Raw genomic sequence first — 72089 nt, 5'->3', positions numbered from 1 at the left:
CAGTAAAGGATATTGTCACATTAAGGTTTGTCATTAAGTCATGTCCTAATATATTGACTGGTGTCTGCTGAGAGTACAATAGTAGCATTGACACATCATGTTCACCTATAGAAAGTGGTAATTCATCGCTAAAGGGAACCAAACGTTTGGCCCCAGAGTATCCCTGCGCATTCATGGCAATGGCAGACATTGAGTATTTTCCCTCCTGAACACAGGAACGAGTTGCCTCTGTGTCAACAAGGAATGACAATGTCATGCCTCCCATCATCTCCCTGACCCTTGGTTCCTCTTGTGGGTCTGGTGTCATAAATAGTACTAAACATGTCAAGTCACTCAGTGGGCCTTTCTATTGTGGATATAAATTCATCCCTTGACCAGTGAAAGGATTCCCTCCCACTACTGTCACACTCCATATCCTGAGCGTTGCTGCCTATGGAACTCCTGTATTCACCTTCCATCATGGCACTGTTGCTTGTTGCACTGGTGGATACTGTGGTTGCTCTGCCTGTGCTTGTTGTGTCTCAATAGGTGCTTGCTGTGTTTGACCTTGTGGCAATTGCATTTGCTGTTGGACATTATGTGCTTGTAGATACTGTGTGTGACCATGGTCATAATATTCCTGTGATTCTGTATTGTAGTGCAGAGAATAGCTCATCCCCCTCTTGGAGTTTGCCAGTTCTGTTGCATGACTCCTCCTCTACTACATGTTCGGGCCATATGTACTTTTCTCCCACAATCCGCATTGTTGTGACTGACCCCTATTAAATCCTCCTCCCCTTGAGGGTTTTTAAATACTCCTCGTCCTCTGGGTGCATTGCCTCTACGTCTTGGCCAAATACTATACCCACTTTGATCCATAGGGTGCACTACATTGCTTTGCTGTACTGACTATTCTTCGTGTGTGGCCGCACCTCCACCACTTGTCAATACTGCTCCTTCCATGGCACATTTTGACAATTATTTCGGAACTAACTTTGCTTCCACCTGCTTTCTATTGTCAGCTCTCTTCTTATTCTCATCTTGTAACAGTGGACAATGATTTACAATAGGCATCTGTATTTCTGGCCATGGCGTCACTTCCATTCCTACCTGTTTCGTCATCTGCCGATAAAGTAGTGCCACTATTTTATCCCACGGTTCTCTTGTCTAAAGACAGTAAAGTTCATGAATCTTGTGAATAAAGGCAACAGGATCTTTGTCCTCTCACATTTTCCTAGTCATAATCGCACCCATGTCTGATGTGTCAGGATACTGTTCTCTACGTGCCCTCCATATCTCTGCCCTGCAATTAATAATTGGCACTCCCTCATATGTCGTGTTCTGTGTGGTTAGACTCAAATACCCTGCTCATCTCCAAATGTTGTCAGCTCTCTGCCCTAGGATAGCTGCCAGTAGGCCTACTACTAACGTCCTTCCCACTGTCATTCCCTCTAATTCATTAATCAATTTTCAAGCACCAGCAGTCAAACTCGGTAATTTACATTTCAGATTGTCCTTGTCCAATTGTGGCCATGGAATATATTGTGGTCATCCTCCCCCTTTCTCTAATAACCGGAACTGTGTAAACCCTGGTCCAAATTCATATTCCCCTACACTTTGCATCTTCCAGGTGGGGCTAGTTTCACCCATACTTCTTCTTCTTCCTGACAGCAACATTAACCTGCTTACATGAGGTGGGAATATATCTCCTGCACTGAGCGATCGAGCTGGTGGTCGTTCAGAATATAGTATTGGTTCTGTTTTTTTCTCTTTTGGTCTGACCACTTCACCCCTCTCTCTATGCCCGGGTGTATCGAAATGCTGCATGCGCCTTCTCTTTGTGCTTGCTCATTCTCCGCCCTTTCTACATTTGACATCATTATAACCCAACTGGTATGGCTGTCATCTCTTTCTAGTCTGCTTATTGACAGTGTTCTATGCTCATTCATCAATGTAGTATCTGCCCTATTTCCTGTCTCTTTGAGTGTAGATCCTGGGATGTTCCCTGTTGCTTTGTAACTGCTTTTCTCTCTCATCTGGCTATATAAATCCCAATCCTTTTTCCTGTGCCTTCTGCCTCATGCATGTCATCCCAATTCTGTATTCTTGGTATCCCTTGCAGCTCCCTCCGGGGCTGTTGTGATCCTCTCTCTTCTTCCCATCGCTCTCAAGCTTTGATGGGTATCATACTCCTGTTAACAATATGATCTATTTCATCATCACTCTTTCCCCTACTCATTCTCATTTCTTCTTTCCTTCTCCTCATCTCTGTATTCTCTTCTTCCTCTCACCTTCGTTGCAACGTACGATCTTTCAAACTTTGTGCTTCTATTATTCACATATCCTCGCTTCTATTCTCTCTTTCTATTTGTTCTGCTCTTCATACCTTCTGTGTTCTTCAATTTGTTTCCTTTACTTCTCCTTCTCTTCCTTGTATGCCCTTTCTCATTCCTTTTCCTTTTCTCTGTCTTCCCTTTCTTTGCTTTCTTTAACATTGTCAATATACTTTCCAACTTATTTAAGCAGTATATGTCCTCCCATCCACTTGTTTTGTACTATTGTTATTCCACTTGCTTTGTCCCTCTCTCTTTTTTGACTTCATGCTTCCTCTTCTATTTCTATCTGTCTGTCCTCTCTCATCGCGCTCTTTAACGTTTTTTCACGTGTGGACATTTATTTCCGTTCTTTATTCTTACTTTCCTCCATGCTGTATTCGCTCTTATAAGCGGGAGGTGCATACGTTGGATTAACATACCCCACTTCTGCTTTTAACTCCTTTAGAGGATTCAATCCCTGCTTGTCCTCAGTTTACTATCATTTGTAGGAGGAGAAAGAGGATCTGAGGGCATTAAGTCCTCTCCTTCAAGCTAACTACGCATCCACTCCTTTTCTTGCAGGTCTTCTTTCTCACTCTGATACATTTTTCATAGCTCTAAAATGGCTAACCTTTTCTGTAACTTCCTCTGTGTATGCAGCATGTAAATATGTTGTCATGTGAAGCAATACTGTTCTTGATAGCAAACTTTCTTGATGTCAAGGCATGAACATTTTGTCAGCCGTGCCTTTTACCTATTCGACATGGTATTTCCTAATCTTGGGTGTGTATCTTCGTAATGTTTTGCGCAAGTGTACTAGGGGTGTATCCCCCATAAAGACAAGTCATGTTTAACTGTCAATAGTTACCTGTTCTTTTATCCTGTTATTATTTATGCTACAGCAATAAATTCGAGCAAGCACCATCAATCGCTACCCATTATCTAAACATATTTTTCAAACAATTTTCATGCCTACACAATAATATTTTCTTTATTTCTCCACTCATGGTTCTATAGATTCGTACTATGCTGCTATTTATTATTTCACGATATAAGAATCTTATAATATTCACATTTTTCTCAACTGTTACACTCCTATGATTGACTGATGCCAATTGATTATTTTGTTTTGGCTCTGATAATCAGTCAAATTGTTGTATAAATATATTCATGACTGGGGGGCGTGGCTAACCGCCATGTAGGAAGGACGCACACTCTGCGAGCTCCGCTTAATGTGACCAAGATATGCTGATAAAGTAGGCAATATCAACAATTAAAACGTCTGACTAACTGCAATGGCATTGTTGAGGGCTTCAGGCGGCTCCGACCAAAGTTTCGCTGCCCTAGGAGTTCAACTTGGCATGTAGCACCGTGAGATATTGTACCGTGGTGCCGGGCAGAAAATGGTGGCCGCAGCACTAAGGACCAGGGTGGTGCTGCAGTGACCGATCAGGTCTGACGTGAGAGGAGCCGGCAAGCCCGCACAAGCCGAGAGACGGATTGCGATCCTGTAACGCAATCAAACACTCAAGGGTGGAGCGGAAACTGCTGAGGTTGAAGAGCGGGAACGGGAGCGCCTTGGCGTACTGCCCAACACCTTTAACACTGTAGCCCCGCGAAGGGACTGTGGTTTGACAGGACCGCGAGGAAGGGGCTGGCGTGAGGCGAGCTGCGGTCCCGCTGCCGCGATCAAGGCCTGCGACGGCGAGAGTGTGCTGGTGGTGGATAGCTGTGCCCAGTGTGTGAAGAGCAGCTGTCTGGTCCTGAGGAGGAGCTGCAGCGGTGCAGCGGCGGGGGAGCCGGAACGATGGAAGGCAGGTGAGGGTGTGAGTGGAGAGTGCCGCACATGCGTAGAAGGAGAGGACCTGCCCGAGCTGCAAGGACAAGGTGAGGGGCTAGCGGGAAGGGTAGACTCATCCAGACTGCTCCACCACTGCAGCATTTGTGCACAGCATGCTCCCCCCGCTGGCCCCAGCATAGTGCGGAGAGTGCGAAGACTTGGGCACCTGTGCTGTGTGGTGCCGGTGGCCTCCATTGGGGGCCACCTTGCAGCGGATTGAGTTGGCGAGCACAGTGGCCGTGGAAAATTGGGTTTGCTGTCTCTGAGCAGCGGAGGGTGGGTGAACTGAAGCCGCTGCCGGCCTACCCACCCTGCAATGCAGCTCAGGAGACGCGACCCACTTGAGCCGGGTCCCCACCTCTCTCAGAACAGTGTGTTTCCCTGGCAATTGAAGCAAACGCGGCAAGAGTCTGGTCACACGCAGACCTACGCAGTCCCAACTGAGCGGGGGCTCTTCTGGCCCAAGAAGATCACCCAATTTAAAAAGAATTATAAACAAAGCATATTAAGAGCTGCCAGCCGCAGCACCCTGACTAAGTGCTGGAGCACATGAATAGGCGGCCTATCCACCACTTGGTTGACCTGTCACCGACCGCATCACCTATACAGTCCACCAGCCCTGGGACAGCTCAGCACTTCAAACATGGCTCATTTTTGGCACACACCGCTTTAGCGTGGTGGTGCATTGGTGGAAGGGTAGGACTCATGCCAACACAACAGGGGGCCACTAGCTTGCAATAGATATTCACAGTGCAGACAACGCAAAGTCTGGTGGCGACACAAGGGACAACACCCAGCACCCCAGAACTATGGGGACGACACCGCTCAATGCCTCTACTGCAACAGCACCCATAGAGGACGTAGGGGAGCGACGCTATCCTCTGACAGTGCGGCACTTCCAATGAACGAAGTCCTCCCCCCATAAATCACCCCAAAAAAAACTCTTCCCCAGTGTAATGTCCTCAAAGGGAGGGAAAGCCAAACATAAGCAGACCACTATGGAAACCTTTGCGGCCAGTGGATCAACAAGACCTGAGGCCAACACTAAAAGTACCGCAGTTGAACTGCCTAGATCTCCTGGAACCACGGCGGAGCCGGGCAATTCACAGATACTGGAGGCCATCAAGACGCTCCAGACAATATTGGAGAACAAAATTGACGCAGCTGCCATAGACTTGGAACTACTGCGACAAGATGTCTGTACTATCGCTGGGAGGACAGATGTATTCGAAGCCCAGGTCTCAGGGAACATGGAGGCAAAAACACAGCTCACAAAAGATGTTGAGGAATTAGCACAAAAAGTGAAACAGCTTGAAGACAGGGCTGAAGAAGCTGAAGGGCAAGCACGCCGAAATAACTTAAGGATTTTAGGACTGCCTGAGGGAATTGAAGGAACTGACCCCACTAACTATATTGAGAACATGTTGATCCAGGAGGTCGGAGCGCAAAACCTCTCACAAGGTTTCACTATAGAAAGAGCCCACCGATCCCTAACCAAACGGCCACCGCCTGGAGCTCCGCCTAGACCAGTAATAGCTAAAGTGCTCAATTATAAAGATAGGGAAACAATTTTGGCCTTTTCAAGAACAGGTGGCCAGATACAAAGAGACTCGGCAAAGATTGCCATATATCCCGATTACACTTTCCAAGTTCAAATGAAGAGAGCACAGTACATCTACACGAAAGCAAGACTAAAAAAGGCAGGACTATGATCATGCACCTATACCCGGCGAGATTAAAAGTGCTGCACAATAATCGGGTGCTTCTCTTTGAGTCGCCTGATGAAGCCCGAGAATGGATGCACAGTGAACAGATCCAGGACCTAGAGACAAAGGTAGCACACGCTAAGGACTGCCAGGTGAGGGCTCAGGTAAGACAAGTTCAATATCTGCAAGAATCAGACCACGTTCGCACAAGAAAGAGACAAAACCCACACCCTACGCTCAGCAAGATGGATTATGTAAAGGAGCCACGCCGGAGATGTACTGCTCCTGGAGAGAGAGCAAGCAACAGCAGATTCCTTCTGCCCCCAGAAACTATCAGGTATAGTTAACCCACCCGTAGGGCACCAGGAGACTAGTACAGGGTCGAATGGAGCAGAAATGGGATAGTCCTAACGGGGAAAACCCAGCTGGACAAGTTTTGTTACAGGGGAGTTTAAAGTTGGGGGAGGGAGGGTTAAGGGGAGTTAGTAGTAAAAAAAGGTTGGGGGGACAAAAAGGGTGAAAAGGCAAGACCACCCAGGGCTTCAAAGGCTGTCAGATCCAGAAGGGATGTCACCGGATGCGCCACCCACAAGAACACTTGGGTTTCCAAACATTATGGCTGATAATATCAGAAAAGTGACGTGGAACGTCAGAGGAATTAACAATTATGTCAAGCAACGCCGGATCTATGCACATATCAAGCGGAATAAGATCGGAGTCACCCTACTACAAGAGACCCACCTGGATGCACGTAAGCAAGCAGCAATAGCCAGAACTTGAGGAGGTACAGTGATAGGCTCCACATACTCCACTTATGTCAGGGGGGTCCTGATATGGGTCGATCCAAGCATCCCTCTCAAAACTATCACCATTAAAACTGATGATGAAGGAAGGGTGGCCTTATTACATGGAACAATTGAGGCTAAGGAGGTCAGTTTAATCAACACCTATGCTCCGAACCACAACGCCACAGTTTTCTTCCGCTCGCTATAGAAACGACTGAGTCCATTCAGAGATAGTACCCTGATATGGGGCGGAGATCATAATTGCACCATGGATCCCCACAGAGATAGATCAGACAACAAAGACTACCGTCCATCCCCACCCGCTAAAATATTAGCCGCGCTGACACAACAGTTCAAGCTAAAAGACCTTTGGAGGGAACAGCATCCAGAGAGCAGAGAATACTCATTTTATTCCCCCCTGCACGCCGTCCATACCGGGTTAGACTATATATTTGTAAGCAAAGAGCAACAGGCCACTTTCGGGGACGCACAATACTTAGCTAGAGTTCTATCAGATCACACCCCACTCCTGGTTACCTGGATGGTGTTTGCAACTAGACACCCCATACCTGCATGGAGGCTCAGACGTGAGGCCTTACAAGATGCTGCCTTTCGCGAACAGATCCAAAAAGCACGCAGGAAAACTTCCAGATAAATGAGAATAGTGTACGACACATAGGTACAGTTTGGGAAGCATACAATGTAGTTATAATGGGGGAAATGATTGCTGCTACTGGGGGAGCCCGAAGGTCCATTGAAAATACATTAGCACACACCAAAAGGGAACTGAAAGAACTGGAGGAGGGGGCCAAAACAGACCCTGGACACTTGCAAAAGGAAGTTGAGCTTAGACAAGCTTGCTTGACGTACTGGGAGAAACTGGGGAAACTCAGCTACACAAAATATATCGAAAGAAGCCATGCCCTAGGCGAGAAACCAGGGACATTATTAGCCTGGCTATACAAGCGGGAAGCCCCTAGGGCACCCATATGCCATGTCCGCACCACTGAGGGTAAAATAGTGCACACACAAACCGAAATAAACTCAGTCTTCTCTGCGTTTTACCAGGACCACTATGCCAGCACCCCATCGGCCACTGATACCGATATATAGGATGTCCTCGACATCATCAGGCTACCCAAATTAGACGTGCAGATGGCAGAAGCCCTAGATGAACCCATTACCCCGGACGAGTTCCTGGTCACTATGAGATCCCTATCTTCTGGAAAAGCCCCAGGGATCGACGGAGAGTTTTACAAGGCATACAAAGATGTCCTGGCACCATTCCTTGCCAATGTATTTAATGCAGCATACGAAGAAGGTACCCTCCCCGACTCCATGAGGGAAGCTGTAATCATCCCACTATTAAAACCTGGGAGGGATGGGGAAGTATGTGGTTCATATAGGCCCTTGTCTATGTTGAATCAAGACAACAAGATCTTGACATTACTTCTGGCGGGGAGACTGCGAAAAGTGATCCCTCTATTGATCCACCAAGACCAAACGGTATACGTCCCAGGGCAGACCATCTCCAAAAACCTGCGCAGACTGCACCACGTCATACATAGCACTAATGGCAGACCTGAAAAATGTTCAGTGGTGTCCTTGGACGCCACTAAGGCTTTTGATTCAGTCAGATGGAACTGGCTATATGCCACCATGACAAAGATGGGGATTGGACCTGCCTTCTTAAAATGGACCAAACTCATATACACGGGCCCGATGGCCAGGGTACGCACAGGCAAAACATACTCTGATAAATGGCAACTATGCAGGGGCACACAACAAGGATGCCCACTCTCCCCCATGTTATACATCATCGCCTCCGAACCAGTAGCTGCTTATTTACGACAGAAATATGGGGACGGGGCGACGTTGTAGCCCATTTAGTGTCTATGTACACAGATGACACCCTACTGCACCTGAATAACCCCAAACACATACTACCATATATATTAGAGACACTGGACGTGTTCTGCAGATACACGGGGATCCATATTAATAAAGAAAAGTCATGCCTCTTCCCCCTGGCTGCCTTAGGAGAGGATAGAATCGAGAACCTGCCTGCCATGGCACTCCAGTGGAAAACCACTTCATTCAAATACCTGGGAATCACCATCCACCGTAACCCCAAAATAGAACACACTTTGAACAGAGTGAGAGCTAGAGAGGGCCTAGAAAAATCAATGGACTTCTGGAGTAAACTACCACTGTCAGTGGCAGGAAGGGCCGGACTTCTCAAAATGGTGGCATTACCCCGACAGTTACACTGCTTCAGCAATGTTCCATTCAACGTCCCCCCACTGTTCTTCAGAGACCTAGATAAGTTCTGCAGTGATCCTATGAAAAGGGAGGCCTGAACATCTCCAATTTCAACTGTACTACTTGGCAGGTTAATTACGACACGTAGTGAAATGGATGGTGGATGAGATCACGACAGACACTCAACTTTTACAACAAGGACAAATGGTGGTCTTGGGAGAGGGAGAGGGGGAAGGGGCTTACACGTGAGACTGCAGAGTAATATATAATGATGTTAAACTGTTTTAATGTGTTGTTTTAAAATCAAAATAAAATTTCAAAAAATATATATATATTCATGGCTGGACTGTAAATGTTGCATTGCAACATATGTCTACTTCATCTCTTCTCACTTATCTTCTTAGTGTATATGATTTCTTTGTATTCACATATATTTTCACTTTTTTACTTCAGCCCCATCTTCATTCTTTAATTATTTGTATATCATTTCAGTGTGGCCTCATGTTGTCTCTTCATGACATCACTTTGCACTTGTCACACTTTACTTATAGCACTTATATGTTCATTGGTGTCTGCAGGCAGCCTTCTATGATGTCAGTTCGAGGGTACATTCGATACAATTGTCTGAGCGCAAAACATCTCTCATATCTTCGATGTAGTATTGGGATGATACTTGGTGTCCTACACATTGTCTTCTTGTTTGTCCAACATGAGAGAGGTGAGGGGGAGGGCACTATAGATGATGTGTACATCTGCCTCTCTGCAGCTAGAAGCAGGAACGAGCAGAAGTGTGATTGAGAAGAAGAAGGTACTGGAATGGCGAAAAGAAATTGAGATTGAGAGCAAAGTGATGGAGTAGGCCTATTGCCGGAGATGAGTGTAGAAAGATAAGGGCAGATCAAGTCCATGGATACAATTATAGGCAAAGCAAAGAAAATGGAAAAGAATATGAAAGACAAAGGAAGGCAATGGTTTCAGTAGAGTGGAATGGACGGAACCCAGATGATTGGAAATGAAGAAGAGAGTAATGAGGAAGATAAGATGAGACAGACGGATGGACAAGAAGAAGAGAGCAATGATGAAGATAAGTGGATATTTGAGCATAGATCACACCTTCCAGATTGTTAGAGAGGAAAGGAGAAGAGAAATAGGATGGAAATGATCTGGAAGAGAGGAATGAAGATGAATGTACTTGTAGAATAGGAGTTATACAGGTTTAGGTCGAAATGACTGAAAGAAAAAGGTCGAAACAACCAAAAGTTCTAAAAATGCTACCACCAAAGGATCGAACACCAAAAGTTGGATCCTCTGGTGGTAGCATAAAAAAAGAAACAGGGGCTGTGGGGGTGTCCCCTGCAGCCGTCCGTGGAAAAAAAATAATTAAAAAAAACAAGAAAAGAAAAGGACCCTGCAATCACAGAAGTGAAAGGGAACTGGTGCTGCAGGAACCAGTGTGAAGGTGAAGTTAAGTGGGGTTTGTGTATGTTGGTGGTGTGGGTGTGGGTGGGGGTGTGCTGAGGGTGTGGGTCGGGGGTGTTATTGGTGTGTTGTGTGTGTGTGTGTGTGTGTGTGTGTGTGTGTGTGTGTGTGTGTGTGTGTGAGAGAATGTGTGTTTTGGCAAATTATCGGGCCTTAAATGTCCAAAACAAAGTGTTCGAACTTTTGGTAATTCGAACATTTTGTTATCGGATATTTCAGCCTCGATAATTTCCCCTTCGGTCAAATCACTGGGATTCGTTATACATGCATGTATTGAGGGGAAGCTGAAGTAGAGAGATAAATGTTGCAGCAAGTGGTTAAGAAAGTTAGTGAGGGGTAGGGAGAAGGAGAGAGGGAAGAGTGTCAAGAGGATTAGCGAGTGAGCAAGCACAGGACAAAGAAGTAGCAGTGTCAGATTCAAAGAGGAGCGTAAAGGAAGACAGAGAGGTAGAGACAGGAGAAGGTGGGGGAGGTGGGCCGTCACAGTGATTGTTAATTTATATACTGTGCATTTGTAAGGTGATTATACATTAATACATTGTGTTTCAAAGCGCCCAATGCATTCCATGCTACTATGGGAAGAAGATTCACACTGCATAAAAAAATGTAAATAAGATAATGTATACTATCTATTAAGGTCTGATTCATTCCTGCAAAATCTCCCTTACCTGTTCTCACTTATGATGCAACACACTGTGATTCAACTTCAGAGGCTCTCTCCGCTGACCCCAGGGGCACACAGGTTTCTCTTATCGACAGCCAGCAGCCGTGGAATATACACTTTTTCACATCCAGTATGTTTTCTTTTTAGACTTGGAGCCAGTGCACACATGCTCCTAATTATTACACAGTGGTTATCTCATCATTTCACCTCTTTCACTGGCTCGGGTTGCTAAGTAATCAATAGACACAAAGGACAAATAAAATAAATTATGAATTCCATATCTTGCATGTGCCTTGTGCAGAAAGGTGCGGTCATTTCCAACATGGCTTGCTGCACAGTCTCCCCGAGAACGCTGTTCGTTAATAGGTGTTAGGCTGAGTCACTTGAAACAGTGTCCACATAGGCGCTGAAGGAGTTGGATACGAATGTATACTCTTGAGTTTAAATAAAGTGTATGTATTGGCAAATGCAAGTGTTGAAATCGCCCCTTGCTTATTCTGTGAAGCTGCTAAGCAATGGCACGGCACAGTGTTACAGGCAGCCATTCCACGCCAGGTTGCCAGAACTGCTTAGTTCAATGGGAGGAACAGGCATATTGTTATACTACCCATTCACACATGGACGCCTCCCCTAAACACCCTCTATCCTACTTTGAAAAATATTTCAGGTTGGTTGAGTCAACAGGAATTCCTATTCATCCCTACATACAAGGGTCCAATGTTTCAATATAGCTAGACCGTATTTATTTATAAAACATAGACATGAATAAATACTTGTTGAATAGTTCAGTGCAAGGAATGGGTGAAATTCCGCCCATGGCATTGCAGAAGCAGATGGCAAAATGGACAGACAATCGGCCACCTCCATCTGCTGCACGGAATTCCGAGTGGAAGCCCACAAACATTTTGCACAAACAAGAAGGTAAGAATGTCGGAAGGATAGCCCAGGGACATCAAGTTAAACGTTGAAAGCGGCAGCGCTCTGGCATGAAACGTGATAACAAAGCTCGACTTATTAGTATAATGTTTTTTTATGAGCAACATAATGATTTTTTAAATATATATATAATCCTCTACCTAGATGAAATGCTAGCAGCCATCTTGGACCTCTATAGTTATACTAATCCATATGGACAAAAACATGTAAAGGGCTCATAGCTCTGTCTGTTATAACAGACTGTTGCCATTTGCTGATCCAATTTGAGTAAACATAATTGTACTGCTTTATTGGTTCGATCGACCTGTAAGTCAAATATTTGTTAATTAAATCACTACAGTGTAGCACTGCATGTACTGAGTGATAGACTCTATAATGCCATAAATCTAAGCTGTGGTACAGCGGCACCCATTTAAAGCGCTAATAATTATTAGCGCTTTATTTCTGCCTCCCCAGGTGTGTAAAATGTATTTAAAGTGATGTGTAATGCTCTGAATGCATAGGATCATGGTTGTATATTATTCCATCGCCTTTGCCCTAGACAATAGAACCTCAAAACTCCCTTCCAAGTGGGCTAAATAAGCTTTCTGTTTAAAGTGGCATATGCATTATGTAGTGCAAAACATTGCAATAACTCAAATTACCTTATTAAAGCCATATATCCATACATTGCATTAAAATCTAAAGTAAAGTGCTTGTGTGCATTGATGGAAATACTATATTTCTTAACACTTGTTTACGCAATGTCTCATACAGTATCTCAATCTCGCCATACCAGGCTAATTCACAGTTAAAGTGGCATGGGCATACTATAGTGTACCTGATGTTGTTAGCGCATTATGTCACCTTAATTCACTTTCAGTAGTAGATATAATGGTCATATTTTATATATCTTCTACTTTACCTCCGAAAGTGACTGCATGCTATCAAACAACTATAGGATTTTCAAGAATTAGTGATGCGGTTCCAGTATTTTAAAATAGTTTTCTTAATGGCCATTTCATAGATATCTTTCTCTATTCACAGAAAGGATGTCCAAGTATTACTGGTCATAGAGCCTCTAATCATCCATCAAATTATTGGATAGTTCTTCCCCAGTATTGTGACACTCTGGATTTTTGGTATTGAACATTATAATCAATTTGGACTCAAGTTTACACAATTTGCGTTCTCTATTTCCTTTCCTTTTGTGGATTGGTATATGTGAAAATGCTAAAAATCTCACTGATGATACATCACTTTCACGTTTTTCGGCAAAATGCACAGCTAGAGGATAGTTGTTCTCTCCATTATTTATCGCTCTATAGTGATGTAGAATTCGTACCTCCAATTGACAAATAGTTGAACCAATGTACATCAATTCACAAGGACATAGAATTCCATACACCACACATTTGGTCAGACAATTAGTCTTTTGTTTGATCTTCCACATTCATTTTTTAGCCAATACTACTGAATTGCACCTTGTCTTTTTTCATGATATAAGTACAAATCTTACAGTTGTTGCATTTCTCAAAACCACTGTATGTGCTTCTCTCTTTCAGCCAGTAGTTCACTTTATGGTTAACCCTAGGCATACTTGGTGAAACTAGTTTTTTCAATGATTTAGCTTATGTAAATGTGATCTGTGGCCTCTGACCTTTATAAGATGCTATATCATTATCTTCCTACTAGTAGTGACCAATGTTTGCCCAGAATGTTTCTGATTTCATTAGTTTGAGTTTGGTAGTTGGTAATAAATCTAATATTCTTCTTTTCATTTGTCCTGATTTTCTTTTTCAAAAGATCTTTTCTGTCTCTACGGACTGTCTGGCTATAGGCTTTGGTGATGTTTGATCTAGTATAACCTCTTGCCAAAAAACATGCCCCAGTTTTGCTCGCTTCCCTCTGGAAATCTTCATTTTTAGAACAGTTTTGTTTAGCCCTTATCATTTCACCATAGGGGATACTAGCTTTTAATTTTTCGGGGTGTTAACTTTTACCATGAAGGATAAACCTCTTTCCTGTGTAGTCTGCTATTCATTTTTGAATTTTCAACAAGCAATTCTAAATAAAAAAAACACTAATTTTTCATCTCTGCTTTCAAACGTAAGTCTGAGGTTCATGTCATTATCCTTTAAGATAGTATTGTATTGTGTTAAAGACTCAAGACTACCCTTCCAGACCACACACAGGTCATCTATATACCTATGCCAACAAATAATCTGGTTCACATAGATATCATTCAATTTTGACCATGCCACCTTTTACTCCCACCACCCCATATATATATTGGCATAGGTGGGAGAAATAAATGAACCCATAGCCATCCCACACTTTTGTCTGTATAATACATCTTCAAAAAGAAATACATTGTGCTCTAAGCAACATTGACGCAGTTGTATAATGACACCATTATGTTGTTATGTTGTTTGTAGTGACGGATATAGAGTCCACAAAGAATTGACAAGCTTTAAGACCATTGTGATGATGAATGCATGTATAAAGAGACGTGACATCTAACGAAACCAATAAGTACCATGTTTCCCATTCAATATGTTGTATCTTGTTCAAAATATCTGTTGTACCTCTAACATATGAGTTTATATCTTTAACAAAGGGCTGTACAAAACATCTTAGATGCATTTTCTAATAAGGAACCCCTGGAGGAAACAATGGGTCTACCCCAAGGATCTGTAGTACTCTTATGCACTTTCAGAATAAAGTACAAAATAGGAGTAATGAGAACATCTCTTTTCAGGAAGGCAATGTCATCACTCAATAAAAGGTTGGTTAATTTATACTCATTAAGCATCATATCAAGTTCAATTTTGACATTATTGATGAGCTACAAATCTTTGATCTCATAGTTACGTGGGTCGTCTGTTTATGAGCCAATTACAAGTATTTAGTCTTGGCCCAGACAACCACGCCTCCCCCCTTGTCTGCCTGCCTGATAACAATTGAGTCATCATTTCTTAATGCATCAACAGCTTGTCCTTGTAATATTGTAAGATTGAATTTAATTTCTTTAGGTCTGTCCGTCAAAGCTCTTAAATCTATTATTACACATTCTTCAAACACATGAATGTGATTAGAAACAATGTCAGGGTTAAAGGTGGATTTCATTTTCAGACCACTAGCTTGAATGTGATCCGTCGCTATCCCAAAACTTTCGTTCACAGAAAAACAATTAATTTCTGAATCTGTCAAATGAATCTGGGAATCATTTAAACTGTCGAGAATGTTTACTGTTTCCATGTCCTTTACACTGAGAATACTTGTTTCTGGTATAGAGTCACACGAGAGAGAGTCTTATCCACTAATCTGTGTGGAAAAGAACTTTTTTAATATCAACTTCCTCAAAAATGTGAAGAGATCTATTCTTATTTCAACAAAGTTATAGTCCTGTGTTGGGCAGAATGACAATCCAATTCTAATAGTTCTTGCTCACAATCGATAATTCTTCTATCAGAAAAATTGAATACTCTTGCTTTTAGTTCTTGTTTGGGACTCCTAGGCCTCTGGTCTTTTGTCCTCTCCCAAAACGCGTGATCCGATTCTGTGAGCCGGGGTCCCCCACATTTCCTCCCCCTCTCTGTTTAAGCCTATAACAAAGCACCTGCTGTTGGATCTGCATGATTTTTCCGTCGCGGAAAACCACTACAAACCCACACCCCCACCCACAACACACCCACAACACACCCCCACGCACACCCTTAACACCCCCCCCACCCACACCCCCAACATAACCAAACCCTACTTACCTTTCCTTCACGCTGTGTCCCTGCAGTGCCAGTTCCCTTTCATTTCTGTGATCGGGAAGCGGCGCTGCAGGGTCCTTATCTTTTTTCTTTTTTTTTTTTGGAAGATGCAGCGGTTTTCCCCGCAACCCCCGCTCACTATACTGCAAACTATAGTGAGCGGTGTGTTGCGGGGGACACCCCTGCAGCCCCTGTTATTTATTTTAAAAAATTCTCGGGTGTGCTGCGGGGGTGTCCCCCGCAACACCCCGCTCACTATACCGTATTCATTTGGCAGAGGGCTGGGGGCTTGTCAACCCCCCAACCCCAAGTCCGACCCCACCAAAACACCTAAATACACACCACAAAAAGTTCTGACTTTTGGCAGTCCAAACTTTTTGTGGTGTTTGTTTTAGGTCTTTTGGTGGGGTCAGACTTTTATAGTCGGTTTAATCGTACAATACCCCGGCTGTTAGTATGCTTTGTGACCACAGTAAAGGCAATAAGAGTGGGTGTGTGTAATAGTGGTAGCCACCTCCTGTGTTCTGTAGTTAATCTCATTTGAGACTAGAGAATGGGGTATGCGGGGTAAGCCGAGGAAGTTTGATTCTTAGGCTGAACTAGATGCTTCAGTAACGCAACACTGTCAGCGCCTTCACAACATTTTCTCTGTGCATTGACATGAGTAATTTTGTGTAAGAGAAGGGATCCAACCTCTATTTAGTGACTGAATTTTTAGAGCCACTTTTAGAGTTCCCTGTGGAGTGTGAGTAATAATGAGCAGCCACGGAGGACAGTGCTGTGATTGATCCCTATACATTATTTGGGACATTTTTAACTACCAGCATGACAGAAAATATTGAAGCTAAGCAATTTGCCGTGGCAAAAGTACTGTTTAAGATGGACAAGGACAGTGAAGCAATACCAGGAGTCAGTAGCTCAGTGGGTCTGACAGTAATGCAACAAATGGATCAATTAGAACACCTCAGAAAAAGAGAAATCAGCAAATAGTGGGAGGCGATGACACTTACCATGTAGTTAGAAGAAAATAGAATTCCCAGAGGACTGAGACACCTCACTATTCCAATGTATGAAGAAATAGATCCTGAATTGATTGAAGAATGGAAGGCACATACTATTAGTTACTCATCTGGAATGATCCAGACATTAGTTAAATTTGCTAAGAAGGATCATACCAAACTTATTGCTGAAATAGAAAAATTAGAAGAACAATTGTCCTCAAAAGATGCAGTTGAATGTAAAAGGTAGGTTTCTAGAATCCAAGAAAATCTTGAAAGGTACGAGGGAGAGATACGCATAAAAAAACAGAAATTTATGAGGGACAAAAAAGATTATCAGCAATGGAGAATATATACATTTGCTCGTAAATTCAATGAGCCAATCAAAGAGCAACATTTGAAGAAGAAACAAACCCCTCCCATCACGAATGTGACACCAGTTGTGTCCGCCTCATCAAGTTTCTTTCTCAGATATGATATGATATGATAGGTTATTTATAACGCGCTTAATACCAGAGGTTTCTAAGCGCGGACCAGGGGATCAAACCGATGGTGCTCCATGTCATCTTGCTTCAAAGGCGAGCACGTTGCCCCTGAGCTATCCTCCCGATACCCTTTCAAGTCCCAATTTTCTGAAGAATCCTCCTCTTTCGGACAATAGATTCCCAAATCAGGGAGAAGGGAGACCAATGATGAAGGGTTATCAGGGAAACTCTCAATACCCTAGCTACTCTGGATGAAGGGACAGGTACCCTTTCCGGAAGCAGCAAAGCTAAGAATCCAGACTCCCCTATCAACCAGAAAGGATGTCTCAACTGGAGCGCCAGGTCCAACATTTAACACAAGACCTGGGTCACATGTTGAGGGCTCAGCCAAACCCTCAAATGGAAATTACTGCCCACAGCAGCTCAACACCCGGTTCTAGTGCAGCGGAGCAATGACGGGAAGAAACCTCTTACACCCAACAAGTTCCAGAGGAGGAGAACCGGGGGAAGGGAGATGCAAAGCTCTAGAGGAAACTTCCTTTTTCACCAGAACAAAACCCCTGGCAACCTCGGAACCTAAAACCAAATCGTCAACCCCCAAAATGCTGCAACCTAGGGAACAGAGGGTAAGTATTAGAAATCAAGAGCAAAAGAGTACCCAATTTGAGGAGGATGTCCACATCATCCTGTTTGAAGGGGAAGAATCCCTGGAGGATTCAGGGAAGAAAACCTTCTCTTTCCGGGATGGAGGGATCCCTCCCAAGGATCAATGGGTCCCAAAAGACCCTAACTTAGACTAGGTAAGTATGGAGACTGACCCAGAGCAACCAGTTCTTGAACCCCAACAATGTCGCTCTGATGACCCTGAAAGCAATTCGGAATCCTACCCCCAAACAAGTTTGGTTAACTGTCTCAAGGAAAAGGGGTACAGCAAAGAATCAGGGGAAAAAGGGGACTTCCCATTCCCACAGATATCTGGGTGCAAAATCTTTTTTGAAGATTCCCAGGCTCCGACACATAAAAATGTCCAAGATCACCCAGTGTCAGAGTTTAATATAATAAAATGAACTGCCATGCTGGCACATCATGCACATTTTCTTTGCCCCCTTAAAGAGAGAGAAGGAAGATATTAGGCCTCTGTCAAGGAACATGGTCAATGTGCATGCTGCTGGTGTATACTGGATACCAAGCCACCCTCCTGTCCAAAAAGTAATTTGACGAAATGAATTCAGGAATGGGGGAGTCACCGAAGTCCCCTCACACCTCTTCCTAGTACTCCAAAACTTCAATCGGAATGATATTTCCGTCGAAGGGACTGTGGAGTTGGAGATCAAAATTGGGCGACATAGGGTGAAACACACAGTTATTCTCGTCACTCCAGAAGGCACACCTTGTCTACTGGGAATGACCTCCTTCGGAGGTTATCACCCCTGACTGACTGCATGAAGAAAGTCCTCTGGACTCAGACTAACCAGCCAATTAAATTAAAACAAAGTACAAATTATGTGAGTTTAATGGTAAATGCCACATGATTGAACAACAGTCTGGCCAAATAGAATTTCACTTTAGGATGAATCATGTCCCAGACATCATTGTCATCTCTGTAGGAGAACAAACTGGTGATGGGAACCCTTCTCAATTTTTGAAAATTAACCCCCCTCCAATGTTTAAGTGGCATTCCACACTGGAAGGACATAGTCTGAAATGTTATACAAATCCACAATCAGAAGAAGAACCAAATCACACGATAAAATATGATGAAAAACCTGCTCATTGTTTGACTGACATCCAGAGAAAGGGTGAACAGCTATTTTTCCCCTTTCAGGTAAATGATATGATATGATTTGATAGTTTATTTATATAGCGCCTATACACAATGTGTTTCAAAGCGCTTCAAGGCAAGGGAGGGAACAAGGGAAAATGCAATGACATTCTAACATGCCATGAACAGTAAGGATGTGAAATTAAATATCATACTCGGCCTGACGACATTTCAGATAGTGTAGGAGCTAAGACATAGATGAGGAAGGGAGGGGGAGAGTGGGAAGGAAATGGAAACAGACAGGCAACTACCATACTAGGCCTGATGACATTTCTGGTAGAGCCGTAGAAAATCAAGAGGTGAGGGAGAGGGGTGCAGAAAGGTAGGGGAGGAACAAAACAAGCGACTATCATACTAGGCCTGACGACATTTCAGATAGTGCCAGAGGGGCTGGTGGGGAGGAAAAACACAGTAAGGGGAGGGGTGAGGAGACAGACGAGGTTGCTCTCATTCTAGGTCCAGGGACAATTCTGATAGAGTAAGTGCTTAGAAGAAAGTAAGGGGAGGAGATAGGAAAAGGGAGAAAGGAAAGGAGGAGAGAACAGAGAGTTAGCAGTCAAAAAAGAGTGGAGAAGCAAGAGGGGAGAGCAAATACAATTGCAGAAGTCAGTATTAACACAATGTTGCAAGGCAGGATACAAGATGAAGATGGGAACAGCATGATTCAGGGCCACCATGAGTACAAGATGCAGGGGAAGTCCAGCATTAGAGTTGAGAAAGGGTGACACACCGTGAATGAATGAAGTCCATAAAAGTCAAATCCAGTATTGGCCACAAGTGATGGTGAAACCAGAATTTTATCAGGACAGACTCCTGCAGAAGTAGGCTTGAGTGGGGTGAGGGGGGGGGGGCAGGGTAGAAGAATCAAGCAAAACAGGCAACGCCTGTGTGCGAGAATGGTGGGGGCACAAGGGAACATGACGGGGAGCAGAGGGGGTGGGATGGACTGTGGGGACAGAGGGAGTAACACATGTTGGTGCATGCTTACCTGCTGTCTGAGCAGGGGTTTGGGCCTTCCTCCTGGTCTAAACAGGTCCAAACAGGAACTGCCCTTTTCTTCGGCTGCCCTTCGCTTAGGACGCCCGGGTGAGAGACGCCCTTTATCTAATAGTTAAGAGCAGGAAGGAAGAGGCAGGGATAAGAAGGTGGGTGGTGCTTAGGCCAGGTGACCTAGATCCACTTGCACCCGCTCCCCATCTGCAAAGGAAAAGAGGCAAGAGGGCTCCTTAAGTATGGAAAAAGAGCGGCAAGCAGGAAGGCACCAGGTGGGTGGGGCTTGCTAAGTGGTGAAAAAGAGCAGCAGGCAGGAAGGCACCAGGTGGGCGGGCTTTGGCCAGGTGACCTAGATCCACTTGCACCTGCTCCCCATCTGCAAAGGAAAAGAGGCAGGAGGGCTCCTTAAGTATGGGAAAAAGAGCAGCAAACAGGAAGGCACCCGGTGGGCGTGGCTTGCTAAGTGGTGAAAAAGAGCGGCAGGGAGGAAGGCACCAGGTGGGTGGGGCTTTGGGTAGGAGACCTAGATCCACTTGCACCTGCTCCCCATCTGCAAAGGAAAAGAGTCAGGAGGGCACCTTAAGTAGGGAAAAAGAGTGGCAAGCAGGAAGGCACCAGGTGGGTGGGGCTTGCTAAGTGGTGAAAAAGAGCGGCAGGGAGGAAGGCACCAGGTGGGTGGGGCTTTGGGTAGGTGACCTAGATCCACTTGCACCTGCTCCCCATCTGCAAAGGAAAAGAGTCAGGAGGGCTCCTTAAGTAGGGAAAAAGAGCGGCAAGCAGGAAGGCACCAGGTGGGCGGGTCTTGCTAAGTGGTGAAAAAGGGCGGCAAGCAGGAAGGCATCAGGTGGGCGGGGCTTCATAAGTGGGGAAAGAGAGCAGCAGGCAGGAAGGCACCAGGTGGGCGGGGCTTAGGCCAGGTGACCTAGATCCACTTGCACCTGCTCCCCATCACCGTCAATGAGGGGGAGAGCCTATTCTCACCAGAGTATGCCTGAATAACGGAAGAAGTTTCATCAGTGAAGCATTATTCGGGAAACTCCCAAAAGATCAGACCATTCCCCTGTTTGAGTTGATCGATAAGTGGAAAAGGGGCCTGGAAACTCCAAATTCCAAACATCTCCTGCCTAGCAGGTGCATGCTAAAAATTCCCATTGGCGACAAAAGCATAACACATCATTGTTGGGTTGTGAGAGATACCCCCTCTGGCATTTACGTAGGCACTGACATTCTCAATCGATTTGCAATGAATTTGGACCTAATTATTTACAAAGCCTCATCCCGACTGGGGGATAACCCCATCAGCTTTGACAAAACCGAGAAAGCTCAGCTCAATTGCTGCCGTATGCCGTTGTAGCTCAAATGGGAGAAGAGGTCATCATCCCAGGACAGGTGCAACAATGTACAATTCCCCCAAAAGTTTAGCACGGACAGAAACCCCAAAACAAATGCTTATTTAAATTTGAATTATCACCTCCAACAGCAAGGTTTGTATTTACATCAGACACCCCTACTTGACCTACAACATGACACCATCTGAATATTGGTGGATAGCAGCGGCCCTAGAAGTATCACTCTGGGCGCAGACATCTTGATTGTAATGGTGGTTGATGCCCAACATTAATCAATTGACTTAGGAACAAGATCATTGGACCAGTTCCCAATGACTGTTACAATTTTGACAACATATCCCTCTGGAAAAGCACTTATGGTGGGGAAGAGGTGAACTGTGACATCAGGAAGGATGAGGTGGTATTTCAAGTCAACAGTGACTACCTCCCATTATTGAAACCTCACGTTCAGGCCAACACCATAACAAGATATCTCTCTACCCAGTTGGAGGATACTGCCATAGTTGCCAAACCCGAGGTCTTTCTAGGATTTAAGCAGATGTCAAAGAACAAATCACTCTCGCTGATGCCTGTGAGACTGAGGAGTAAAAAATGAAGCTGAAACAGGTGTTTTGGGATTTTCAGGACATCTTTGCTGTGGATTCTCACGACTATGGATGCACAGAGATACATTCAATCTCCATACCTACGGAGCCTGAGATGGCTCTCGTGTTTGTGAAGCAATAACGGTTGGAGTCACTCACAGAGATTAGTAAAAATGTAGAATACTGTAGGATAATTTGTCCATTCCACAGTACCTTTAACAACCCGGTACTGGGGATACCCAAACCCAACCGTCAATGGAGACTTTGCACAGACGTTAGAGAGTTAAATAAATGGGTCCACATGTCACGATTGCCCCTTCCCTACAACATTACGGGACTGGCCCAGATCCAATGGTCAAAGGTGTATACTGCCATTGAACTGACCAACTGTTACTGGACCTTTACCTTCAGGGGTTAGCAATACACGTGGACCCGAACACCCTTTGAATACATAAACTCTGGCAACAAATGTAACATATTCCTACATAGGGCCATGCCTGACTTGGGTGAAATGTGAAACCTAGCCTATGTAGATAATGTCTTAATCAAGAGCTCAACTGTCATGGAACACATAGCTGAAATACGCTATGTTCTGACCCAGTTGCAGAAAGCCGGAGCAAAATTGTCCTTTCAAAAGGCACAGTGGTGGGGGGCGTGGCCAACTGCGCAATGCAGTAGACGTGTGCCTCTGGAGCTCCCGCGGCTTAACATCCTGTTATAAACGACTACTTAAGGATATCTGGTGACCCCCAAAATACGCTCTCTGGTGCGTGATACCCCAGGGCACATCTGGGGCGAATTCCAGCCTGAAACGCGCCAGGGCTGCAGAGGTCGGAGCGGGGGAAGGAGATGCCGGTGCGGGCCGACGATGAACCAAGATGGCCGGCGGAGCGTTGGGCGCGCTTTGAGTCGGGACCGGACCATCCACACACCCTGCGGTGGTTGCCAGCTTGCATCGGGGATGGAGCTCCGAAGAACTGGTGGGGGCCATGAGCGTATATCGAGGGAGACTGGTCGGCACCTCGAACCAACAGGGACAGAAATCCCAGACCACCAGCGGGCCACCCTCCGGAGCTGGACCAGCCACCCTCACCGAACCAGCCGGCAGAAGCTGGGGACTGACTCTGGCGGGCTCCCCGCAGGGGGGTCTGATCCCACAAGCGGGTGTAGGACCGAATTGATACTGCAGACTATGCTGGGTGGTGCCACGAAACTGTTGTAAGTCGTTTACGTGATTAATAATGTGGCTAGGGGTGGCGTACCTCCATCGCACCTGGGTAAAGGCTACGGGGGCTCCCCCCCTAACTTCTTTAATTTTAACTTGAACAAGGGTTCGCAAGGTTGACACCCTATTTTTTTTTAGTGTCAGCGATGTTGGGGCTACAGGTACTTCGTGTTGGGGTGGAGTATGGGGAGGGGGAGGGAAGGGAAAGTTATAATGAGTTTTTTGTTACCGTGGGAGCAATGTGCCATTGCAAGCTCCAAGGTCTGTTGAGGTTCATGGTAAAACGAGGCTATAGATGGTCCAGATAGTACAATATTCATTACTCCAGGCACGCACCGCAATACATCACCATTAACGGGGATACCCTCCTTGTGAAACACGCGCCCAACCCTTTATCCCGATTTTTGGATGGCATCTATACAACCCCAGTCGATCCCGAATGAATGCCCCAAGTCTTTCAAGGTGCTCACCTGGAATGTAAATGGGATGGGCTGCGCGATTAAAAGGCGCTTGATTAAGCAAATACTCAGAAGGCACTCCCCCGACGTGGCCCTGCTATCCGAAACACACCTAGCGGGATCAGACTGTGCTCATTTCCAACGCACAAACTACAGGGCTGCCTTCCATGCGGGATACACAATGGGATCCAGGGGCACTCTCATTCTTATACACAAATGCATCCCTTTTGCCATTCAAAGCCTGGAACAAGACCCCAGGGGCCGCTCTGAGTTGATCCTGGGAACGCTTTGGAATGAGAGGGTCGCTTTTGCTTCAGTGTACTCCCCACCCGGACTGGGGCAGGAGCTACTGGAGGAATTGACTACCCTCATAGGTAAACACCAACCTGCTAGGTTGTTTCTGGGGGGAGACTTTAATGATGTCATGTGCAATGCCACTGACCGTACACATCTCAGACAACGCAACCCGGACACCCCTACGAAGCTGTTTAACTTTGCGTCCACCTTGGGTTTGGGTGATCTATGGCGAGAGTTACACCCGGACACCAAGGGATACTCCTTCCACTCTGAAGCCCACGGCTCCTTCTCCAGGATTGACTATCTCTTTGTACCACACACAGATCGCTACAGAGCACGGGCGGCCGATTTCCTTCCCCGGGGCATCTCAGACCACTCACCCCTACTTGTGGAGATTCGCACACAGGGTCCTTCCCCCCCTAGAACATGGAGACTAAAGAATTACTATCTTGGTTTCCCCAAGCTCATTGACCACCTTACGGAAGTAATTCGAAATTAATGATAACGGAGAACAGGGCCCGGTGGTGGTCTGGGAGGCCTATAAGACCGTCTTGCGGGGTGCTTTAATCTCCTGGGTGGCGAACAGGAGGCGAGAGAGACTCCAAGACATAGCGAAATCGGAGGGTGAACTGACCCAACGCGAGAACGAACACATCCTTGACCCATCCCCACAGACCCAGCTCTCCCCTAAACGAGCCACTGAGCAGCTCCGAATCCTCTTATTGGACAACGCTAAACAAGCCCATTGTGATTCTCGAGCCAGAATCTATGAGCATGGGGACAAAGCCGGCAGAATGCTAGCTTGGCTGGAGAAAAGGGATGAGGGACAACGCTGCGTTCGCGAGATTTTCACCTCACGGGGTGAAAGGTGCACATCGGATGCAGAGATAGCCGAGGCCTTTGCCCACTTCTATGAAACACTTTATCGGGCCCCGACCTCGCGGCCGGACCCAACCCTCCTTAATGACACATTATTCCCAACTCTCTCAGTACAGCAAAGGGCGAGTCTGGACTCTGCCCTCTCGGAGCACTAGCCCAACTGCAGACCGAGAAAACACCGGGCCCGAATGGGTTCCCAGTTGAAACCTGGCAGAAGCTGGGGGGGGGCAACATTACATCTTCCCTCTATAAAATGTTCTTGACTGCCCGGAAACAGGGCACCTTCCCGCAGGACCTCTGTAAGGCCACCATCGTGCTCATCCCTAAATCTGATAAGCCTCAGGAGCAGTGTGCCTCCTATAGGCCAATCTTGCTAATCAATGGCGAGGCTAAGGTCCTCGCCAAACTCCTAGCCAACAGGTTACAACCGGTAGATGATGCCCTAATACACTTGGATCAATGTGGCTTTATGCCACACAAATCGACCAAATGAATCTGCGTCGACTTCACTTGGCGTTAGAGAGGGCTCCCACCATTAACAACCCGCTTGCTCTTCTAGCAATTGACTTCGAGAAGGCTTTCGATTCAGTCCGATGGGATGGCCTCTGGGAGATCATGGAACGCATGGGCTTTGGGGAGGGGTTCCTGGGATGGGTGAAGCTGCTGTACTCAAATACTCGGGCAGAGGTCAAGGTGAATGGGTGGACCTCTCGCTCTTTCCGATTGGGCAGGGGTACACAGCAGGAGTGCCCCATCTTCCCCCTTCTCTTCGCTCTCGCAATAGAGCCATTGGCCATATGGCTTCATCAGAGCACAACCTGGATGGGATTCAGGTGGCCAGAGGGACACGAAGACCGGATATCCATATACGCGGACAACCTCCTGATATACCTGGGAGAGCCTGTCCGAACTTGCCCCATAGTGACCCAGATGCTTGTCCAATATGGGGAATTTAGCGGTCTAAAGATCAATTGGAAGAAATCTGTTTTCTTCCCGGTCAAAGGAGGGGATCAGCCCGACCCATCTGACTGCCCATACCACATAGAACAGTTTGGCTTCGGATACCTTGGGATCTGGATAACAACAGATCTTACCAGTTATAGCATGCACAATCTTAAACCGATCATGGACCGATTCTCTAATGATGGACAACATTGGATGCTTCTTCCCCTGACCCTCATGGGTAGGGCCACCCTTTTTAAAATGTTAGCTCTCCTGCGATTCCTTTATGTCCTTCAAAACGCCCCATTGCATATCTTGGGGGCTGAATTTGGCCGGGTGGAAACCCTCCTTAGGGAGCTTCTATGGGGCGGAGGACAAGCGCGTATAGCCCTGGCCACACTTCAGAGGTCGGTCTGGGAGGGTGGAATCGGAGTGCCCTGCCTTCAGACCTACTATTGGGCCTCCCAACTGGTGGTGGTGAATGACCTACTGCACGGAGACCGGGAACTACCCCATATCAAAGCCTATGTGGGAGCTATGCACAACACCGATCCGTTGCAGCTATTGTACCAAACCCCCCCTAGATCCTCCCCACTAACAATGAAGGCATAGATTATTACCACTTGGAGGAATGTACACAAGTTTGTGGGCTGGGGGAACAAAATATCAGTGGCGCAACCACTATGGCTTAACGCCAATCTGAGGGAAATTGCGAAACTCAAGCCTTGGCCGTGCTGGGTGAGGGCTGGGATTCAGAAAGTGGGGGATGTCTTAAAAGATGGGATTCTTGCCCATTTGCAGACCTACAACACAGATTCCAGCTCCCAGACACTGAGAGATACCATCACATGTAAATGTCCCACGCCCTAAGAGTCCACATATCGACAGAGGACAATATCCCGGAATGCTCACCTATTGAACGCAACATTTTGCCTGAATACATCCCCTCCAAATGCACATCCATTCTTTATAATGCCATCACATCCTTCGCGACTCCTGAGCTGATTGGCCTAAAGACCAAGTGGGAAATAGATGTAGGGGATATCGACCCTGAGGACTGGATCCGGGTACTAATGCACCCATGGGAAGACACCATCTCCTCGAGACTCAGACTGGTGCAACTTAAAATTCTGCATAGAGTGTACTATCCTAGAACTGCACTGTTTGGGTGGAAAAAAGCAACAAACCCGAACTGTCTCAGATGTGGGGATGAGGAGGGGACCTTCTTTCACATTCTGTGGTCCTGTCCCCGCATCTGAATTTTCTGGGAGGCCTGTTGTCGGGAGCTGGCCCAGATACTCTCCAAAACAATAGAAATTGACCCAAAGGTCCTAATCCTGGGAGTACCTGGGGAGCACAAACTGAATAAATGGGAAGAACTGCTACTGCATACGGCAGCCGCCCTAATCAACACAATATTGCACAAAAATGGGGAGCCCCGGACTCTCTGACACTGGAGCAATGGGCACTGGACATGGACAGATGTGCTATGATCGAAAGAAGGATCTATAACGCAAGAGGCTATCCCAACAAACCCTCTAAAATATGGGCGGCATGGGAGGAGGGAGGGCCCTGATGTATATGGACTCGGGGGATGTTACTTTGAACACTTAAACTGTGAACTGTAACCGTATTCCATGAGAATGGTGATGCAAGACATACTACTACTGTAAGACGGGCCGTGTCGGCCCCATTGGATGTAGCTGCCTCGTCCCTCTTTTTGTTCCTCCCCTCTGGTTTTGGTTGTTTTGTCTATGTTATAACCAATTGATAATAATAAAACATGTTTTATCCAAAAAACAAAAGGCACAGTGGTGTAAGACCCTTGTGAACTTCTTAGGGCATGAAATCACCCCATAGGTTCTCAGTCCCTAGGTGAAAAAGGTGGAAGCATTATTGAAATTGAAGGACCCTACAACTCTGTGTGAACGAAGAAGCCTTCTTGGGCTCTCTAATTATACTAGAGACTATTCAGAGGTCACACAACCCTTAGTCCATTTATTAAAGGCTGGGGTCAAGTGGGAGTGGGCTCCGGAACAATCTGAGGCAGTAAAACAACTAAAGAGAAAACTTTCTCAAGTGCCTTGTTTGGCTTACCCCATAAAGAACAAGACATTCTTATTGGAGAAGGGGTTCTCAAATACTTGCTTAAGGGCATTATTATACCAAAAGCACGACAAGGTCAACAAAGTAATATCGAATGCAAGCAAGATGTTGTCCTCTGTGGAGGAAAAATTCAACAATTGCAAAAAGGCACTCCTGGCAACGGTGTGGGCATTGAAGTATAAACAAGCATTCATCCAGGGTAAGCACATCATTGTTGAAACTCCTCACAGCCCTTGCAATATCTCCAAAGTGACCAAATCCGGACAGGGAATGTAAGTAATTTCAGACTTACTTCCTCGATTCTGTCCATGCAAGGCTTTCCTGTGGAGGACAGATATGGACAAAACAAGAAGAGTCCTCTTGCGCAAGGATTGGATGACTTGCATGACTGTGCTCAGGAGAACTGTCTCGAAGACAAAAGTCTAAAGACCAAAAACAATATGGAGGTGTACCTAACTTCCCCGGGCAAAGTCTATGAGGAAGACACGTGTCGGGGGATGCCCAGAGTTTCTGTGGATGGGTGCTCCTACCATGTTAATAATCATGGGGGGGGGGGGCGAGTGGCTGGCATTGGGAATGCCTGAGTGAATGATGCCCCAGAACCCACTGCTCGGTAAGAAATAGTCCCCCGAAGTGGTAAGGTGGCAGAGTTGATGTTGGTACATCAAGCCATCCTCAATGCCGTGCAACACCAACTCAAAGAACTGGTCATAATCACTGATTCAGATTATATGAGGAAGGGGTTTGTGGAGCACCTGATTAATTGGAAGAATCGAGGCATGCTGTGTGCGAATAACAAACCGCTCAAGCATGGGACATTAACCCAATCTATTGATGATCTGGTCACCTCTAATGAAATGACCATGTATTGAAAAAAGATCAGAGGTCACTCCAAAATCGAAGGATTACCAAGAAAGAGTATGCAGTAGGAGACAGGGTCTACCTGTACAATTTCCAATGGAACCAGACCAAAGAGCGGAAGTACCTCCCCTATTGGCTTGGTGCTTTTGAAATTGTCAATACAATCTTACCTGTCCCCTATAAGAGCTGCATCCCTAAAGGAGAACAGGCAGAAGAGAAACAGGTTCTTAACAATCAGTTGTACAGATGTCATCCCAAACAGACTTTGCAACTGATTGAAGAACCCAATGAGGGTAGAGCCCAGGAACCATCTGAAGAATAAAAGTAAGGAATGGGAACCCAGATATAGAAAATCACATATTTACAGAGGCTAGAACAACTTATACTTATCGGGAATGTACCAAGAGTAATTGTCATTTTCTGAATTGTATATGCCAAGTGGAAAGTAATGTGTATCTTGTTGTTTTGTTATCAATTTGCACATTGATCATACCAGGGAAATTAGTACTGTATGAAATACTTAACTTCTCTTTTATTCTCTGCAGATTAAATAACTTCTTTCCACTACATGGCGGAGGTGAAGCTACCGGAAAGGGAGGGGTCCACGACTAAAACCCAAAATATGAAAGTGCAAACCAGAGAGCCACTCCCTCAGGACGGTGAAAAGAGTGGACATGCTCTGACGGAGATTCCTGGAATGAACCCAGTCCACAAGGAAACAGACACCCCACTCTCTCCTTGCTCTTCTCTCTGTCTCTCTGGAATCAAAGAGGCAGGAAAGAGGATATTTGGGGTGAAATAGAGCCCTGAATGCTAGAAATAAAGAGTCCAAAGTGATTTGGCAAGTCCCATTGACGTATAAGGTGAGCACAGAAATGGTGATGTCAGGCTTGAGGTCTACTGAACCAAAGACAGGCCTTTATCTCAAAGGAATGAAAGTGGGTTTGAATCTAAAAAAATACAAACAGCACAAAAAGGCTCTTTTATGGGCTACCACTTCTTTTAGCAAATGCGTACACTGCTTTTGACGGCATTCAGCCACCCATATTTGCCATCTCTGTACGCAGCACTTATAGGTAGCGTCACTGCCTGCATGCTTGCATTCAACTTCTATTTTTGAACAGTGCAAGGTGGCTGTGAAAAGAGCCTTTTTGTTACCCCCACCTTCTGGCTGTGAAGCATTTTTCCTGTTGTTATAAGACACACCAGAAAAGCCAGCAGTGGAAGGGAGATTTGGCAAAGTGTACCAACCACAGGGATAAGAAATCATACGTGGAGAGCAGAGGATGTGGGCTGCACCTTACTTGGATAGGGGCAGTGTTTGTCATGCTCCCAGACTGAAGCCTCAAATGCACTTCGTAAATGTTCTCCCCTACGCATACTGCTTTGCAGTATAAGCACAATACAGTGACCTTTGAAAGTTAGGGGTCTGTTGCACTGCATATGTCCTCCAAGGCTGCTTGCAGGATGTGGTGGCCGACTGGAGTATCCCTTGTGTTGGCAGGAGCAGATGCAGAGGATGCTGTAGAGGACAATAACCTGCTGCCTGCTTAGAAGGGGACAACCATTTGAATAGCTGCCTGGTGGTTTGCTTTCAGGTGCTGCCGCATGGAGGTGGTGCCATAGCTGTACAAGCCTGGTTTTCCGTGACTGAGTAATATCTTGCACTCAGTGCACTGCACCTGGTTTGCACGAGATTATGGCACATCTCCAAAGGTCCTAAATATTTTCTGCACCCAAGATTGACGCTGGCTGTAGGCAATGGGGATTCTTTCTACTTTTAGAAGGAGGTGTTGGTGGTGAGGGTATGGGTGCTCCTGAGTCAGAGGTATTAGCAGAAGGTCTGGTGGCCATTACTTGGAGAAGTAGTTTGCAGGCACACAATTGGTGAGAAAGCAATTTCTGCCCCAACCAATGTGCACCGGGGCTCTTCTGTAGAAAGCCAAACAGAGCACTTGTGGTGTGTGCCCTTTTATAGGGCTGATGTGGAGCACGTGACACCGCAAAATGGCACTAACTATTTCTCTACAATATCTACAAGTAGAAGGAAGAGTGGAGGATATCTGTAAGGGTGCATTATCACTGTAACACTCCATACATTTCAGAAAAATGTCCTCTTTACATGTGTACGGATCTGGGTCGTGTCTGCCAAATAGGGACCGCACGCTCCTTTGAACTGTTACCATGGTGACATCACCATTCTTCTCCATTTGCAATCTTGCCTATTGGTCGTATATTGGCCGTTATACTTTGTAGCCACGTGCATAGTTCTTCTACCGATACTCTTGCCATACACAGACTACTTAAACATATGGCACACGCACAATGCACATTTCTACGTACACTTGCTGTGAGCACGATACAGTAGGTGGAATGTTTATGTACAAAAATACTTGCAGGACGTGGGTGCACGCTCCCAACTAGTACAGCTACATCACACGTTTATTCGCATATGTTCACCAGGGACAGTGTTACTAGGTGTCACAGGACAATATACGCATGTGTGCAGTTGTGCCACAGATTAATGGATGCTCCTGCTACTATTTACAGCCATAGTGGTGTCCTACGGATGGTTTTATTGTGATTGCGCATAGGGCACCCAGGTGCGTCGGTAGTCTGCCTCCTACATTTATCTCACTTGCAATCATCCCCACTAGTGCTGTGCCCTTCACATTTACAATGGCCTTGTTAAACAAAAAAAAAGGACATACACAATCAGTACAAATAAACATATCAATCTTTATCAGCACACATTCATAGCGACAATTAAGAAAGGGAAGGGGGACAAGAAACAGGTACATATATTGGGGATTTTCACATTTCAACAAGCTGCTGGTGAGGGGAAGAATGGATTGAGGTCTCATCGAACTTCTCTCATGACCCTCAATTTGCGTGGAAGGGGGCTGGGAAATGGGGAAGGCGGCACGTGCAAGTTGGGCAGTGATATCTTATTTTCCCATTATATGTTCTTCTAAAAATTTCTCAAGGTGGCAAATTGGAGGAGCAACTGGTCAATTTTGGCGTCCAGGCAGTCAACTTGTATATGCCCAGTGTTTACTTCAGTTTTGGTGGCCGTATGTTCCTGTGGAAAAGGTGCTGCTTCTGGTTTACTGCTTTGCATTCCGGTATGTTCTGTTAAAAGACAACACATATGGTTAATTCACATGAAGTACTACATAGTGATTGTGTTCATCTTGCCACTGCGTTCCCTACCTATGGGGTTACTATGTTCACTCATTTGGTCATGCAGGAAATTCTCCTCCAGCCAATCAAGGTTGCTTGCCCTTGCAGTAACTCTTTCACCTTTTCACAGTGCGGCAGGTAACAATGGCCCTATCGTCGTCACTCATTTATTCATGCTGAAAATTCTCCTCGAGCCATTCTAGGGTGGAAGCCATTGCTGCACACAAACAGAAATTATCATGCTTTGCTACTATTATAGACTACTGGACCTGTGCAATTACAACATAAACATTTGTGTACTTACCAAGTTGCTCTGACATTCTGTTCTCTGTAGTTGTCGTCTGCTCCTCTGCCTCTTCATTATTTGTTTTACTGTGCAGCAGGTGTGCGGTAACATTGATGAAGGCAAACATCACTTCTCCTGTTGGTGCTTTCCATTATGCTGCATACCCTATGCCTTTGTGCAGTTTTATGCTAAAGTACAGATTTTTTACAGTTTCGGCATGTGCCGTTCCTATTCACGCTCTTGCTGCTGTTTGTATATGCTTTTTTGTCTTTGCTGCATGTTACCACTTTCTATGACCACCCTCCCTTTCTGGGCACATTGGACTCCAACCGATCTCCGCAAATGGACGCAGTGTTACTAACATGTGTGCCTATTGCAATAGAGCCACCGGCTTCAGTATGTTGTGCAGTACATCTTTACAAACTAAGCGTTTCTGGTAAAAAACTAATGCAATTCAGTGAAAGACACATTATTACAGGCACGCTATGGTTTACTTGTGCAACTGAAACCCTATTACCTTTCCTGCAAATAAGATTATATTCGAACGTTAGGGTTAAAGTGCCCTATTAAAAATCTATAAATTTCACTAACAAAAAGCATTGTTAATGGGACGTTATGGTTAAGTTGTGCAACTAAAAACATTTCCCGTTTGTTGAAAGAACTAGCCTACAGCAACGGTATGGTTAAAGTGCCCTAGTAAAAACCTATGAAATTCACTAACAAAATACATTGTTAAAGGGACGTAATGGTTAAGTTGCACTACTAAAAAACCTATGAAATTAAATGTGAAAAACGTTGCTACAGGGATGTTATGGTTACATGTAAAACTTAAAAAACCCAGAAATGTGCATGTTATGGTAAGGGACGCAACCACTGTGCATTGCAAGGACCAAAACGCATGACATCAAAGATGACATCACAAATGTAATTTTGCTGTGACTTTTAACACAGATTTTTGCAAAGGGTCATTTTGAGCATGCCACTGTTTAGTTTAGTTTATTATTTCTAAAGCGCACCTAACCCTGAGGTAACTGGGCACTGGAGCTTGTGACAGAGTTACAGAGGCATACATATAGAGTACATTGTACAGAAGTGCTTGTCGACCATGGGTTGCAGGTTAGTCGACTAGCATATTAATACATGTAAGAGCATAGAATTGTCACCGGCAGTTACAGTTTCGTCGACAGTGCAAGAGAAACAGTGATACAATGTGAAGTGTGTAAGGGTGCATAGGTTTCGGCAGGACAGCATCGTGGATACGCCTAGGCCTATTACTTTCTTATCAGAGAGCCAGTTGTTCACTTTAGCTCTCAAAGACCAAAAGGAAGGTTCAGCTATGATAGTAAGAGGGAGAGAGTTCCAGCATTTGGCAGCAATAAACTGGGAAGCTGGCTCCTCCAGCCGTTTCTAGTTTGTACCTCGGGATATTGAGGCAATGTGAGTAGAAAGATCTAGTAGGTCTGGCTGGTGGGTTTCTAGAGAATTTATCCGACAGATATTAAGGGGCAGAGTTTGACAAACATTTATGAGTGATAACTAGAGTCCGGAGCGAGATTCTGAAGCGCACATGGAGCCAGTGGGCATGCCGTCTAATGCTTGAGATATGGTTAGACCTAGGGATGTTCAACACTGATCTCAAGGTGTTATTCTGTAGGACCTATAGTCTATTAAGATTATGGTCTGAGGAGCCTAAGAAAAGAGTATTACAGTAGTCCAGCATCAAGAAAACTAGTGCCCTAGCTAACGTGAAGCAGCTGATAGGGGACAGGTATGGTTTGCAAGCATTGATCAATTTATTGGTATAAGCAGTTGTTGAGGCAATGGCACTCACTTGTTTCTTAAGTGAGAGAGTAGAGTCTAGATAGACGCCTAATGTTTTGACCTCCTTTGCAACTTTTATGTTATTCCTGGCAATGTTGAAGGACATATACAGTGGGTCAAGTTTATTTAGACATGCTTGGGATCCAATGATCAGGAGCTCCGTCTTATCATCATTGAGACACCGGCTGTGGGCCGCCACCCATGCCTGAATTTTAAGGTAGATTTTATCAATTTGGAGTAATTTTCATAGCAACCAGTCAGCGTAATGAGAACCTGGGTGTCATCTGCATAATTCATCTAGGTGACATCCATGTTATCAAGACAATCAAATAGGAGATTTGTGAAGATTTTGTAGAGCGTTGGAGAAATGCACAAGCCCTGTGGTACTCTGCAGTAGATGGGGACTGGAGCATCTAAAGCTGAAGGAGCCAAAACCCTGGTACTCCGGTTGGAGAGAAATTATTAGAGGCGTTTGTGTAAAAGCGGCTGTGGTCAGATGTTCTGTAAGGATCTGGTGATCGACAAGCTCAAACACTGCAGGAAGGGTCATATAGCAGAAGGATGGCCAAGTTGCCTTTATATTTGGCTTCATCCATTTGGATTTTTAAGTCCAAGGGGCCATTTCTGTACCTTGTCTCAGCCTGAAGCCAGATTGGCGGACACTTAGGAGGTTATTATCCTCCAAATGTTTTGGGATTTGGAGATAGGCCCCTCCATCCAGGATTTTTAAGATGAAAGGGACAGCAGTAATGGGTCTATAATTGGTTGGTATGTTAGGGTCTAGGTTTGGTTTTTTAAGGAGGGGCATAACCCAAGCCTCTTTGAGGTTGTTGAGGAGCGATCTGGTGTTGAACGCGGAGTTAATCACAGTGCCAATGAATGGGGCCAGGTGTTTGGTGCCTTCCTTAATGATTTTGGCAGGACAGATATCTCACTGGCATCTTGACGGTTTTAGGCCTTTTAGGGGGGGGGGGTGAAAGTCCAACAGGATGTTAGTGTTAGAGCTACTGACCAGACTGGTCTTTTTGGTCTGTATTTTAGTTTGTAAAATTGTAATTTTGTCAGATAAAGCCTTCTGTATTTTGGTACACCAATCCACATCCTTGATGCATGCTTCTGTTGGTGGAGCTGGGGTCTCCAGTTCCCTCAGAATGCTGAAGAGCTCCTTGGTACCAGATTTTGCATTTAGAATTCTGTTATTGTATGTCTTTTTTTTGGTGTTGAGGATGGCTGATTTATAGCAGGCAGCCGCAGAGGAAAACATTGCCTTCTTAGGAGTGGTAGGCGATTTTCCCCACGTGACTTTGGCAGCTCTTTTGGTGCTTCAGAGGGTTTTTTGTTCAGTCATGGGCTATTTATTAAGGTGGGCTGCCGGTTTAGCTTTTTTTAGTTTGATAGGTGCAATGTTGTTTATGGCTAGTTCTAGGGTGCCATTGTATAGGTCAACCAGTTTATCTGAGTCTAGGTCGTTGTAGTTGTAGTTAGATTAAGTTACCTTGAACTCTGCTGTGCTCATTGTAACTTTGAATTTGCTACTTGAATTTTGGCTCTGCAAGACTAATTCTGAATCGTGTTACTGTGGATTCTCTAATTATGAATATGCGACTGAATTTTAGCACAGTAGGATTTTGTCACTCTGTGCTGGGAATGTTGCTGTGAATATTCTAACTCTGAATCTCACCAGTGTAATATTCTGTCACCTTGGACATAGATGCTTTTAGCTTCTAACTTTGAAGCTTACCACTGTGTCTCCCTTAAATGTTGCCACTGTGAGATTCTGTCCCTTTGAACATAGACACTATGAGCTTCCTAACCTGGAAACATGCCACTCTGTGACTCTATCACATGGAATTTTTCTGTTGTGAGCTTTGACCATTGAACTTTACCAGTGTGTGATACTACCTATCTGAGCGCTGTTTCTGGGTATACATTGATTAAATGAAATACAATTAACGAAAAACTTTAAAAATGAAAAATAAATAATGTAAACATGCCATATTTTGTGTTTAAAGTATATAAGGGGGTGGGGTAAGGGATAAAAAAAAGGTTGGTTTTGTGGGGTAATACAGTTAGGGAAGTGAGGGCTTTGTAAAGACTGGTAGGGGGTGTCTGTACTTCTGCTCTCTATATGGGAGAGGGGAGGCACAGAGGATCCCAGCCAAGATTCTCTATAGGATAGCAATGGATGAGCAATCAAGGCCTAGCTTCTCAGGAGGTGATGCGGGCTGGTTCTTAAGTACAATGTAGTCCCCGAACCCCCACAAAGGAATGTCCACACTCTGTATTACTGAAAACACAGTCTTTATATAATTAATATTCAAAGGTATGTACATGATCACAATAACGCACTTTGTACTCGGAAGTCAACAATGATAAATATATACAATTCTAAAGTGGTACCACCAATGTTATCGAATCTCATTAAAGTGCATCAACTGTACGGTTAAAACGTCACACAGATCAATAACGAGGAAACCAGCACTAGAGATAGGCAGGAACGTAAAATGGTTGAAACGGTAGTCTTATTTCCTCCTATTAAGGTTTTACCCCCCCCAATGAACCTGGTGGAGTAGAGTTCTCCGACGATGCGTCGACCGATCCTTCTTGAGTGACTCCCTTTCAAGCAGGAGCAACGGATTGTCGAGAGGCGTCGAGGAAATCGGCGTTCGGTGTCGAGGAATCGACGGCCATTCTTGAGTGCCCTCCCTTTAAGGCAGGAGTCACGGGTCGTCGAACAGTGAACAGATTGAACTACGGCCGTGAAGTGGCAGCTTCGTTCCTAGCGGTGCTCGTCGATGACAGAGCGTTGGCGTCCTGCAAGAAAGAGGCGTACGGGGCACCTCGTTGACGATAGTTCTGGACCGCAAAGAGATGATGACGAACTGTGGCCCAGCAAGGGCATCGAGTCGTCGGCGTCTCTGTGGTCCTTAGGTGGCGAGGAACCCACCGGCGGATGCTCCTCGGCGCGTCGACGGTCGGGCCTTCTCCAGCGGGATAAAGCGGGTGACGATGCAGACGAGAGCGTCTGATGATCAAATGAAGTTCTTAGGCAAACGGGAGCACGGTGGCTCCGGTCGGCGACGGTGGTCGTTGACAGTGGCGGACAACAGTCCGGGTGCTTCTCTTTGAGATTCTGCGGCAGTCTCCGTCTCCGGTCGGCAGCCTGTCAAAGGTCTGTCTACCAGGGAGCTTTGGCAAAGATCAGCTGTGCACGATGGTCCCTCGTAGAGCTTACCAGGTCCTCTCTGGGTCAGTCCTTGGAGACCCAGCAGCTTTCAGATTGTGAAGGAGAGAAACAGCACTTCTTATCGTCCAGCGGGGCTTCAAGGTCAAGCTTCAGTTACTCCAGTTACTCGTCGTAGTGGACTTCAGCTTCTGAACACGATTCCTAGCATTGAGACGTCCCCAGATAAACTGTTGATCTCCCATTCATTCCGCGGGGTCACACTCAAGCATCCAATCGCGACTAAGGGCATTCATGCAGGCAGGCAGCCAATCAGGCACACAAGATATTCAGGCCATTCACTTCTCTCCAGACACTCACAACAAGTTATGTGTATTGGGACAAGTACCGAGCCATTCAACACTCCAAATTGCATTCATACCAGTTTCAGGCAGGGCTGTCTCAGTCATTGTGTCAACCACCAGATACTAGACATCCACAACACAGAATGCATATTCGTCACACACTCTATTCACCCGGGTCCCACCCACAGGAGGTACCCACAACATACATCACTGGGAAGGCTCCGGCTAGTCTGGCCGGGCCTTCACAACAACTCCATATGGCATTTCCACCCAACAGCCAGTCAGGGGGAAGGGACAGAGTCAGGGCTTCCCAGGACTTTGGGAAAACAAGGTAATAGGTAATAGAAAGCAAGAGGCCACAGGGGCCATCTTGTTTTCCATCAGGAATCAACTGATCCTAATGGAGGGCCGGGGTATCCCCAAAATGGAGGATACTCCGCGCACCTGTCAAATTCAGCATGGAGCTGCCACCAGCCCATACCCTGCTCTGCGGGCCACCCACAGGTGCCCAAAAACATACACTAGGGGCACAGGGTTGTACCCCCACACATGGGTGCCATAAGGGTATCCCACGGGTCCGTTCACCAAACCAAAAGAGAGAGCTGCACCGCCAGGAGTCCCACATGAACTCCTGCGTGGAAAACATGACAGAACACACGATAAAAAGCAGTAAAGGACAAGGATACGGAGGCTCTGTCCCTCCAATGCATTTCCAGCATCACAGTCGCCCCCCCCAGAATGAGGTGGAGGGTGCCTAATCTCCCACGGGATAGACGCCCTCATCCAGACGGTCAACATACCTTCTGGAAAGGCCATCTGCATTATCGTGACTCTTCCCTGGTCTGTTCTCTATGGTGAAGTCTAGCCCTTGCAGGCTAATGGACCACCTGCGCAGTTTCGGATTCTCACCCTTCATCTGCATAAGCCACTTCAGGGGCTTATGATCTGTTTGGACCTTGAAGGTAGACCCCGTAAGGTAGGGCCTAAAACGCCTAAGGCTCCAAACTATGCTAAAACATTCCTTTTCAACAGTAGCCCACCTAAGTTCTCTACCCTCGAGTTGTCTACTGATAAATATGATAGGATGTTCTCTCCCTTTGTCATCTAACTGGGACACGACAGCTCCAATTCCGGTGGCGCAGGCATCCATCTGGACGATAAAGGGTCGGCTGTAGTCAGGCGCACACAACACGGGTGCCCTACACAGACTTTCTTTCAAGCCATCAAAGGCCCTCTGACAGTCTTCAGTCCAATTAAATTTCCTAGGCTGTTTGGGTGAAGTCATAGCTGTCAGGGGTACAGCTATGGTTCCATAGTCTGCCATGAAATTGCGATAGTACCCAGTGAGGCCAAAAAGGCTCTCACCTGAGTTTGAGTAGTGGGAGTCTCCCAGTCCTGTACATCCTGTACCTTACTGGGGAGAGGTTGGATTTGACCCCCTCCTACCTCATGAGCAAGATACGTGACTTTCCCCTGAGCTATCTGGCACTTGGCGGCCTTGTTAGTGAGGTTAGACCTTTTCAAGGCCTGCAACACCCTACCCAGATGTGTCAAGTGCTCTTCCCAAGTGGAACTGTAGACGGCAATGTTGTCTAAATAAGCCACACAAAAGGCTTCCAGCCCACGGAGAGCATGATTGACCAACATCTGGAAGGTGGCAGGGGCATTCTTCAACCCAAAAGGCATGACCCTAAACTGGTAGAGTCCCTCTGGTTTTGTGAATGCCGTCTTTTCCTTGGCATGGTCCGTCAGAGCTATTTGCCAATAGCCTGAGGTGAGGTCAAAGGTGCTCACAAAATTGGCGGCACCCATGGTGTCCACGAGCTCATCAGCCTTGGGCAATGGATGCGCGTCAGTTTTGGTGACGGCATTGACTCCTCGGTAGTCCACACAGAACCTCCAATCCTTGGTACCTGCCTGGGAACTTGCCTTGGGGACAAGGACCACGGGACTGGACCAGGGACTGGTTGAGGGTTCAATAATACCCAGATCCAACAGCTTGGCGACCTCAGCCTGGATGTGGTTCTTAACCATATCTGACATTCGGTAGCTCCTGCTCTTGACAGGCACGCTGTCACCAGTGTCAAGCTCGTGCTTACACCACGGTGTAAGGCCTGGCGTCAGAGAAAACAGAGAGGCATACTGCTGGAGCAAAGTCCTGCAGGCCCTCTGCTGCTCGGTTGTCAAATCTGGAGAGAGATGCACTCCCTCCACTGAGCCATCCTGAGGGTTGCTATGCAGCAAATCAGGAAGGGGCTCACTCTCATCCTCTTCTTGATCTGAAGCCAGCAAGAGACATGAGACTTCGGCTCACCTGTGGAAAGGCTTGAGCCTATTAACATGGAATACTTGAGGGGCTACCCCAGGGATTCCCATGTCAACCAGGTAATTGACCTCACCCATCTTGGAGATTATCCTGAAGGGTCCAGTCCATTTATCTGCCAATGCCTGAGGCTTGGTAGGCTCCATCATGAGGACCTCCTGTCCCGGAGTCCAATCCACTTGCGATGCTTTAAGGTCATGCCAGTACTTGTTCAATTACTGGCTGGCCTTGAGATTCGCTGTTGCCTGACCCATCATCTGTGTCATCCTCTGTCTGAAGCCTAACACATAGTCCCCCACTTGCTTGGATCAAGGCAAGGGGCCCCATCATTGGGTGTCCAAAGAGTAACTCAAAGGGGCTGAAACCAACACCCTCTTGAGGTACCTCTCTGTAAGCAAACAGCAGGCATGGCAGGAGGAGATCCCATTTCCTCCTTAGGGGCTCTTCCAAAGCACCTAGCATGCCCTTTAGAGTTTTATTAAATCTCTCAACCAGACCATTGGTCTGGGGTGGTAAGAGGTGGAGAACTTGTGGGTTACCCTGCACTCTTTCCAAATAGTTTTCATGTAACTAGACATGAAGTTGGATCCTCTGTCAGAGACAACCTCCTTGGAGAATCCAACACGGGGGAAAATGCCCAGGAGAGCCCTGGCAACCACCTTGGCAGTAACGGTCCGAAGGGGTATAGCCTCAGGGTACTTGGTGGCATGATCTACCAAAACCAGGATGAACCAATATCCACCTGACGTGGGAGGGTCCAGGGAACCGACAATGTCGATGCCCACCCTCTCAAATGGTGTGCCCACCACTGGCAATGGCTGCAGTGGGGCAATGACACTGCCTCCAGTCTTGCCAGACAACTAACAAGTTGGGCAGGTCCTGCAGTGGGACTCCACTTCTACTCCCATCTGGGGCCAGTAGAAATGGGCAGAGAGCCTCTGCTTAGTCTTCTTGGTACCATGATGACCAGCTAAGGGCACCTCATGCGCCAACTGCAGTAGGAAGGACCTGTAAACCTGGGGTACCACCAACCTCTTGAGTGCACCAGGTTCAGGCTTAGTGGGCTGACTAACGAAGAGCTCACCCTCCCAATAAATACAGAATGTCCTAGGCACTTCTCCTTGTGCCTGGGACAGGGCCTGTTTCCTCAGACCCTCGTGAGAGTGACACTCTCTCTGTCCTTTACAGAAGTCTGCCCAGGAGGGTCCCCCTTCAGCTAACAAGCATTGAAGATCGGGATGATCTTCCGGGTTGAGAACCTCTCCCACAGGAGAGTCTTCTGGCTCTTCTCCCACAGGAGTTGAGACGGGGTTTACCACTGGACCCAGCCCGTCCGGAGCATGGATCCCAATGGGTGCTGTAGGAACAGCAGGAAGAGAAGGAGCTCCCTCCACAGAGGTGGCCTTCTTGCTCTTCCTTCATCTTGCCTTAGGCCGCGCCTTCGGCTCGGGTACCTGACTCACAGCCAGACCCGGTGTCACCTGTGACCTAGTGACCGCAGCAGCAGTCATGGGAAGACCATCATCGATCAATCCCAACTCTACTAGATCATTGCCTAAGAGAATGTTAGCAGGGACATTGTCTTGAACCAGGACAGGAAGCTTTGCTGTCTTGTCTCCAATTACGAGTGTGACTCGGGCTACAGGCGATAATTTGGGAGGCCCACCAGCTAACCGGTGGTTCTCAGAGGAGCACCTACATCGTCCTCTGGCTTGAGCAGGGTCCTGTCCACCACTGTCATGCTTGCCCCAGTGTCTCTCAAACCAGTAGAAGGCTGGCCATTCAGGAGGACACTTCTCAAAAACCTACCAGTGTTCTGTGGGATAGTCGCCAGTACTTCTGCGTACTGGTCCCAGGCCCGAAGGGACACTAAGGAAATCTCTACAGGAGCACCAAATGTGATTCCTGCAGAGGAGGGGAGGACAGTGGCCTCCACCTCAGACATGGGGTAAGGGTAGGTCAGGCTGACAGCCTGTACTCCGAGTGCCTTACCTTTACACTTGGATCACCGCTTTTGTGATCCAGAGCCCCACAATCCCAACACGTGCCGGGAGTGCGGGGTACGGTACTGGAACCACCGGGAGCCTGCTTTACAGCAGGTGGACCACTACTCTTATTCCCACCCACAGATGACTTATCCCCACTAGATTTTTGGGTCTTCGGAGAGGAGGGTTTAGGTTTACCTGACTGTGACTGCTTTTGGGACTCCTCAGCTTTCTGAGAGGCCCTCTTTTCCTTGTCCTTTTCCTTCCCACTGGAGTGCTTAGGGGATACCCGGTGGGAGACCCAATTGTCAGACAACCTAGCCAGCTTAAAGGGATCCACAATGTTCTGGTCAGCAACATACTGACGCAGCTCTGGTGAACAGGCTTCAGAAAAATGCTCAAAAAACAAGAGGTGAGACAATGCAACAAAAGTTTTAACCTTGTAACCGTCAATCCACCCCATCATGTTCATGTGCGTAGCACTCACCCAGTCAACCCAAGACACATTCTCGCTTTTCTTAAAATCCCTGAAACTTATAAGGTATTGGGTACGTGTCTTGCCAAACTTGGGAATCAAAGCAGACTTCATGCACTCATACTGACCCCTTTCTTCCACACTCAGCTTCAGAATACAGTCATATCCAGTTTGAGGCACTCTGCTTAACAAACACTTAGCCCAATCTCTTTTATCAACATCATGAATTGCACAAGCCATTTCAAACACTTCAATCCATTTGAGGATATCTGAAACCTCCACAAACACACCAACCAAATCTTTCATGAATTTAGTTGCTGGGGACCTGACACTCTCACTGGATTTCGCTGAAGTCTCCACTCTAGCTTTGTCTATTTGGATTCTCTGACATTCAGTGTCCTTGTCTTTGAGTTAAAGATCCCTATTCTTGAGTTCAACTTGTTGAGCCAGCTCCTCCTTCGTAATCTCAGCATCTATTTCCAACTTGCGATATTCAAAGGCCATACTCAAGCTCCAAGGAATTGCTGGATTTTGGAATAGAGGCAGCAGGAATGGTGGCATTCCCAGAAACAGATTCAGTAGAAACCCCAGGGGCAGAGTCCTCATTGGTTGCATTCCGCCCCTCATCAAGAGTTTCACCATCGGTCTGGTAGTCCACCAGGGCAGCTATCAGCTCAGCCCTAGACTCATCCACAAAGTCTAACTCCCTGGCTTCACAAGCACTCTGGAGAGCCTCTAAGCTCATCGAGTCAATTTACCATTTGCAATAGACTCCATTGCTTGTAATGCAGTTATTGTGTACACAACCAAACCTTAATTCAATAAAGTGCAGATATTTTGTAAGTGTCACGGTTACATACTGATTCTTAAAACCATAAGCATCCCACCGCTGCCACCAGTGTAAAGACTGGTAGGGGGTGTCTGTACTTCCGCTCTCTATATGGTAGAGGAGAGGCACAGAGGACCCCAGCCAAGATTCTCTATTTGGTAGCAATGGACGAGCAATCAAGGCCTAGCTTCTCAGGAGGTGATGTGGGCTGGTTCTTAAGTACAGTGCAGTCTCTGAACCTCCACAAAGGAATGTCCACACACTGTATTACTGAAAACACAGTCTTTATATAATTAATATTCAAAGGTATGTACACGATCACAATAACGCACTTTGTACTCGGAAGTCAACAATGATAAATATATACAATTCTAAAGTGGTACCACCAATGTTATCGAATCTCATTAAAGTGCATCAACTGTACGGTTAAAACGTCACACAGATCAATAACGAGGAAACCAGCAATAGAGATAGTCAGGAACGTAAGATGGTTGAAACGGTAGTCTTATTTCCTCCTATTAAAGTTTTACCCCCCAATGTACCTGGTGGAGTAGAGTTCTCTGAAGATGCGTCGACCGTTCCTTCTTGAGTGACTCCCTTTAAAGCAGGAGCCACGGATCGTCGAAGGGCGTTGAGGAACTTGGCGTTCAGTGTTGGGGAATCGACGGCCCTTCTTGAATGCCCTCCATTTAAGGCAGGAGTCACAGGTTGTCGAACGTCCGACGGGGAACAGGTTGAACTACGCCGTGAAGTGGCAGCTTCGTTCCTAGCGTTGCTCATCGACGACAGAGCGTTGGCGTCCTGCAAGATAAAGGTGTGCGGGGCACCTCGGTGACGATAGTTCTGGACCGCAAAGAGATGATGAGAAACTGTGGCCCAGCAAGGGCGTCGAGTCATCGGCGTCTCTGTGGTCCTTAGGTGGTGGGAAAACCACCGGCGGATGCTCCTCGGTGCGTCGACGGTCAGGCCTTCTCCAGCAGGATAAAGCGGGCGACGATGCAGATGAGAGCGTCCGATGATCAAATGAAGTTCTTAGGCAAACGGGAGCACGGCGGCTCCAGTCGGTGACAGCGGTCGTCGATAGTGGCGGACAACAGTCCGGGTGCTTCTCTTTGAGATTCCGCGGCAGTCCCCGTCTCGGGTCGGCAGCCCGTCGAAGGTCTGTCTATCAGGGAGCTTTGGCAAAGATCAGCTGTGCACGATGGTCCCTCGTAGCTCGGGTAGAAGGTGCCTTACCAGGTCTTCTCTGGGTCAGTCCTTGGAGACCCAGCAGCTTTCAGATTGTGAAGGAGAGCAACAGCACTTCTTCTCGTCCAGCGGGTCTTCAAGGTCAAGCTTCAGTTACTCCAGTTACTCGTCGTAGTGGACTTCAGCTTCTGAACATGATTCCTAGCAGTGACAGGTCCCCAGATATACTGTTGATCTCCCATTCATTCCGCTGGGTCACACTCAAGCATCCAATCACGACTAAGGGCATTCATGCAGGCAGGCAGTCAACCAGGCACATGAGGTATTCAGGACATTCACTTCTCTCCAGACACTCACAACAAGTTATGTGTATTGGGACAAGTAACGAGCCATTCAACACTCCAAACTGCATTCATACCGGTTTCGGGCAGGGCTGTCTCAGTCATTGTGTCAACCACCAGATACTAGACATCCACAACACAGAATGCATATTCGTCACACACTCTATTCACCCGAGTGCCACCCACAGGAGGTACCCACAACATACATCACTGGGAAGGCTCCAGCTAGTCTGGCCGGGCCTTCACAACAACATCATATGGCATTTCCAGGGGGAAGGGACAGAGTCAGGGCTTCCCAGGACTTTGGGAAAACAAGGTAATAGGTAATAGAAAGCAAGAGGCCACAGGGGCCATCTTGTTTTCCATCAGGAATCAACTGATTCCAATGGCAGGGCCGGGGTATCCCCAAAATGGAGGATACTCCGCTCACCTGTCAAATTCAGCATGGAGCTGCCACAAGCCCATACCCTGCTCTGCGGGCCACCCACAGGTGCCAAAAAACATACACTAGGGGGAGAGGGTTGTACCCCCACCCATGGGTGCCATAAGGGTATCCCAAGGGTCCATTCAACAAACCAAAAGAGAGAGCTGCACCGCCAGGAGTCCCACATGAACTCCTGCACGGAAAACAAGACAGAACACACGATAAAAAGCAGTAAAGGACAAAGATACGGAGGCCCTGTCCCTCCGATGCATTTCCAGTATCACAGGCTTTTGGGGGGGAAACCCCAAATCAAAAAAGATAAAAAAATAAATGTTTTCACTATTTTTAATTCACTAAAAATGTTTTCATTATAAATGTATTCGTTATAAACACATGGCACCCTGTTTCTGTGGGTTTTTAAAGTCTGAGTTTTTTGCACTGTGAATTTCTGTCACTTTGAACCTCCTGCTATAAGTACTCTAACTCTGAATCTTGTCACTGAGGGAATCTCTTAATCTGAATTCTGTCATTGTGGAAACTCCCAGATTTTTACCAATAGGTGAATCTGCCCCTTTGATTAGCCACTGCCAGATTCTGTCACTCTGAACTTAACCACTGCGAACTTCCTAACTTTGATTTTGCCACGGTGTGACTCTGTCATTTTGAATTCTTGTGCGGTGAAACTCTGTCACCTTGTACATTATTGCTGTGAGTTTTCAACTTAAATCTTGCCACTTATAGATACGTCACTCTAAACCCAGCTACTTTGAGCTCCTGAACATAGTTTTTGCCACTGTGTGACACGGTCACTTTGAATTTTACCACTTTCAGACTCTGCCACTTTTAACTTTATTACTGTGAGTTTTGCCTCTGAATTTTGCCAATGTACGTCTTTTAATTTGACCTTGGCGCTTTGAGTCAGCCCACTTTGAATTCTGCCCAAACGTTTTTGCCAGTCTTGCACCTTGCCTCACTTAAACTATGGCACTGTGATCCTCTTCCGCTCACATTGATTTTTGCCTTTGTGAACTCCATCTCTTCAATTTCTGCCACTGTGAGGTTTGACTCAATCTTAATTGTGCCATGGTAGGGCACAGCCACATGGAATTTCTCAACTGTGAGAATTTACCACTTTTTACAGCATACCACCTAGTGCTTGCCACCTCTGAAAATGTTCACTCTGCAACCAAGCCTTTTGGACTCCAACACTCTCAACTTCCCACTTCTAATTATGGCTCCTTTCAACCTCCTTCCTCAAAACCTACCACTGTGAAGCTGGGGTCAACATGCACCACAAGACTTTGCGACTGAAATACAGCGAACACAGAGAGGCTTTCACCACGGTGAATCTGATACGCCTACGAGGCACTACTGAAGATGGCCCAAACCATCAGGAAGCTAAAGGCACATTGAGATATTCACCAATTGTTATGAGGTCGTATGACAATGAGGCCCTAACATAATGAGGGCATACCACTGGAGATCCTGCCATTGTGAGACCTCCTGATTCTAGCACTATGATGCCTCCACCAAAGAAAAAAGCACCAGCAACAATTCCCCTGGGACAATTGTTTAAGACTGCCCCTGGGATAGTTTCCCCCTAAGGTAGTTTCCACTTAGGATAGTCTTGCACCTGGGATAGTTCTACGCCAGGATGGTTCTGTCCTCAGGATAGTTCTGCCAATGGAAATGCTCTGCTCCTGGAATGGCTCTGTCCCTGGAAAAGCTCTGTTCCTGTTATAGCTCAGCCCCAGGGATATCTCTGTCTCTGTGATAATTCTGGTCTGAGGATAGCTGTGCCCCTCGGATAGGACCTGCCCCAGGGATATAGTCTGCCCTTGTGATTGAGCCCACCCCAAGGATAAGGTTTTGCCCCTGGGATAATATTAAGCCTAGGTATAAAGTTAGCATAGATATAAAGTTAGCCCATCGATTATATGAGTCCCCGGGATAAGGATAGCCTCTTGGATAGGATTGTCCCTGGGACAGTTTGCCACCTGAAATAGACTAGCCCCTGGGATTGCTTGACCACTTGTATAGCTTGCCCTATAATGCCATCCTACACACTACGCTCCCTGTGACAGTTCTGCTCCATGCCAGAATAGCACAAGCAAACACAGCCCAAGCCAAGAGAAAAAAGCATGAAGACTAACAGACAAGAAACCAGGAAAAACCTGAACAACCAACCTGGTTAAAAGAATAAAAATAGAATAAACAAGAAACCCAGCACTCAAGCAACAAAGCCCCCACCATAAAAATGCATTGTGGCAGGAAACACTGATGCACAAGAAATAACCATAACAGAACAAACCAAACAGAATGAGACCAACCTTCTCAAACCACCACACAAAGAAACACAGAGAAACAGCACGCCCAACAACTCACTGGATGAGATCCCTTTTGATGGAACAAGCCCAAACCACTATACTTATCACACTACCTAACCACCTACCACACACTCACACAACCAACCAACCAGCCAACCACAAACACATAAGGATGAATGCTGAAAACACAACAAAAAGATGTGTAATCCACAGAAGCACAACTGAACTAAACAACCACAACACACAATTTGTCCCAAAAATGGGGCGAGAAAAAAAAATCATCAATACGAGCAGAGTGAGTACTTCGAAGAAAAAATCAACCCAAAACACAACCTTCTTGACTTACTCAATAAAGAAACCGAAAGAACAAAACCAAAGGCACAATCTGATGAAGAAATACAAATCAATATCAACTCAAATCACCAACACCACCATCATAGGACAAACAAAAAGATACACTGCAACATACTCAATGCCAGATCAATGTCCAAGCACACAACAGAGATATACAAACTGTAAGTATTGGAGGGACAGATGTCCTACTCCTCACAAGAACCTTGTTAATTCAAAACTTCCAGTTAATCGCACATGACTCCCCACAAAACAACTTCAAATTGAAACAAGCCAACCGAGAAAGAAAAAGAGGAGGAGGTCTTGCTGTTGCATACAAAGTCAAGCTAAAGATGACATCAGCACCACCACTAAACATCCTAAACGGCCAATCAATACTTTGGCACTTAGCCTTAAACCACCAAACCAACCTATCATTCCTACTCAGCGACAGGCCACTGATATATAACCCGACTTTCACTTACACGCTTGTTGACTCCATCACCAACATCACCATAAAACATGATCAGCTGATCATACTGGGAGATTCAACATCTGGTTCAAAGAAGAAAATATTGACTCTTTAAAAACGTTAACATATCAGCTGGGAAGGTTGCATCTACAACAATTGGTGAAGGGAGTGAAACACACAGCAGGCCACACTCTAGATGCAATCCTTTGGAAAAGAAACATGCTCATAATTGCAACCCCAGTGCAAATCCTATGCAGCAACCACCTCATAATACCCTTTGTGATCCACCCATCCACACAAATAATAGCTAACCTCACACAAAATCCCCCAATTGAGAAAATAAACTAGTAATCCATTAACATTGCTGACCTGAACACCAGACTGGAAAAACAAACCATCAATCAGCGTCTTGGACTCATCTGAAATCGAAGAAAGAACTGAGAGAATCCAAAAAAGGATCACAAAAACACTAGATAACAATGCACCCAAAAAAACATTTGCCACTCACTAAAGAAAACAATGGTGAGATGGTTCACACCACACCTCAGTGCACTGAAGAAAACTAACAGGAAACTGGAACAAGAAAGGAGGAAAAACTACGAGTAACAGAAAATAATCACATACCAAAGACCAACACGACTATACAAAACTTAAATAATTAAACCAAAATAAACATACTACAACAAACGGATCATAAACTTAAGCAACACCCAAAAAGAGATGCTCAACATCATCAAAGAGCTAAGAAACCCAACAGCAGCAACAACACACTCACACCCTCAGAAAAATGATGTGACCTTGCAGACCACTTCAAAAACAAAATCACAAACATCCAGCATGTCATTAAGAGCATCCCCCAAAACATCAACAACCCCTCCTAACCAGCCCATGCCGGAACCTTCTACAAGACTAAACAAATACCCACCAATTTCAACAGAACATTTCAACAGCCTAGTGAACAAAAACAATAGAGCTGGCTCTTCAGCAGACCCCTGCCCACCAGGCACATACATGCCTATCTTCACCCAAAACAAAAACAAAAAACCTGTAGAATATTTCCTCAAAGTCTTCAACCATTCACCCGCAACAGGAAATTTGTCACAAACCTTCATATCAGCATACATCAAGCCACTTCTTAAAGACTCACCAGGAAACACTAAAGACCTAACCAACTGAAGACCAATTTCAAACATCCCATACCCGGCAAAACTCCTAGAAATCTCTGTTTCTGAACAAATTCTCCAACATGAATAAAACAATTGGATGCTAGACCAGCCACAAGTTTACTTCAGACCCATGAGAGTAACGAAAATAGCATTATTATCAATATGGGACGATATAAAAAAGCCAATGCAATCTCCAACATCAAATCAACACTAATACTACTTGATCAGCAGCCATCAACACAGTACGCCACAAAACACTCTTCCAAAGACTTAAAGAAATAGAAATTGGCAACACAGCATTACTTTGGCTAAAATACTTTGTGGCAGAAAGAACAGAAACAACATGGCTAACCCCCTTCAACTCAACATCTCGCACAACAATTTGCAGTGTTCCACAAGGTTCATCCATCTCGCCACTGCTATTCAACATTTACATGACCCGTCTCATCAACCTCATCAAAAGACATGTTCTCACTTGCTACAATTACACAGATGACACACACATAATCTACAAAATCAATACTAGAGGAGAACAAAACCCAACCCTTATCAACTGCCTCACAGAAAACAACAATGGGTGACTTCCAACAGCCTTAAGCTCAACCCAGACAAAACTGAAATCATGATCCCACCCAATGAACTAATGAATCGACAGGAACCATCTAAAGTGGCTAAAAATCATGGAATATTAATGGGCAAAGACTTAACTCTCAAAACACAGGTAAATGCAATAGAGAAGTGGTAAAGAAGTGCTTTGTCCACTGACACACAATGAAGCAGGCACTATCCCCTTTCACCTTCACACATAGAACACTTTTCGTCATTTCCCCCATCATGTCAACCATAGACTACTCCAATAGCATCTATCTTGGAATGCTAGACTACCTAACCAAAAAACTACAACAAATACAGAATGCAGCGGCAAGACTATTCCTCAGACTCACTAAGAAAGAACACATCACGCCAGCACTGAGAACCCTACATTGGTTTACCAGCCAAAAAATGAATTTTCTTTAAAACACTCTGCATAACACACAGAGCAATCCACGTCAAAGAAGCAGAATTCATACAGCGGAAAAGTCCCTCTACAAACCAAACTGGACACTAAGGTCCTGCAACGACATTCGACTTGAACCTAAACAATAATCAAAACATACATTTGGTGGAACAGCGTTCTTCTGCATTGCGGCAAAACTTTGGAACTCGCTCCCATTAAAAGAAAAAAACAACAGAAGATCACCTCAAGTTCAGAAAATTGATACAAACATGACTCTTTAACTCACCAAGCTAAACTTGAAACATCATCAATGGGAAACTGACAGCGCATCACAATAGTAACACCACAAACAACCGACATCAGATGAACCAAAACATGGATACCCAATGAAATAAAGCATTCCACTACAAATCATCATTGAAGAATATGAACTCGACTGAGCAACATAATCATGATGCAAACGGATACAGATGACACTCAACTAAGTATACTAAAAACTCTCCAAAATCCTGCATACTCACCCTCAAACACTGAACAGAACAGACTAATACCAGTACTGCAGCAAAAAACTAAAACAACCACAAACTGCATAAACTCTACAACACCCAACAAGAAACTAAACCAATTACACACAAATCACCTCATACACGCTCATACACCAAACACCACATAACGTCTAACAACCAAACACAAACCAGCACACATTAACCTGTTTTTCGAAACTGAAGCTACCAACAGCACATCAAAGCTCTCTTAGGACAGAATGATTAGGTAGTAGACAAGTGGTAGTTTTTGCATATTGCAGAAGGTATGGAGTCCTAGGTCAAGGCCCCGTCCAGGGTGCATTTATGAAGCTGGTCAATTGGCATTTGGCCAGTGAATTTAAGGGCCAGTCACCACCGGACATTACCCTTGCTTCTGTGGTCCCTGCACTTCCCTCTATCCTTTTCAAGCACTGGCAGCGAAAGCATACCTGAACGTCCACTGACACAGACTGTACAAGCGCTTTCCAAGACCATTCAATTCTTATCTTTTTTGCATGAATTCCCAAAGCTTTGCAAAATGTCAATAATAGAACACCGCGCAGCTGTTGTGTAGTTACTGCCAGCTTCCCCCCCCTGCCCCCCCCCCCCCGCGGAGCTGGGGCTTTATAGAGGACGTGTACAGCTTTTCAGGAATCGAATGTGTTAGAAGATTATGCCAAACTGGAAGCAATCGAAAGGTCATCCCAGCAGTCCTTCCGCATATCGAGCTGATACAAAACCTCTGAAACTCATACATCCAAAACAACCTCCGCCCCCGTACCCCACCATCAACTGGCTCCGTGGTAATGTCAGAGCTGGCAGGAGAGTTTCCACATCTTTCAGCAGCTGGAGGGTTGCCCCATACCAGGCGGACCCACAGAGACAAGGCTACACATCTCACGGAGATCTACTGTAGCTGCAAGGGCAGAATCCAGGGCAGAAACCTCTGGGTGAGTTAGGCACGTGCAACCCTACAGCAGAGTACAGCACTAGATGCGAACTTTCATCATTGCCATCCTGATACTGGAAATATATATTCCTTTATACTGTTCAAAGTTTTAAGTCTGATGAAAAAGAGTGCGGGCGCATAGGCATGATAACATTTTATCTATTCCGGTGTGTGACTTAAAACCTTTAAATGAGGGACCACCATACTCACCTAGAATGCCCAGTTCCCTCACTGTTACAAACACACTGAGCCACTCAGTCTGCTGCATCGCTACCTTCAATCTTAAATAATGCAAAGGCAATTATTTTCAGAGCAGCAAGGGGGTAAACAATATCCCGCCGGATCGGGTGTTTAAGGCTATTAGCAGACAAGGTTACCAAAGTGGCAAACCCAGGGTGCTAAAAAAAATAAGATGTTCCTTCGTTCAACGGGACACAGCACGTGTCCTGTTGAATGAAGGAAAATAATTTCCCAAGTTGGCCGCCATTGAAAGGGAAGGTGGGGTTCCATACAGAGCACCTCCTTCCCTTTCCATGGCGTCCAACCAGAGCGCTCTGTACGGCGGGGAGTAGCTGTGGGCAGCGAACAGTGACACCGCTGCTAAAAGGTAAGTGGAGGAGGAGGTGTTGGGAATTATTTTAAAATGAAAATAAAATATCCCCGCGGCGGGGAAGGCAGCCTGTGGGTTCTGTAGAATGTGGGCTGAGATCAGAGACTTCACCCCGCATTCAGCGGAATCTGATTTACCTGGCAACCCCACCCTCGGGGCTAATGTGTGATGCAGTTCTATTTAGACTCCCCATGAACAGATTCAATATTCCATTGTTTTTGGGTCGCAATGGCGCTACCTTCCAGTACTCAACTCGCAAGCATGTCATGAGTCCGGGGAAAATTCAGAGTTTTTAAATGGGAGGCCATTGACTATTTCTATCATTATCAGAATGCCTCAGACTGAAAACATTTCATCTAAATTGAGAATGTCAGACAATGAAAACAAAGAAGAGGTCTCTCCTACCGGCGAAAAGGAAGAATTCTCATCCATGAGGATCAGCATGTTCTTATGGAAGCAATAAAGCACTTTACAACTCACAGGGGGAAGTACTCGGTAAGAGAAGATTATGCATTCTGGGTCCGATTACCTTTTTTTTTCAACTGGAAAGAAATCGATTTAGAAGCGGTCTTTCTGAATTGAACTGCCACGCCCCTGTCTCTGGGGCTGACAGGCTCAGCAGGACCCGAACGTGGAGTAGGAGGAGAACGAGTACATGTGTGTGTGTGTGTTGGTGCGTGTGTTGTGTGTCTGTGTGTGTTTTGGTGTGGGGAGTCTTGGGTGGTGTTGGAAAGGGCAGGGGTTGAGAGAGGAGGGTTCGCGGGCAAAACCCCCCGATTTCGAGGTAATCCCGTGGGACAGGGCAGTGGTGGGGGGTGGGGATGAGCAAAGGGGTGGCTATGCCATCTCTGAATCTCCCATGAGTTTCTTTTGGCTAAATAAGGCTCCTTTCTCTTGAAAAGCCACCCCACCTTCCACTGACTAGTAAAAAAGTGTATATTATTTTTTTTAGTTTTTAGTTTTTTTTGTTTGTAGTTATGCCATCTTTTATGTAACAGCTACAATATCGGGCCACCCCCATTAAGGAAGACCATCTCTGGGTGCTGTGGCCTGTACTTTTTGAGGATCGGTCTCCATTGCATAACCCAAAGAATGCGGCCAAAGAATTGTAGTTCACCTTTTCTAAATGTACACTTCACCCCATTCAGAGTGAGGTTTACATTAGTTTTGCTAGATGGGTGCGGTGTATATAGACATTGCATGGTTGCTCTGAGTGGTTGGTGGGTGCGGTCTGGCGAGGGCAATGCAATGAGGCTTTTGTCATGCTTGGCCTTATTTCGGGAGTCAATAGGCATTATAGGCATGGTGTATGTTCCGGGGTAGTGGAGTCGGGGTGGGCAGCATGGGTGTTAGCCTTGTGAAGGGGGACGGTCAACCCTGGGAGTGCTTATGAAGGCGGGACATCATAATGCAGAGGGAGTGTGTGGGCTCAGGGTGCTAGGAAGAGAGGCGCAATGTTGATCATGCCGTGTGAGGTGTTGTGTTACAGGGCATGTACAGGGTACATGTGTGAAGACATTTAGCTTGTGTGAGGTGGGTTTAAACATGTTGGGTTGCGCAGATGTAATGGTGTGTGCAGGAAGACAGAGGGTGGTGGAGGCAGACAGGAATCAGATACAGGTTTTGAGGCATGGTTCAAGCGTAATTTATGATAACAGGTCTACAGCACCTTACCTTCATGTATTATGCTGTTGGAGGTTATCGTGGCGGCATACATCCTGGATAGCAGCATGGGTGTGTTTATACGGGGTACGGAACTGTGGTGCGGTCATGCGCATTGGAGGGAATGCTCTGTACACACTTCTGCCAGCGCTTTGTCATGATGTCGTGGAGTGTCCCTAAAACACAATATTGTCACTATGCAGTGGTGGAACACAAGATCTGGGGGCCCCCCTGCAAGCCATGCTGAGGGCCCCCCCCCCAACTCGGCAACAAATCACGAGTAGCGCCACACCCTGGGCCGCCCTAGATTACCACACTTGCGCAATACGCACAAACATGTTGCTGAAGGGGTATGCCACACACTGCACTAGGAGAAAGATATTAATATGTGTTTTAATGCAATATACAGCCCACATTCTGAGAAAAATTAGCTAAAAAGCCACAGTGTTTGCTATTGTTGTGTAGGGTAACAGCAATCCAATACATGCAAGTCACCAACAGTGCACATGAACATTAATGCCATGCTATTAAAAATACCATACCACAATGAAAACATGTCCAACTGGCTGCACAATGTAGACCAGTGTAGACACATAATAACATTACAGTAAAGCATCCCAGGCCACATTAAGACATGCCTAGACTGGTTGTACCAAAATGCCAGCCGAAGCAATAAGACTCATCAAGAAGAGCGCACACATTCAAGCCTGTGTCTCTGTGGCCTCTAACAACACAGCCAAACTCTTTCAAATATGCACGGAACTGGCCAATCCTGTTGCGGTTTCTACCTCTCCTGTTCCCTCAACAGGCCCTCTGTACAGCTTTGGCCTCTCGCTTCTCTTCTAAAATTCAGGACATCCTGTCCACTATCTTCTCTCCCTCTTTGTCTCTCAGTCCCCTTTGGCCATCACTCCCTCTCCTCCTTTCTTCTCTTTCTCTCTAACACCTGACAAGGTTTCTAGACAAGTCCCATCTATGGAAGTGTCGTCGAAACAGGTGCTTGCTTGCTCCTCCAGAACCATCAAGGACCACATTGACACCCTTGATCCAGCCTTGGCTGATTTCTGTAATCATTATTTTGCCACTGGAACTTTCCCCTCTCCCAAACTCTTGGAAAGGCTGGCCAACTGCCAGCTTACTCTGCACACTGACTCTGTTGGTTGCCTCCATGACCATCAGTCTGGCTTAAGAGCTGCCAGAGGCACGGAAACTGCGCTCCTGAACACCTGTGAAGATCTGATCTCTAACCTTGATTCCAGCATTCCTTCTGTCCTCATCATCCTGGAACTTTCCTTTGCTTTGGACACGGTCAACCATGCCATCCTGATCCATTAACTCTGTGAGAAACTGGGCATCATGGATCAGGCCCTGGAGTGGCTGACCTCATTCCTCTTGGACCCCCCCTCCCAGGTCCAACTTGATCCCTTTCACTCCACCAACTCTCTCTACATGCAGCGTCTCCAGGGCTCTATCCTCTCACCTTGGTTTTTTAACCTCTACTTGGCCCCTTTGACCCACCTGATTTCTACCTTCTCTAACTTACAGTGTTATGCGGATGACACTCAGCTTTCCTTCTGGCTATCCTCAGCCTCTACTCTCCTCTCTCGCTCATTCCTGGTGTCATCTTCAACTCCACTCTCTCTTTCTTTCCTCACATCTCGGATGTCACCAAAAAGTCCCACTACCAGCTGCACCTCCTCAAAGGGACCCTTCAATTTCTAACTTTCCCCCAGAAGCTCAGAGTCTCCAGAGCTCCGGTTCTCTCTAGGCTGGACTACTGCAACAGTCTCTTTCTCAATCTGCCCTTCTCTACTCTCCGCCCTCTGCAACTAATCCAGAACAGGACTGCAAGACTTTTCCTTGGCCTCAAGCCCAGGGACTGTATCTCTCCAGCCATTACATTTTTCCACTGGCTCTCGGTGTCTGCAACGATCAAGTTCAAGACCCTTTTCATTGTCCACAAGGCTTTCTGGGTCTGGCATCCACACTACATCCAACGCACGCTTCCAAAATACCTTCCTTCTCGAGCCCTAAGGGTTAGATGCTTCTCCTGGCAGAGAGTGTGGGGGGGGTTAGGTCCTTCTCCCCTGCAGGTGCCTCCCTCTGATATGGCCTCCCTGACCCTCCCAAACCTGATCTGGACCACCTGAAGTTCCGGAAGTAAGCTCAAAACGTTCCTCTTCTCCTCTGCTTTCTCTCTCTCTCCCTCCCCTGCTGACCTACCTGTCCGCTGTACCAACTGGTTGCTTGGCTACCCTCTGTCTCACTGAGTCCAGGCTCTTTCTTGATTAGTCACCCTTGCACTGCCTCCAGGCTTACCACGCAGTTAGGGGCTGTAACTGTAACCCTACAGTCCCTTGGTCTCCTTGCACTACCCAGAGCCGCGCTGCCCTGGCGGCACTTACTCGGAGTATTGCTGCCCTGTATTCCCCTCCCTTCTCCATTGCACTTCCCCACTCCCTTTACCCTTGCACTTCTCATTCTCGCACTTGCACGATCTGAATGACACAAGGCTTAGTAAGATCATTTTGTCTTGTCCTCCCTCAGTTTTCCTTCCCTTGTCTTGTTGTGCCTAAAAACCCCTGTGTACAGGTGCATTATATATGACTTATCATATTATAACATATCATTTTATCACAGATGCCCAGAAAAATATACGGTGTCGCAGTAAGAAATGGATAGACTGACATAACCCAAATGCCAGTCTAGCCAGGTAAGTACACTTAGCAGGACCGCTTTATCAGAAATGCCCAGTTAAAAAAAGTCATACCAAACTGAGGGATGACTAGACTGGCTGCACCAAAATGCCTCTCTAGCCACTAATACCACTTATCATGCCTGCTTAGCATGGACATGGACGACCGTTATGATTTATTGCACAACCCCAACCCCCTCCACACATCCCTTCTCCCTCCCATCTCCTACCCCAACCTCCAAAATCAGCGAATTTGCCCAGAATTACCTCCATGTCCCTCTTCCTTGTCCCAGTGCTTACGTATGAGGCTCCTTGCCTCACTGGTAAGTACTGGGATTAGGAAGAGTAGGACTAGGAGTAATGAAGATTACAGGTAGCTAAGTCAGGCATTACCTTCATGTACCTCTACCTCATCCCAGTACTTGTGCATGAGGCATACTGCCTCATACACAAATACTGATCATGCACGAGTACTGGGATGGGGAAGAATAGGGCTAGGTGTAAAGAAGATTACCAATAAATAATAAAGGCATTAAACACAAGTAGTGGTGCAACACCATTGAGCTGACTGAGATTCAGCACTATCCCCCACTGAAATTGTGGGCTAGGTTGACTTGACCTGGCTGACCTACAGAGCAGTTGCCGGACAGAAAAGGACACAGATGTTAAACGGCACCTGGGTTTTGTCGTTAACAATTACTAATGTGCAGCATTTCACTGTTAGTACCTGCATTCAAATGATACATTTTTTAAGCAATTGAAATTGTGATGTTGGTTTAGTACTTGCATGCCTGGGTAGTGATTGGAAGGGTAGAGAGGAAACAGGAGACCAGTCATTCTCACAGCAGCCCATAAATGGGTGCTTTCAGACCTAAATGAGAGAGTTAACTGCTTGTAACATTGAAGCTGCACTAGAATAGTCTCATTAAAACGCATAAAGAAGTTAGATGCCCCCACACACATAGGTTTGCTCCTCCCCACCACACGTGAAGTTAGCACCTCTCCCAACATTTGAAGGGTTAGCCCCCCTGAAATGTAGGTTTTGTTGTGCCCCTGAACACAAGAATACACACCATTCCCCATATATGCACATGCACACCCAGCAATCTTTCACCGTACAGGCACACCCAGGCAGCCACCCGTACATTTAAGTGTGCAACCTTTCACCGCACAGGCACACACACCCAGGCACCTATCCATACATTTAAGTGTGCTCCCTTTCACCATACAGGCACACCCAGACAGCCACCCATACATTTAAGTGTGCATTCTTTCACTGTACACACACACCCAGCCACCCATAGATTTGTATTTGTGTGCACTCTTTCACCATACACTCACACAGACAGTCACCCATACATTTAAGTGTGGACACTTTCACCGTACAGGCACACCCAGGCAGCCACCCATACATTTAAGTGTGCATCCTTTCACCGTACATGCACACAGGCATAGCCAGCCACCCATACATTTGTGTGCACTCTTTCACCATACATTCACACACGCACATGTCATTGATTGAGGGGAGCCATAATAGTTCATAAATATATTGGGACTCATTAGGACCCTGGCAGTGACGGTATGAATGGTGAGGGTAAGGCACCGGCACGTTCATCTGTCCCGCAGCATTGCGAGTTCTGCTCGCGGGTTACCTGACAGCCCGCCAGGTCTTACCTGGCAGGCTGTGCGGCACCAGTGAGCATAACTTGTAATTGTGCTGGCACCGTTATCAACGGTGCCGGCGCAACCATGCTCCCCAACCCCATTCTGCCCTATGGGGCAGAATCGGGATTAGGAGCCCGCAATTCCACCACCCGCAAATGGGCAATTACTGGCCCATTCATCTGTGCCAGTAGCGAGCAAGGCGGTAGCCGTGCCTGCCATACAGGCACGGCTACCGCTTTCTCGTAATGAGGCCCATTGTTTCTTTTTGAAGTCACTCTGACTTCATAAAGAAAATATTTACGTTAAGGACTGAACCATAACGGAAATAATTTCTTTATGAAGGCAGAGTGACTTCAAAAATAAACTATTTATTTTTGAAGTCATAGGGCTTCCCCACCCCATGACGTGGAGGCCTCCAGCCTAGGGTCTTCATGTCATGGTGTGGAGGTAGTCACCAGACTTTTTTTATTCACACTGCCTTCATAAAGAAATTATTTCTGTTACAGAAATCACTTCTTTAGAAATGCAGAGTGAATTCAAAAAGAAAGTGTAAAAAAAAAATGTTGACAAAAAAAACCCGTTTTCTTTTACTCCAATTGGGGCCCCCTTCCAGAACATGTGGTGGCGGGGCCCCCCACACTGCAGGTGGTCCGGGGGACCCTGTTACGCCAGTGAGAAGGACTCACTCTAATGATTTTTGCAGTCGAGTTGAGCTTCCCGTGTCTCCCTTATGTACCCCTGGTGTCCACACGTGGCAGAGCATGTTGGGTGGTTGCCCCCCGAGACCCATTTGGCCTCTTCTCCATGCCAGGTGAACCTCACTGCCTCCCACTGGGATTGCACTTTTTGGTAAAATAGCATGTTAACGAAAAGAACATGAAAAAGGAGTGAGTGGAGCCATGTAACAACCTTACTGGTACCCGAGTTTGCTATGCAACCAATCTAAGAAACCACAGGCAGCACCCCACCTATTCCAATCCTTCCAGGCTGCTTACTGCGTGAGGCCGAATTATTTCCTGCTTCCCACCCAGCGAGAACACGTATACATCAGATGTCAGAATACTGCATGAAAAGGTAGGTTTTCATTTAAAAAAAAATGTTGGCATGCATGCATGTTTGAATGTAATGCAGCATGTGCGTGTGTGAGCTGAAGAGTTGCATGAATATTCATGCATTGGAGTGAGCAAACCTGCTCGTGCATGGATGTATGGCTGTGTGTCAGTGTGTGTGTGTGCGTGTGTGTGCATGTGTGCATGTGTCACAGTTTGTGCGTGTCTTTGTGAGATGCTTTCATGTTTTTTACAGGGCAGGTTAGACTGCATTATGAAGATGATTTAGTGTCAATGTTGGGATACATTGTGTGTAAAACATCATAACATTATTTAAAGTGGGACAGCTAGCATATAATGTGGGTGCTGAATCATGAAGGTTATTTTCATTGTGCCCACATATACTCAGGGTGCAGCATAATGACATTAATTTACCTGCCATATATCTAGTGGGTGCAGCTTAATAAAAGTGATTTATTGTGGTAATGCCGGTATATATTGCAGGTACAGATTTATGAAAGGAATTTAATGTGGCATTGCTGACATACATTGTGGGAGCACATTTAACACGGTGATGTACGTTGGTAACAGTCCTGTATATTTTGGTGTGACCATCAAAGTGATTGACAGTATGAACACTGGCCTTTAACAGCTGCCGTGCTGGCATAGCTATACAGAAGTGTCTTACAGTGGCAATGTTGGCATACATTGTGGGGCAACTTCAAGAAAGTTATTTACCAAGGCAATGCTGTAATATTTTGTGGGTGAATTGCATGACAGTGATGTACATTGCCAATACTGCCATCTATTTTGGGCACAACATCAACGTGATTTACAGTATTAATGCTAGCATATATTAGTGTAGATGCATGCAAATAATATACAGTGGAAATACTGGCATATATTCTGTGTGGAGCATCATGAACCTTATACAGCATGCCAGTGCCATCATATATTGTGTATGCAGCATCATGGACATAATAAACAGCTCTCCATCCTGGCATATCCTGTAGACACAGGCATCATGAAAATGTTGTGAAACATTCTCGTGTACTGCTAGACACCTTCAATCTATTGAATCATTACATGTGTTTTCCTGGAAAACCAATTGTAAATTGTACATCATTTTATCCTATTATTTATCTAAAATGGGACTGAAACATGCAGTATGTTAAGCATTTTTTGGGGCTAGATTCCCCTCAAACCGCATACACTGTTTAGGGCACCCTGCCTCAGCCGCAAACGCTAATTTGAGGGCAGTGTTAATGCACATTTACTAAACATGTTCATCAACCACTTCTGACCCTGAACCTGAAATGCACTGGCCTCTGAATATTAACACCTAGCACTACTCATTGATAACTAGACATTGTACTACTTACGTACAACTAGTTACCAATGAACAGTGCTGGGTGTTGATATACAGGGCTCAGTACATTTCGAGTTAAGGGTTAAACATGAGGAAGGGGCAATATGTCAGCGAATATACACATTCACTAGCCTGAAAGCTGAATTTGGAAGGCATTTCAATCTTTTTCAACTGAATCATATTAAAGGGGTCCTTTCCCTCTGAGTCCATTGTAAATCTGCATGTTCAGAGATGATTGTCCGAATAGCAAGGCAATATAGCACCCACTCAATGACTTTCCAAAGATACCATAATGCAAATGTGTGAACAGTAAGGACAGGGAAGCCCACTAAAGAAAATAGACAGCTTGTGAAAGTAAATGGTGGATTGGGCACTCTAGCAACTCACCCATCCACTGGGATACGTTCAAACACCTCAAGCATGTCCTGCATTCTTCTCTTCTTCAAGTGCATGTTTGCAAGCACACACACACACGCACACACTCTATCAAAACTGAGCAGGAGAAGCCACCTTCATCACACAGAGTCGCTGCACCGCCAGCAACATGACCTAGAGGCCTTCTAGCATGAGGTTGTGCCGCACCCCCACGACGGTCTTCCACACATTCAAGGCCACTGCACCAGTCATGCAGCAGATAGAACTTTCTGCATCAGTGGCAGATATGAATGGACGCTTATTTCCTAAGCATATTAAAGCAGTGAGAGGGTGGCTTTAAAATTATCCAGGAATATTCTTCTCAGCCACTGCACACCCTCACAGAGCCTGTAAGAAAAAAAAAAAAAGAAAAGAAAAAAAACAGAATGTTAACCTACATAATCCCAGCGAAGCATGGGGCCCCTTCCCTCATATTTTGACAGGATTATAGAAAGGGTTATCCTACAGACAAAAGCAGTTGATTTGGGGCAATGTTTATTTATTTACATTTTTAAAGCGCTCACACATCCTGCAGGCATCGAGGCACTGTTACAGGAGTTGTTTGTTTTTAGTTGCATAGTTGTCTGTTTTAGTTGCGTATTTATATTGCGCTTAAATAACCAGAGGTTTCTAAGTGCAGACTCGAGGATCAGACCTGCGTTGCCTTGTGTCTTCTTGCTTCCAAGGCGAGTGCGTTGCCCCTGAGCCATCCTCCCGGGACAACATAACGAAACGTTGTTGAAAGTGTTAAACTTAAAGGTGATATCATGATATTAGTCACAGTTTGGAATCGGATATGTCCTAACATTTTGTGATAACTGGCTGTATTTCCAAGGCAGCTTTGGAGAATTGTACGTTAGTATGTAATGTAGGATGGTAAAAGGGGCTTTAATGTGTGGATGGCCATTACTCAAGGTTTGGTGGCTTTTTCTTAAGCATAGGTGTACGTTGTACCCCAGGTTACATTTCAAAATGTTGATTCTGTGGCACCAAGCCAGAGATAAGAGAGGCAAAGTCAAGAATGGACTTTGTTTACAGGTGAATGGTGTTGGTAACAGAAGGTAAGACAATAGAGTTGTCAAACGAGGATTACCATGACATGATCGAAAATAAAATACCTTCTGCAATATGATGCATTTCATTTGGTTGAATCTTTTTGTTTAATATTGCAGGGGCAGACCCACTGCACTCCCCCTCCACCCACACTCCTCTCTACCTTAACCTATACTCTTACACCACCCCCATCTATTTTTTACAAAAAATGTTCAGATTCCTAACAAAGTCGACCAAAAAAATGTGGTCATTTTGCAGAAGGTTTTTTCGAATTCGATCATTTCTGCAGATACCGTCAAACTAATATGGTACCATTGAAAAATTCAGGACCTCTGATGTCAAAGGTTATTTTTAAAGAAATTGTTCTGTCTCATATCATACACTTTCTTTTAATTCACAGTGTGGTGCATTACTTTTGAGTAGGCTAAGAAGTTATAGTGATACACAACCATTTATAGTGAGAAAATAAACCCTGGGCTTCCTATATAGACTTTGCTTCAGATGCCTGTCCTTCTGTGGGCAGTGACATTCAGGCATTCTTCTGTGTGAAATGTTGTAATCATGTGAGCATGTCTTTGGCTCACAGTTGGTCAGAATGTAAATCTTCACATCTTCATGGAGTCAATGTGAGCCTGAGTGTGTTGAAACCATGCACCAGGAAACTGGAGTGGTAAATGACCCTCCTCTTGCTGCCTCAGCCCCGACCATCCATGAACAACAAGAAAGCTGGGTGGAACTCTTCCTGGGCTGAGACTGAGCTCTTCTGGGAGTTAATTGTCATAACCCAGCCTCGTCTACCATTCTCGACCTGGGCTACAGTTATTATGTTCTAGCATCGTAGGCCCAAACAGGGGTGCAGAGTCTGCTTACCAATTTACATTTACAGATCTACTCTAAGCGGTATGGCCCATTTCATGAAATGAGTGCTATTTCCTGTGTGCTATGTATCTATTTATATCAGGTTTTTTTTTTAGAGTGCTAATGCAACCTTACGGCTGCTTCAAAGCACTGGACATAATGTGACACGACATAATATAAACTGACAAAACACGACCTAACAAGGTATTATAACAAATCCAGACCCATAACCCAAAATATTTGAAAAGGTAAAACAATAAATAAATACATAAATAAATAAATAAATAAATAAATAAATAAATGAATAAATAATGAACAACATTCCTATAAAGAAAAAAAAATCAAATGTGGTTCACAGATCACATTAAAAAGGGAAATACGCCATGGAGGAGCATAGTTATGTTAAATGCAAAATGGCACAATATATGCATGAAACATGAACATTACATGCCATAGCATAAAACAACACAGCGTACCATAGCAAAGCCAAGAGAGCACAGCATATCAAAGCAGGTCAGAGCATAGCGAAGAAAGAAGATGGTAGAATAGCGCAGCCAAATTGCAAAAACATGCCGCAGCTCAGCACACCAACAAATAATGAAGTAAATCACCATAACAGCAATCCAAAGATAGCATGTGCCCCATAGGTTAGGAGTGTGGGTGTTCCACACACACATACACATGTGTGCACACGCACATGCGCATCTACACACATGCATGCATGAATGCACATGAACACACACTGCTCCAGACTCACTAATTCTAGATGTGAAGTTTCATGGAAAAGTGTGCATTGTTCCTGCAAAGCCCACGCACCGAGAACGACTCTGCCCGAGCCTCCATGCAGAAGTTCATCTGTGTGTTCTGCGTATTCATGGAATTGTTAGCGCAAAGTAACCATATACGCAAGTCACTGCCATGCGCCCACATACAAAGCAGAAACAGCCAAAAACAGCTACCTTTGCATGCTCCCTTTGGCGCAAACGCATTCACCCTCAAAACAGTGTGTTTAGTCCACCGCAAGAAGGCCTGTATCCCAGAAAAATGGTGCGTGGTCCCCCCCCCCCTAACGGTTACCAGCACCCTGACGACATGCACACGAATTTTCGCAACTAAGGTAAAACTCAGAAAATCTGCCTACAAACCCCCGTAAACCATTTGAGCACCCCATTACACTTCCTATGCGCATCCTTAAGTTAGTTTGAAGCCCCAACTGTATACCCACACCCCTAAATATGACACCTGATCCTACCTTCAGAGCAGTGAATTGATACGCAAGTGTCTGTACGCCTGCCTTCAGGTGGCAGATAGGATGTTGGCTTTGCATGGCCATCTTTCCACTGAGAGGTTGCTCGCTCGGATCCATGAATACGTATCGTTACATGCAATAGTGGATAGTCCCCTCCTAAAGCCCACATTTTCCTTAGTTCTTCCTTATTTTCCGAGTTCTGCCCCCTACCCTGCGCTCTGCGCAAGCCACACCCACGCTCTGCGTGGTGTCTTGCGCAAAGCCCACAGCCTCTCGCAGTGACATGCCGAGCCTGCACTAAGTCCCTGCAAAGTACAAAAAAGTGCTGCACCGCCGATTCCATGAATCGACGAACTTGGATTTTGCACGCAGTTAGGCAAGCATAGTCCCAATTTTCTGTGCAGATAATTCCATGTATCAGGCTCTCACTGTATCTCTAAAAGTTGACAGGCAAGATTGAGCAGAAAACCGTTTTTATGTCTAAGCGGAACACTGAATTTTAGTCCTGTATTCAATTTAGACATCTCAACAAAAAACTTCTCACCTCAAACTGATGCAAATATATGTTTTATTGCAAAAAGAATACTTGAAAAGCACACAAATCACATGATAAATCAACTTTGCAAATCTATAAAACCCAATTTTGGTAAAAATAGTACAACTGAAGCTTTGTTTTCATCCTCATGAAGGGGTGTTTCAAGTATGAGAACACAAACTAAAGCCATCTTAGTAAATCCACTCAGTTTCTCAACTGTACAGCTTCACTGTCAAAACCTTGACACACTACTACAACAACACAACTGTGTGTTATATTTTTACACATAAATGTAGCTCATTTCTGTGCATGACGTAAAAAGCAATAGATTCTACAAAAAATCAAACCAGCAGGCGATGTTGAAATAAACTATTTTTGGACTCATTTTCATTGTCTTGAAAGAATACACAGGGTTGATGCTGCATGTTGAGGCCACTGAGATCTTATCGGCTAACATTCCCACCTTGCACACAAACAATGATTTACACCCTGTTCACCCATCTCCCGGAGAGCACACATAAAGCGTCATTGACCTGTGAATTGGATGTGCAGGCATGCTCTGCATGCTCTGCATGACTGCATGACTCCTGCCAGCATGACTCACAGAGGCAGTGAAGAAAAAGTCAAGGCAGTAATGGATGAGCAAGGCTTTGTGCTGGGGGACCGTACTAAAAGTCCGGCCGACAAATCCTGCCCCCAGCAAGGCAAGATTTAGTGCTCAGGAGAGATGCTGGAGAAAAAGGAGAAGAGGGGCAGGTCATTGCATTTAATTATTTAATTTATTGTGAATTATATTGTGTTTTTGCCAGAGCACCATTACAACTATTTAAATAACAGCGGTACAATCATAAATAAACGATGAGATAAACAAGTCATGAAGAAGAGGAACGTGATAGGATATAGGTTTTGAAACGAGTACGGAAGAGAGAATAGGTAGAACAAGAACGAATTAGAAGAGAAAGGGAATGTCAATGAAAGGGTGCCAAAAGAAAATCAGAGTGGAAATGGGCCAAGGCACAAGGGGGTTTGGTAACAACCAACTGATAAGTGGATTCAGAACGCAGACATCTGTCTGGAACGTAGAAATAAACAAGAGAAGCAAGATAAGGAGGAGCAAGACCATGAAGACATTTGAAAACATTAGAAAGGAAGTGAAAGAGGAGACAAGACTCACACGACAGGATTGCAGCAGAAGAAAGAGCAGTAGAAATAGAAGAAGGAAAAGATAGTGTGAAAATTAAACAAATAGCAGAAATATAGATAGAACGAAGAGGAGTGAGATGAGTAGCCGGCAATCCAATCAACAGAGAAAAAAAATAGTCAATGCGAGAGAAAATGAGGGTGAAAATAAGAAGCTTAGTGGCTTAAAAAGACGGGAACGGGCGAGCAGGGCAGAGATTAAAAAATGATAAAGCGACAATTATGGGCAGCAAGAGAAATGTGGGAAGAGTAGGAGAGGGAGGAATCAAAAATAACTCCAAGATTACCAGCTGAAGTTGCAAAAGGAAGCTGGGTAGGGGGGAAGAGAAGAGAACAAGGGAACAAAAGGGGAGATCGGCCAAAGAAGGAACATAAAGAAATTCCATTTTGGATATATTCAAGTGAAGAAAGCGAGAAGCCATCCATGGATGGACGGCAGAAAGACCAGAGGAAACATGGTAGTGGAGAGCATCATTGAACTCAGAAAAAGAGAAACAGATTTAAGAATCATAAGAAATGGTGGCCGCCAAGGGGCACGCGGATGAGCTCCTCTCTTGCGTGAGCTCCCGTCCCGAGGTCCCGAAAAGTGGAATGAGCCCCCACTTTTGGACCCCCCCGGAGCTAAAACTCGAGACAAAGGTTTATGAAGGTATCGACCATACACGGGAGAAATCCTGGGTGAAAATGGCCCAGACTTCCAGTAAATATTGCCAAGAACCTGTGGCGGTGAAAATGAAACTTGATGCGGTCTTGAGGCGACTCCGAACAACGTGCCTGTCGGGAACGATTACTACGCTGGCACCAAGAGGAGCGCCCACCGGAGGTTGAGCCCTCACATCTACTCGACATCACTTTTGGAAGCGAGGACCCCACGGAACAGTCGATGGGATGCAGTAGTGGGGAAAGGGCCTGAAACGAGCTAGACGGAGCGAAGCCGGTCGCCCCGTGGAGACGACAGAGGCACGGGCCCTGTGCTCCCTCTTCTACTGAGTCGTACTCCCGCGGAAGGATTACTTCGCCCCCCTCTGCAAGGAGCGTGACCCAAGAGAAGTGAGTGACTCCCGCTGACCCCTCCATCGCTTGGCAGTAGCGCACAAAGCTCTCAGCCCGAAACTGCGACACAACTGATTGCGGCCTTGCTGGCGCCCCTCGCCCGGAAACTCGTGAAACCGAATATAGGCAACGCGCTGCCTTCCAGCCTTGTGGTGCCTTGGGGTTCGAAGATAACGAAGAAGCGGGCACACGATGGATGCACTTTGCGACTGATTCACGGGTCCCCACGTGGAGGTGTCCGCGGGACGTTGAGAGACTACGAACAACCCTGCTCCGTCAAGACGATAAGGCCCTTGCTTGGACGGTAACAACGTATCTCCCCCACAGAGGGTAAGGCCCCCGGCGACACCCTTACAACGGTCCGTCTGGGCCAGACACCAAAATAATAGAAGGGGGAAAGTGGTTTAGGGGCGTGTGCCTCCTCTGTGGCTCTAAGTACTTGAGCTTTTGCATCCGCGACACGTTGAATCTGCAACACCAGGCGCATGAACGCCCGCCAGAAACTTCCATATACGCATACGGATTAGTACCCCGAATTGACGTCGGACCCACAATGGCCACATCATCAATTGTTGGCGCAGAAACTGCCGCGACAAAAGGAGATATTGCGGATTTAGTGGCGGAAATAAGAAAAAATCGATAAGCTCACACAGCGCCTTGATAACATAGAGGACAGGGTTGAGGGCGTTGAGAACAATCAGGCCTCAATTGACATCCTAGAAACGCAGCTCTCACACAGAATAACTGAATTAGAACAGAGGGAGCAATACTTTAAACTCAAGATGGACGATTTGGAGAATCGCAAAAGGCGAAACAATCTATGCTTTTTGGGGATTCCTGAGAAGGAAGGAGAGACAGAGGATGACCTAAAAATGACTCTTCACAAGATCATCAAGCTACTTGTTGCGGACGACAACATTGATGAACCCAAAACGGAACGCATCCATAGAGCAGGAGGCCCACCTGGAGGCCCGAGTTCGGTGCTGGCAAGATTCCACCGTTATCAAGATAGGTCGAGAGTGCTGGAAAAGGCACGGAGTGGCAGCACCATTACCATAAGTGGGGCCCAAATGACAATATAACAGGACCTCACCACCCTGACACTAGCCCTGAGAAAAATGTGCAAACCACTCACGACGTGGCTAAAGTCTCGGGACATGCGCTACCGGTGGGGATATCCCTTTTCCCTCTCCTTCGAACATGAAGGCACGAAGATCAGGCTGAGCTCTGAACGGCAGATCAAGGATTGCATCGCTGACTTACTGGGCTCGCAGGACTGCGAGGAATCCAGCGACCGTCCTCCCAGGGATGGGTCGGAATGGCAGACACAGGGCCCGAAGAGGAGGAAGGTGAAAGGTTCGAGGAAATACCGCAGAGGGAACGGTTCTCCGGAGGGGGGCAGCTAAGCCTCGATAAGTATAGTACTCTTTGCTTGAACTGACATTTGATATAAGGACAGCATGGTTGCTTTTTTTTTGGGTGAAATGTGATAGAGACTTCCACTCATGTTGCGCTATTGAGCTCACTCTGGGGGAGGTTCTTGGGGGCTCATTATTTATTTTGATGTTTACTCTACAAGGGGACCGTGAGGTAACGGTCTCCACTGGTGGTTCGGTTCAGGGCGAGTGAAGCTAACTCGGCCCGATGGGACGCCACCGAACTCAGGTAGTGGGAGGGAAGGGGGGGAGGGGTCGGGGGACTGGGGCGCGTGTTGAATCAAATGTAAACTTAACAACTATGAGCAATGCAACGGTCATGTGGCTGTTTCCATATCAAGGAAGCGAGTTGCAACGGTCAGAAAGTATGGATGGTCCTAGATCCCGTCATTATGATGACCGCTGAATCATATCGCTGGGGTACCATAAGGGTAAAAGATCACTTGTCTACAGAGAATTTCACAGATCAAATATTGACATCCTTCTATTGCAGGAGACTAAATATATGAAAGGAGAGGAGAGGGTGGTCTTGGGGAGGCGTTCCAGGATGGAATTTCGGGGCTCGCGACCGTTGAGGAGGGGGGAGTGGGAATCCTCATTAGGAAGGGGCTGGACTTCAAGGTCACAAAGGTCTGGTCGGATGTTGAGGGCCGTGCCCTACAGGTTTCGGGGACCATTGGGAATGTGTCCACTACGATTGCCACCATTTATTCCCCCAATGTAGGGCAAGTTAGATTTCTCTCCAAAACAATTCCCAAGATTATGTTAGAGTCAACAGATCATGTCATCCTTGGGGGAGATTTTAATATATGGGCAGATCCCACGCTTGATTGGAAACCTGGTAATCCAGAAACGCGCGAAAAACTTGGAGGAGATCACGCTCAATTCAGGTCAATGATGGAACTCTATGGACTGACTTATGTATGGAGACCTATGCACCCTACAGAGAAAGCCTACACTTTTTTTTCAGCCCCACACAACACCTACACCCGCATCAACCACCTCTATTTCTCAAGGGACTCATTCGGTACGACCGCACACACAGAAATCACACCAATCACATGGTCTGATCATGACATGGTGATCGCTGACATGGTATGGGAGTCCTTGCCAGTTAGAGGTGGGAATTGGAGATGCAATGAAACCCTATGGAAAGACCCTGTCTTTAAACTGTAAATGGCAACTGAGATCACTGTATATTTTCAAATGAATGATACTGGGGATGTTTCTAGACAAGGGGTCTGGGATGCGGGCAAGGCGACCTGGAGGGGAATCCTTATAAGGGAGGGAGCCAAAAAGAAAAGAGAGAGGGCTCTGATCGAAAACAGACTCCGCAAGGAAATCACCCAACTAGAAAATGAGGCAAGGGACGGGGATGTGCTATACCATGAAAAAGCCTGCCAAGGACGGACAAAAAGAGAGGAACTCCGTCACCTGCAACATGATAAAATAACTCGCAAACTCCTCTTCCTTAAACAAAAGTTTTATGAGAAAGGGGACAAGGCAGATGCGTTGCTGACGGCCAAGCTGCGAGCACAACAGGCAGAACGCAAAGTGCAGGAAATAGTTGATGGAGGCCCCAACACCCCGATAACTAGCACCACCATTCCCGAAGCCTTTGCAGACTTTTATGAAGTTCTGTATACCCCAGAGACGGTACCGGATTCGTCCGGTATGCGCTCCTACCTGACTGACATCGACATGCCCAAACTGTCGCCCACTGAATCAGAGGCCCTGGACGCCCCTGTAACTGAGGAGGAGATCCAGGAGGCCATAAAACGATTAACACGGGGTAAATCCCCGGGCGAAGATGGGTACACTGCAGGTTTTTACAAGACATTTGCCACCCAGTTTACGCCCTTCCTAGTGGAATTATTTAATGAAATTCTAGAGACTGGGAAGCCTCCCGCCTCATTCATTAAAGCACTCATAACTGTCATCCCGAAAGAGGGGAGAGACCCCAAAAAATGTGGATCATATCACCCCATTTCCCTGATCAATCTAGACGCGAAGATATACGCAAGGGTCCTGGCTGCTAGAATTGAGTCATTCATGCCCGCCTCATCCAACCCGATCAAGTTGGTTTTATATTGGGCCGCCAGGGTGCAGACACCATGCGTAAAACCCTGCACCTGATACATGCCTCCCACAAACTGGATACTGATCCTTCATTATTTTCCATCGATGCAGAAAAAGTGTTTGATAGGGTTGACTGGGACTTCCTGATGGGAGTCCTTCGCAAGATTGGTATGGGCCCTAAACTCAGAAGGGGAATCCAGGCAGTTTACTCAAGGCCCACAGCTTTGGTATTTGTAAATGGGACATGTTCTAGGTGGTTCCGACTGAAGCGAGGAACCCGACAGGGATGTCCATTATCGGCCATCTTGTTTGCCCTATCGCTTGAACCCCTGGCGCATAAAATACGATCGGACCCCAGCATAGAAGGGATACACCTGGGTCATACTGAACACAAACTGGCATTATGTGCTGACGATATACTCCTTCATGTGGTCAATCCCTCCAGATCCATCCCACGAGTTATATCTCTCCTCGAAGAATATGGCCAGTTATCAGGGTTTAAGGTCAATCGATCTAAATCCATACTGTTCCCTCTCCAGGGCACACCAGAGGCGAATGAAACAAAATATTCCTCCCTTGGATTGATGTTAGAACATGACGCTATGCAATATTTGGGGATTCATATTACGAAACGAATAGACGCCCTATACTAGGCACATTTCCCAAAACTCCTTGCGAGATTCCATGCAGACCTAGCCAGGTGGGACAAACTAACCATCCGGTGGCTTGGCAGACTTAATGCTATAAAAATTACATGCCTCCCGAGGTTCCTCTATCCCTTTCAGATGCTCCCCATTAAAATTCCAGAACGATACTTCGCCGAGGTCCGAAAAGCGACCCTAACGTTTTTGTGGCAGGGGAAGAAAGCCAGAATCGCCTACCGCATATTGCCACTGCCCAAAGACAAAGGAGGAGTAGGCCTTCCCGATCTTAAGAAGTACTATGTTGCTGCTCAACTTCGAGTGCTCATCCTTCAATTACGCAACCATAAAGAGCCTCAGTGGATAGCTATGGACAACCACTATTTAGAATCAGCGACACTCTCAGAATGGCTATGGTCCCCAAGAAAAAGAGTCTTGAGGAAGACAAGGGAGCATCCCCTTTTTGCCACCTTATGGGAAATATGGAGAGAGGGTCCAGAGATGAGAGAAATCACGACGTAGCCGTCCCCGTTGAGTCACCTGTGGTCCCCGGCATTAATAACTACGTCCCCAATGTTGAAAGATTCCAGGCGTGGTATGAGGCGGGACTAGAGAGGGTAGGACAGCTCCTCCGATGTGATTCCTTCATCACTCTCCCGGAACTG

The sequence above is a fragment of the Ambystoma mexicanum genome, chromosome 9 (assembly GCF_040938575.1).
Source record: "Ambystoma mexicanum isolate Mex_15411 chromosome 9, UKY_AmexF1_1, whole genome shotgun sequence".
In the NCBI taxonomy this organism is placed as follows: domain Eukaryota; kingdom Metazoa; phylum Chordata; class Amphibia; order Caudata; family Ambystomatidae; genus Ambystoma; species Ambystoma mexicanum.
Note: the sequence above shows the minus strand (reverse complement) of the source record.